The sequence below is a fragment of the Solanum verrucosum genome, unplaced genomic scaffold (assembly GCF_900185275.1).
Source record: "Solanum verrucosum unplaced genomic scaffold, falcon-dt-bn FXZP01000228.1, whole genome shotgun sequence".
NCBI lineage: Eukaryota > Viridiplantae > Streptophyta > Magnoliopsida > Solanales > Solanaceae > Solanum > Solanum verrucosum.
The window spans coordinates 2,557,912-2,630,000 of record NW_026020210.1 but is presented as its reverse complement, the minus strand read 5'-3'; the positions used below and the strand labels follow the sequence as shown (position 1 = coordinate 2,630,000).

The 72,089-nt window shown below is 33.2% G+C and overlaps 2 protein-coding genes across 9 annotated transcripts; both read left to right on the top strand.

The window, feature by feature from the left end:
- The first annotated feature begins 39,294 nt into the window (after positions 1-39,294).
- Positions 39,295-56,127, top strand: LOC125830497 (heat shock 70 kDa protein 15). 8 transcript variants are annotated; one of them, XM_049509693.1, is made up of 11 exons: positions 39,295-39,464; positions 40,934-42,155; positions 42,579-42,800; positions 42,926-43,021; positions 43,115-43,336; positions 43,636-43,830; positions 43,907-44,053; positions 44,128-44,277; positions 44,379-44,509; positions 44,845-44,879; positions 55,699-56,127. In XM_049509693.1, exons 2-11 carry the CDS (start codon positions 40,986-40,988, stop codon positions 55,881-55,883), a joined length of 2,553 nt encoding a protein of 850 aa, XP_049365650.1. In that variant the 5' UTR covers positions 39,295-39,464; positions 40,934-40,985; the 3' UTR covers positions 55,884-56,127. The 8 variants fall into 8 exon arrangements, with proteins under 8 accessions (XP_049365650.1, XP_049365656.1, XP_049365657.1 ...); XM_049509699.1 differs by lacking the exons at positions 44,128-44,277; positions 44,379-44,509; positions 44,845-44,879 and adding exons at positions 54,967-55,001; positions 55,077-55,226; positions 55,340-55,470 and having other exon boundaries at positions 39,345-39,464; positions 43,907-44,018; positions 55,673-56,127; XM_049509695.1 differs by lacking the exons at positions 40,934-42,155; positions 42,579-42,800; positions 42,926-43,021; ... (4 more) ...; positions 44,379-44,509; positions 44,845-44,879 and adding exons at positions 50,464-50,488; positions 51,860-53,067; positions 53,523-53,750; ... (4 more) ...; positions 55,077-55,226; positions 55,340-55,470 and having other exon boundaries at positions 39,426-39,445; positions 55,673-56,127.
- Positions 56,128-67,852: 11,725 nt separating this feature from the next.
- LOC125830482 (pentatricopeptide repeat-containing protein At3g16010) lies at positions 67,853-70,440 on the top strand. Its single transcript, XM_049509677.1, has 2 exons — positions 67,853-68,057; positions 68,353-70,440. The coding sequence occupies exons 1-2, from the start codon at positions 67,982-67,984 to the stop codon at positions 70,188-70,190; spliced, it is 1,914 nt and encodes a 637-aa protein (XP_049365634.1). The 5' UTR covers positions 67,853-67,981; the 3' UTR covers positions 70,191-70,440.
- Positions 70,441-72,089: the final 1,649 nt, after the last annotated feature.

Here is a 72,089-nt window from a genome sequence, read left to right as displayed (position 1 = left end):
GAAACAATGCAATCTTTGGGCACATGCAATATCGGGTACAATGCAATCTTCGGGCTCATGCAATATCGGACACATGCAATTCTCGGGCTCTTGCAATATAGGGGACAATGCGATTCTCGGGCACACGCAATATCGGGCACGCAATCTTCGAGCTTATGCAATATTAGACACAATGCAATCTTCGGGCTCATGCAATATCGGGCACATGCAATTCTCAGGCACAATATAGTTCTCGGGCTCACGCAATAGTTGATTGAAGGCATAGACCTTCGTTATTGAAAGGATTGAGTGTCATTTGTTGACGAATTCAGAATATTATAGCTTTGACCCTTCGTCCTATAGTAAGGAGTGAGTGTAGTTGAATGTTGATTTGTCGGGCTTGATATAAAGTAACTTGATTCTTTTGTCTGATTGAAAAGATGTACCAATAATTAGTGATTTGTCGGGCTCAAAATAACTTGTCAGAAGGATAGTATGCCATTTGACTGGCGATTCGTCGAGCTTAATAGCGGTCAGGCAATGTTGAAGTTGTCTTTTGTATCTGTACATGTCTTTCTTGTATTCAAAGAAAAATTGTGAGTTTAAAAATGGGGGAGGTTGATCTGCTCCGACCGGTGTGCTCCCTTTGGCTTGCCATCCAGACCTTTCCGAGCATTTGCTTTTTAAAATAGAAGGAGAGAGAGTTTTCGAAAAAGTTTTTGAAAATATTAGTTTGTAAAAATTAATGTTGAATCTTTGACCATGGCACAGTTTGAAACTTTACAACATCTGACTCAGTAGTCAATCTGTTATCTGTTCTTTGTTGAAGATTGTAGCTTTGATTATTGTGAATTTTTTAGATCCTCTCAAAAATTTTGCCCCGGTCTTAATTTGTGCAGAAAATACTCATTTGAAGGAATTTTTGAGATCCACTCAAAAATTCTGCCCCAGTTAATGATTTGTGAGAAGAAATGTTTTTTGAAGGAATTTTTGAGTTCCTCTCAAAAATTTGCCCCAGTACCAAGATTTTGTAAGAAGAATGCTCTTTGATGGAATTTTTGAGACCCTCTCAAAAATTCTACCCCAGTTACACAGTCAAAGGGGAAAATAAAACTTTTATTATGATCAAGACCAAACTCCATAAGAGCGCCTACGTATCCCCTCTTAAACGAAAATCAGGTCTGACATAGTTCCAATTACAAATAACATAAAACGAACTTAGATGTAATCTCTCTTCACAGCATCTGAGTTGATAGGTTTGGGCCAAACTACTCCATCCATTTCTGTAAGTATGAAGGCTCCACCTGTCAATACCCGAGAGACTATGTATAGACCTTGCCAGTTCGATGAGAATTTACCCTTTGCTTCATCTTGATTTGGAAAAATCCGCTTCACAACCAATTGTCCAGGTGAGAAATGTCTAGGTCTAACCTTTTTGTTGAAAGCGCTGGCCATTCTATTTTGATAGAGTTGACCATGACAAACGGTGTTAATCCTCCTCCCATCTATCAATGCAAGGTTTTCCATCCGAATTTGTATCCATTTAGCGTCATCCAACTCCGTTTCCTGAATAATTCTTAGAGATGGTATCTCTACCTCAGCAGGTATCACAGTTTCATTACCATATACTAGAAAATAAGGTGTAGCCCCAGTAGTTGTTCTGATGGTGGTACGATATCCCAACAATGCAAATGATAGATTTTCATGCCAGTGTCTATGATTGTCGATCATTTTGCGTAATATCCTCTTGATGTTCTTGTTTGCAGCCTCAACAGCTCTATTCATCTGTGGTCTATATGTTGTAGAATTCTGATGACTAATCTTGAATTTCTCACACAATGATCTCATCAAATCACTATTTAGGTTGGTTCCATTATTAGTGATAATTGACTCAGGAATTTCGAGCCTACAGATAATATTATTTTTGACAAAATCATCCACAACCTTCTTTGTCACTGATTTGTGAAAGGTGGCTTCGACTCATTTGGTGAAGCAGTTAATTGCAACCAGAATGAATCTATGTTCATTGGATGCCGCTGGCTCAATTGAACCAATGACGTCCATGCCCAAGCTGCAAAGGGCCAAGGTGAACTAGTAACATGGAGTTCATTGGGAGGAACTCAGATCATATCTGCATGAGTCTGACATTGGTGACATTTTTAAACATAGCGTATACAGTGTATCTCCATAGTTAGCTAGAAATATCCCGATCTCAGGATTTTCTTCACTAATGTAAAACCATTCATAAGAGGACCACATGTTCCTGCATGTATCTCTTCAATCAACATGTTGGCTTCTCCAGCTTCGACGCACCTTAGCAACCCCAAATCGGGGGTCCTTCTATAAAGGATTTCTCCACTTAAAAAGAATTGATTCGCTAACCTCCGAATTGTACGCTTTTGTACACTTGTTGCATCCTCTGTATACTCACCACTCTTCAAATATCCTCGAATGTCATTGTACCAAGGCTTTCCATCAGGCTCTTCCTCAACATGAAAACAATATGCTTATTGCTGATATATGTGGAAGTAAATAGGATCAATGTAATTATGATCAGGATGTTGAATCATGGAAGTCAAAGTGGTTAAGCCATCTGCGAATTCATTCTGGATCCTTGGCACATGTTTGAATTCTGCCTTGATGAACATTTTACACAACCTATGCACACACTTCAAGTATGGTAACAACTTTCAATTCTTGATAGCCCATTCGCCTCGAACTTGATGAATCAATAGGTCTGAATCTCCTATGATTAGTATTTCTTGGACATCCAAATCAATCGCCCGTCGGAGTCCTAATTAATATGCAAGCTTCATATTCAACCATGTTGTTTGAGCAAAAGAACCTGAGTTTGGCTGATATCGGATAATGTTGCCCAGTTGGTGAGATCAAAACAGCTCTGATGTCGAATTCGCTCAAATTCTTAGCTCCATCAAAGAACATCCTCCAACCGTCATATTCTTCAGAAATGTCTTCCCCTACGAAAGCTAATTCTTCATCCGGGAAGTAAGTCTTCAACGGTCTATACTCATTATCTACAGGGTTCTCCGCCCTATGATATGCTAATGCATGTGCCTTCACTGCTTTCTGTGTAACATACACTATGTCAAACTCGCTCAGTAATATCTGTCATTTAGCCAGTTTACCTGTAGGCATGGGCTTTTGAAAGATATGCTTCAGAGGATCCATCCTTGAATCAGATAAGTAGTGTGAGGAGAGGTAGTGTTGTAGTTTCTGGGCGACCCAAGTTACAACACAACAAGTACGCTCTAATAAAGAGTATTGAGCCTCGTATTATGTAAACTTCTTGCTCATGTAATATATCACTTGCTCCTTCTTTCCAGTTTCATCATGTTGCCCCAAAATACAGCTGAAAGCATTATCCAACACTGATATGTATAATAACAGTGGTCTACCAGATTCCAGTGGAACCAACACAGGCGAATTAGACAAGTAATCTTTGATTTTGTCAAACGCTTATTGACATTCGTCTGTCCACTTCACCGCAGCATCCTTCTTCATCAGCTTGAAGATAGGCTCACAAATGACAGTTGACTGGGCTATGAAACGACTGATGTAATTGAGTCGTCCCAAGAAACTCATTACCTCCTTCTTACTCTTCGACGGAGGTAAATCACGAATGGCTTTGATTTTTGAAAGATCCAATTCTATACCCCGACGGCTGACAATGAAACCAAAAAGCTTTCCAGCAGGAACCCCAAAGACACATTTTGCTGGATTCAACTTCAAGCTATACTTGCGTAGACTGGCAATGAACTTTCGAAGATCATCCAGATGATTTGAACCCTTCTTTGATTTGATGATGACATCATCCACATAAACTTAAATTTCCTTGTGGATCATGTCGTGAAACATGGTGGTCATTGCCCTCACGTATGTAGCCTCAGCATTTTTTAAATAGAAATGCATTACCTTGTAGTTGTAGACACCACACGGTGTGATGAAAGCAGTTTTCTCAGCATCGTCCTTGTGCATCTCAATTTAATGATAGTCGGCAAAGCCATCCACGAATGATTGTGTTTCATGTTTAGCACAGTTATCAATCAAGATGTGTATGTTGGGCAATGGAAAATTATCTTTGGGACTAGCTTTGTTGAGATCCCGATAATCCACACAAACTTTAACCTTTTCGTCTTTCTTGGGCACTTGAACGACATTTGCAAGCCAGGTCGGGTACTCCGTCACTTGAAGGATTTCAACATCTAATTGCTTTGATATTTCTTTCTTGATTTTCAAACTCAACTCAGGCTTGTATTTTCTCAGTTTCTGCTTCACAGGAGGACATGCTGGATCAGTGGGCAATCGATGAGCTACGATTAAAGTGCTTAACCCTGTCATGTCTGTACAGGACCAGGCGAAGATATCCTTATTCTCCATGAGACACTCTGTATACTCTTTCTTGTCATCTTCCATGATATGGATGCTTACTCGGGTCTCTTATGCCACTTCTGAATTTCCCAGATTTACCACCTCTGTTTCCACTAAATTCGGGTTGGGCTTTTCCTCAAATTCCTCAACCTTTCTGATTAACTCTTCAAGGACCTCACTTTCTTCGACTTCCTCTAAGTCATTAATGATAAGCTGTGCATTCTCATTATATGTCATAGTCTCATATCCAACATTTTTCTAACATATTTTACTGGAAGAAAGAATAACGCACAAATAAATATAAGATATTAAATAGATGGAAAAAGAACTTTAGTGAATAAACTCAAGAGTTTCATAATACTGGCATTTGAAAACAATAATAGAGAATTGGAATTTAAAATTGTTTATTGAAAACTTTTAAAATTTGATAGAAAAACTTATTCCAAAGCTACCCAGATGCCCGACGAAGTCTAGATGGAATTGAGGTCCAATATTGATACTGATCTTCGCTTCATTGCTTTTTCTAGGGTCCCATTTCTCCTCTTCATTGATCACGACATTGCAGCCTTTTCCTTCCTCTTTGATTAAAGACAAACTTTTCATGTCTTCTAGAACCTAATCAATGATGCCACCCATGAAACCTACCGATCCAAATTATTGGTGCAACGGTGGTATGGGTTTCTTCAATAGATAGTAGTACCCATCTCTGGGTGGCTTCCAATCAAGCCACTGATCAGTAGTATATTTGTATCCCAAGCCGAAAGTGGTTGAATGACGAACGGGTTGTATAGGTTCAACTATTTCTTGTAGATTGGCTCCCAAACCTTTCCCGAGCTCAAAACCAAACCAGGCCATCATTTCTATGATTTTCTGGCTAAACCAAGTTTGCACTTCAATGTTGCCAACAAGCTCAACCGTATAGTACATCTCACCGTCTACAACCTCTTCGTGATCCCATTCAAACTTTAAGCATTGATGAAGAGTAGAGGGAACTGCTCCAGCCATATGAATCCAAGGACGACCCAACAATAAGTTATATGAAGATGGAATGTCCAAGACCTGCAAAGCTATTAAGAAAACAGTAGGACCAATGAGCATGTCCAAGGTTATTTCCCCAATAGTACCCCTCTGAGAACCATCAAAAGCTCTCACATTCATCTTCCAGGTTTGGATCTCCGCACTATCCACGGTTAGCCTTGTCAACGTGCTCAGAGGGCAGATATTCAAATCGGAGCCCGAATCAACCAAGGCTTTGGTGATTATCTTGTCTTGATATGGAGCTTAAATATACAAAGCCTGATTGTGGGTTGTTCCTTCAAGTGGCAACTCATCTTTGTGAAAAGATATTCGGTATGCCTCAAAAACCTGCCCGACCATTTGGGCCACCTCTTTATGAGTGATGCTAAATGAGACATAGGCTTCACCCAGGACCTTCAATAAAGCGTTCCGATGAGTTTTGGAAGATTGCAGCAATGACAAGATTGATATTTAAGACGGGGTTTTACTCCATTGATCAACAATAGAGTACTCTTGTGCCTTCTTCCAGATACTATGATCTTCAGACTCTACAATTGGTGCCTTGGACTTGCTGGAGCTACCTTGAACCAAATTTTTGGAAGTGTAAATTCTTCCATATCTAATCACTCTTGCTGCAGTGTCTGCTTCTTCCACTTTCGCCTATCCCTTTCCATAATCCCATGGAACAGTATGAGTATCAAATTGGGGAGGAAGAGGAGCTCTGAAAATTCTGAATAGGGGCTTGGGGATGGCAACCTCAACTTCAAACGGAGCACGTCTTTGCACTAACATTAGAGTCTGGGCGGTAACAGTCATTGATTCTTCTAACTCAAGGACCAAGATGGATTTCTCCCAATCCGAGGTATCATCAATTTCTACCATATTGACCTGATGGTTAGGCAGACGGTTGCTTGCAACATTTGGTGTTGGATTCTTGAGGTGGATGGCTTTAGTATCAATCAGCATTTGAACTTTATCTTTCAAGGCTCTGCAAACTTCTGTAGTGTGACCTTTCATCCCAGAATAGTAGGCACAAACCTTGTTAGGGTCATACCATTTTGTGTGAACATCCACATGCAATACAGGAACTGGGGTGACATAGCCAGACTCTTTCAGTCTCTCATAAAGCTGAGCTATGGGCTCAGCCAAAGGGGTATAGTTCTTTGCAGGTCTTCTTTCATATGGAGGATTGTTTAGGTAGTTCGGTGTTTGAGTGGGTGGTGGAGTTTGGAAGTATGTTGGCTGGGCATTATAAACAGGATATGAAGCTTACGGATATTGAAGAGGAGCACTTTGGTAATATACTAGCGTGGGATGGGGAGATATAGGTGGTAGAGCTGAAGGATATGGAGTTTGGGGATATGGAGATGAAGGATATGGAGATGGAGGTGGGGTTGTTGATTGGTACTTATAAGGGGTTCTGGTTCCCTGAGCCATCATAACTGAGTCTGTTTTCTTCCGATTTTCTGCAATTCCCCCGGATTGCAGTGCTTTGTTGGTGGCTTGTAGGGCCTCTAGGTTGATGATGGTCCCATTTTTTATACCTTCTTCAATTCTTTCGCCTAATTTGATAATTTCAGCGAAGCTCTTCTCAGCTACAAGCATCATCCTGTCATAATATTGTGGCTCTTGGGCACGAATGAAGTAATCTTTCATCTGAGATTCTTCCATGGGAGGTCTGGCCCTAGCCGCCTCAGACCTCCATCTTATGGCGCAATCCTTGAAGGATTCACTGGGCTTTTTCTTCAGGTTTTGGATGTAGAACCAGTCAGGTGCATTTTCTACATTAAATCCAAATATGTTCATGAAGTCTGTTGTCATGTCCACCACTCAACCCACATCCGAGGGTCTTGTTCAATATACCATGATAGAGCCTCTGCAGTGAGACTCCTCATAAACAACTTCATGAGTATCCTCTTATCTCTCCCCACCCCTACAAGCTTGTCATAGTACATTCGCAGGTGGGCTTTAGGATCTCCAATGCCATTAAAGATTTCAAACTTTAGAAGTTTGTACCCTTCAGGCATTTCTACGTTGGAGTGCATACACAAATCCACATATGGTGCGTATGGTTGCACGTCATTTAAACCAATGAGCTCAATAAAGCAGAGCTCATTACCCCTTATAATGACACGACGAGGCTTCAACCAATAATACTTCCATTGAATTTTAGTGGTTAAACGCTCTCTCAAGTACACAAACCAGTCTTCCGTTCCTACAAGGGAAGAAAAATATTTCATCCTTGTGGGATGATTCATAATGTTAGTCCCCACACCCTCTCTCAAAATGTCTACTAGATATTCCCTCTCGTAGAAATGCTCAACGGCCCATAATTGCAATAGGAAGTTGCACCCCTCGAAATACCTTTTGTCTTTAGTACACCTAGTCAGCGCCCTTATAATTTCTGTTAGTATCATGGCAACTATGGTTTTCCTACCTCAAGTCATCATACGGACCACATAACTTAGTCTAGTGTGTATTTTCCCTCCTTTCCTATGAAAAACTAATGAGCCTAACAGTGTGACAGCGAAAGCATTAAGACGGTAACTTTCCCATTTCGCAAGAGAGCAAGCGAATTCTCTGTGGAAGTTTTCATGGCCTTCCTCGTCGCTAAAACGTGAGTATAGAAACTCTAAAGAAATCCATCCTTCTTTCAGACAAAGTAAACTCGAATTATGACGCATGCCCATTTGTTTCAAAAAGGACCTTGGTATTGGCATGTGTGGCACATTCATTTCACGTTCTTTGTAAGGAAGATCTAGAAACCCACCAATCTTTTCAATTGTCGGTGTTAGTTCAAAATCCCTAAATTTGAACACTAACCTCTCGGAATCCCAAAATTTCAGCAATGCCTTGATCAAGTGACGGTCAGACGCGACGGAGATTAAGGCAGTAAGGACACCTAGCAGTTCTTTTGCCTCTAGTCCGCAATTTCTCTCAATATCCTTCCATCAAATCTTCAGGGTAGGATTTACTTTGACCACCATTTGTGTGTTGGAAAAATGAGGATAAGTCATGACTCTGCAAACAAACAACAAACAAAATCTAAACTTTATGTTGGCAAAATTTGGCTTGATTTAATTATTATGACCACATTGACACATAATTATGCAATTTGTCTAAAGGGTGTTGGGGCCCTTTAGACGATAAGGTGGCTACTAATCATGCGGATTGACATCAAGGGTCAAACCACCTAGGGCTTATGCAACATGTATGACCTAAGTAAACTTTTTAAGAGTTGGCTTGACACGGACTTGAAATAGATTCTATGTGAGAAGGTTCGTGGTTTTCCGGTAGTAAAACTATCTGTTTCGCCCACGCATATGCTGACTCTCTATAGTTGGGTGTTTGAAGAGAATTGGAGTAGTTGTGAGAGATGCAAAGACACAACATCACGGTAACAAAATAAAAAAAAGGAAGAGGGTCCCAAATGGGAGAAATATGAGCGGAATAACAATTTATCAAAGCAATAACATTTAGCACTTAGGTGGAAAGTATTAACACATAGGCAGTTTTATGAAAAGCGGTAAATAAATAAACAAGTAAATAAATGCATACATAAATAAAAGGAAATAAACATACAAACAAATTGGAGAATTAAGCAAATAAGGAAAAAAGGTTTGGGGTTAAGCATGCAAGTAAACAAAAAAGGGAAAAAAAGAAAGGGCGAAACATGGAAAAAACAAATAAGGAAGAAGGAAAAGGAAAGGAACATGAAAGACATAAAATAAATAAAGAAACAAATAGACAAAGAAACCTAATAGCATGCTAATAACCAAACAATAATAAAATAACCAAGTAAACCCCACATAAGCATGAAACACGTAATGGTTAGAACATAACATCCCCAGCAGAGTCGTCATTTTGTCCCGTGGTTAGAACCTAAAACACAGGTTTTTGGTGCACGACCTAACAACTCTTTTGGGTTTTTGAAAAACGAAGAGTTGTCACATAACGAATTAAGGCGCGTTAGAACACCTATCTAACCTAGCTAAATCTAACTAAGGGACAACGAACCAGAGATCGGAGTAAGGGTTTAAATTACCTCGAGGGAAAGGTGTTAGGCATCCCTCGAGGTCCACAAATGTGGGTCCCGATCATATCTCATGCAATTTATGTGTGGGTTACAAGTAGCATTTAAGGTGACTTCATTTATTGGTTTGTTTATTAAACATGATTGCTAGGTGATAACTAATATTAAACAATTAAGATCAATTTATTTAATTAATTAAGCATGCAAAAACTAGGTGATAACATAACATTAAATATATATACTAAACATGAAACAATGTATAGACGATAAAAGAGAAGACAGAAATTACACAATCAAATAGGATAATCAATTTTTATTTTTATCAATACAGAATGGTCTGATAGACCCTTATACTCGTATCAGATTGTAAAGTGAACCTTTTTACTTATGACTTTCTCAAGTGAACACTTAAACTTAATGGAAAATAATATTTTTAACCCTTTTTTTCATTTGGAGATGGTGCGTGTAATGCACCCAAGTACACATAGAGTCCACGTCATATTTCAATTACAAGTTAGAAATTAAATATTAAAAAATAAATAATATTTTTTTAAAAAGCTAATTTTCCTCACTAATTGCACGTGCACCTCCTTTTCCATCTCTTTCATTCTCATATGTAAACCCTAGCCGCCCTCAAAATCCAAACCCACCTCCTATTTCCATCCTTTTCCATCCGCCTTAAGCACAAAATATACAACTACTGCCATAGCTATAGCTTGAGAAGTGGGTGTTCTCGTTTGGCAAGTTTCTAAAATAGATGAAATTTATCTTCTTGACCCTTGCTTGCAAAGCAATAAATGAATTTTGCTTCCCCAAAATAATTCGAGATTCAAGAATCCATAGAAAATTGTTGTGAATACATAAATCTCCAGCAACCAAGAAAGCTGCTTGGAGCAGCCGTGGAGATTTTAGCAGTGACTATGACAATTTTCCTCTTGATCTCCAATCTCCAGCAAAGAGCTAATTGAAATTGAGTAAATGGACCAGCATCAGAATGATTCCTTGAGCTACTTCAATCAATATATTCTTGTCATCTTCGTGTAACAACCTAGACGATGAGTCCAACAATGAGTTATTTGACTTAGTCGTTGTGATCTGAAGTTGAGTCAAATTCCTCAATTCAACTCGTATAATCTTGTTATTTGAGCTTTCATTTTATAGAGAAATTTTCAATTTAAATCTTCCAATTAAAAGCTCAAATTATGTAACTCATTTTAAATTTGAAGACAAATAAATCAGCCTAAAGAATCATTCAAACAAAAAAGTTCTTCTTTCTTTTTTCCAATTTGTATGTTTGTTGTGGAATGTTTGAAGGAGAGTATTTTCTTTTAGAAATAGAGTAAGATTACAAAAAGAATTAATGGTGGAAAATATGGGCGTGACCTAATTTTTTTCTCTACAGAAAAAGAGAGAAGAAGAAGGATATTTTTTTGTTTTTCCTATTTTTGAAAAAAAATAAATTGATTGATTGTGTCTTTTTAATGAAAATCATTAATTTCACGCTCTTAACTCGCGTGTCCTTCACACATTTTTCCAACTCAGCAATTATACTGCCACATAAGCTTGGTCAATGGTAAAAGGTGTTTAAAATGTTGTATTTCATTGAGTTTAAAGGTTCACTTGACAAAGTCATAAATAAAAGGGTCCACTTTACAATCTGATACAAGTAAAAGGATCTATGAGACACGTCAGCATGAAAAACATAATGGATAGAACCTAATATCCCTAGCAGAGTCGCAAATCTGTCGCGCCCTATTTTTTACAAAACGGGTTTTTGGTGCACGACCTAACAACTCTTTTGGATTTTTGAAAAAATAAAAAGTCGTCACCTAACGAATTAAGGCACGTTAGGGCACCTATCTAACCTAGCTAAATCTAACTAAGGATCAACGAATCAGAGATCAGAGTAAGGGTTTAAATTACCTCAAGGAAAAGGTGTTAGGCATCCCTCGAGGTCCACAAATGTGGCTCCCGATCGTATCTCATGCAATTTATGTTGGGGTTACAAGTAGCATTTAGGTCATTCCATTTATTGGTTTATTTATTAAACATGATTGCTAAGTGATAACTAATATTAAACAATTAAGATCAATTTATTTATTTATTTAATTAATTAAGCATGCAAAAATTAGGTGATAACATAACATTAAATATATATATATATAACATGAAACAATTTATAAAAGATAAGCGAGAAGACAAAAATTACACAATCAAATAGGATAATCAATTTTTATTTTTATTAAAGCTACCCCAAATAATTATGATTAAACAAATAAAGGGGCGAAAGGAAAGGGAGACTCTGATAAACTTTACGGATCAGCACTTGACTTTTTGATTTTATTTCGGTCGGCTTCTGTATCTGAACAGACAAAACCAATGTTTGTCATTAAGACTGAGTCGATGTCATCATCTCTGTAGGGCCTAAACTACCCCTACCCTACCACCGCATGCTTTTCGTCCTAAAACGTGTCTATCGTCCCCGCTTAAGGTCCAAGAGGCATTGGATTACTATTAAGAAGGGTTTAGACTGAAATAAACTCCTAATAGGCCCACCTAGACACCAAGTCAAACAATTTGAACGAGCATTTAGCACATAAAGTCTCAAGTTGACCTCTAAGTTTTATTAATTGTGCTAGCAAACACACATAATTGTGAAGGTCTCATACTAAGTGTGTGCACATACAAGCATACATAACATTAATTCATTTCAAAAGGGACAGAAAATTATTATAAGTGCGGAAGAGCTTATTAGATTGATATTAAAGGTGGCAGGGAACAATTACAGAATACAGATTTTAGGGTTCAACCGATTTTGGAAGGGTAAAAAATTAATGACATAACAGATTTTATTAATTGATTTTAAGATAAAGCATAAAAGTGATCACATATGCAGAAATATTTAGGACAGTAACAGGTTTAATTGTTATTGCAAAAATTAATCAGTAGCTCATGACAAACACGTAGCAAATGCAGTAAAACAGTATCAAATTTTAACATTGATGCAGAAATTACTTATTTTGAGCAAAGAATATTCATAACGGATTTATTTCTATTTTTTTCAAAACATGCTAAAAATTAGTAGAATAAGGCAATAGTAATTTTATTTTATTTTTAATTTAGTTAGATATAAAGCGAACTATCTAATTATGAACTATCAAACAATCACCAATCATATAGGCATGCTTTCTAATACAATTAAGTTGCAATACAGTGAACACGTAGCATGTAGATCCTCTCCCCCTAGACGGTTCCCCAAATATGTCTCATATATAGAGCGTTAGAGTTTACAAATTATTATAGAACAATGATAAAGATTAAAATACAAAAACCTAAATTATGAACACAGTTTGTCTGTTGTTTTCTCTTATGGCGACTTTTCAAATTTTGAACTTGCGTTCAAACCTGCTAAAGGATAACAAAAGATACAAATACAAGTAAAACGCTAAAGAAGAATAATATCATTTATTTTAAGATATACAAGCAAAGAGGACACATAGTAAATCAAGTAGTAAATATAACAACACAGCGAACATGAAATCACGTATATAACATCAAACATACCAAGAAAGAAAAAAAGGACTGACCCGTATGCTTTCCTTTATTTATTAATACCCAATTTTGGACTTAAAATAACTGAGATGATGTAGAACAGAAATTAAACATATACAAAGGATACTAACCAGTTATGCAGTAAAAGAAATCAGCAATAAAGATCCACACTTAATCCAATAACCGATCCGAACACAGCAAAATAAAGTAGAGAGTAGCTTTTACTGGAAAACTTAATTCTTTTAAGAGTAAGGAGCAATCTTTTTATTCAAGCATGAGCAAAGTCAATATGTAGAGTTGTCAGAGTGATGAAGGGAGGGGTCCTATTTATAGTGGAGGTGGGGCACGGTTTGAAGGAAAGTATATTTAAAAAAAGAAAAATCAATCAACTAATATTATTGTTCCTTGTTCAAAGGGAGAACCGATAATCAGTCCACAAACAAGGAGATAAATTAAATTAGCATTTTACCAAAAATACGACAAGTAAGACTCTTATTTAAGACAATAATTAAGGAAGGAAGGATTTTTTATTTTATTTTATTTTATTTTATTTCCTTAGGAGGTGAGTGCACAAATTAGCAAAACTTAACCAACTTAGTAAAAATCTGATTCAAATTCTAGCTATGGCAAATAATCAATTAAAACAACCACTAATACAATCAAACCGGATGAGGTGATTATCTAAGGTAAAGAAAATAATTTACAGCTCAATTTTAGTCATGATCAAGCAAGATTTGACAAAATATCTGCATACATCTAACGACACAATCGCTCTGATTTATCAATTTTAAACCTACAAGATTGCTATCAAATCAATAATTTCTACTAATTAAGGGCAATTATTAATTAAAGAGGGAGCTAAATCAACTGTTAATATACGCATAATATATTAATTTAAGGTCATTGAGGACTTTGCAAAATTGATTTTAACACAAAAGTCACATATTAGTTCTACCATAGAGATTAACATATTAGCTCCAACACAATTTAATGAAATACTAACGGCATGCTAACTAATTGCAATGTTTTAAATATACAAGAATTTTGGACAATGATAAGCACTAATGAGCAAGCAACCTATACACATAGAGATTAAAGCTTAAAATAAATGTTCATACCTGGGATAGATCTGTAAAGATCTGTCCTTATCAAAATGCCTTTGTTTTCAATTCTCGGTCGAAATAATTGGAGTAGCAATACATTGTTGTTGCTATTTTCCTCGTTGGTGTTGCTGCTGGCCGCTTCCCTCACTGGTGGTTACTGCTGGCCGGAGTTGTTGCTGGTCCTCGCTGATCGGATGTCACCTGTCGGCGATGCTGCTTGCGTTGGCTCGCTTATCTGCTGGTTGTCGTTTCACGAAGTGAGAAGCGGCGACGGGAGGGGTGGAGAAAAGAGAGGGTGCCGCTGCCTCTTGGTGGTGGTTCTTCACCGGCTGTTGCTGCCTCCGTGCAACTGCTGCCATTTCACCGAGCTGCTAGCTGGAGCTTTTGCTGGTCGTAGCTCGCTGTTATTGACGGAGTTGCTGGAGCTACTGTTCGCCGGCTAGAGCTGTTGTTCAAGGTTGCTCGCTGCTGGAGAAGTGGAAGGACGATGGAACATCACCGGCTGCTGGATCTTCTCGCCGGTGTTCGCTTCCTCATCGAGAAAAGAAAGGAGAGCAACAAAAAGAGGGACGGCTGCCACCAGCAGGTGGTGGCAATTTCACCGAAAAGTGTACAGAGGAGGGGCTGCGGCACTAGAGAGAGGAGAGGAAGAGATAGTGAAATGAGTTGTAGGTTTAGAAGTCCTTTAGGTTAAAAAAAAGGAAATAAGAGGATCAAATTTGGGCCATCGATTTAAACTTTAATGGACGCATGCGATTTAATCTTGGATGATCTGATTTAGATGGACGACTACGATTAAAGGAGGATATTTGAGATCTGAAAAAATGAGATAAGAAAGGGCTAAAATGGCAATCAACTATATGGCTATAATTGAAATGACAATTAAATTAGAATGGCTAGAATTGCAAGGAATTAGAGTAAGATAGGCTAAGATTAAATGATTTGGAGGAAAATCAAAGAAATGTTATTCAATTAAAGCACTACATATATTAAAATATTTTCATACAAATTATACACATCTAAATTTAAAAAACATTTGAGTAAGAAATAATTATTTCGCATTTAACCATCGATAAATATGATAATATAATACTAATTACAATAATTTTCATAAATCAAGCCTACTAAAAATGTATAATTTTTAGACAAAATCGATTAGAATTTTAAACTCTAAATAGGTTTTAAAAATATGTATCTAATCGAATAGCATTTCAAAAAGGGTTATAGGTCGGTCAAAATTGGGTGTCAATATATATGCTACGCAATTGGTGACTATTGAGGAAGATAGGATCTGTCTACTTGTTAAGGGACTAAACTCTGAGTTACAGGTATTGTCTGTTCACATGAACTCTGCAGGAAAAAGCTTCAATAAGGTAACGAATTTTGTGAAGAAAGTGAAGGGGGTGAGGCGAGACGGTCAGGCTAAGGCATTGGCTAAGAAAGCTAATAATTCAGGAAACTTTCAGGGTTCTTTTTCCAGAGGTTCGGGAAGGTTGACTCTTGCAACCCGACCAATTCAGTCCGCTATGCCCATTTCTATAGGTAATTACTCCGGAATTCAACCTCAAAATTTGATTCAGGATAGCCATGGAGCCGCATTTTCGCCGGGCAGCAGGCCATCTTTTGATCGTACATGTTACAACTATGGAGAACCTGGGGCATATGAGGAGATATTGTCCCCACCCGTGCATGTTGGATTTCGTACAACGGCAATCTAGAGTAGTGGTACCCGCGGGAAATGGTAATAATGGTCAAGGGCGTCCACAAGGTGGGCGAGAAGGAAATCAGCGAGGCCGCGGGGGTAGGGGAAATGGTAACTCAGGCAGAGGTACATTGCAGCCAGGCAGAGAAGTCGCCCATCAAGATGACAAGGCTCAGTGTTATGCCTTTTCGGGGAAGACCGAGGCGGATGCATCTGACGCAGTGATCACAGGTACTATTTTTGTCTGTGATCGGATGGCTAATGTGTTATTTGATTCGGGTTCTACTTATTCTTATGTATCCGTGAGATTTACCTTAGAATTTACTATGATTTGTGATATATACTTGATGCCCCCATTCATGTTTCTACCCCAATTGGAGAGTCTGTCATAGTCACTCATGTCTATCGTGTTTGTCCTATTTTGTTTATATGTTTTCAGACTTGGGTTGATTTGGTGATTTTGGATATAACTGACTTTGATATAATCTTAGGCATGACTTAGTTGTTCCCCTATTATGTTATGCTTAATTGTAATACTAAGTTTGTGACTCTAGAAATTTCGAGAAGGGAAAAGTTAGAGTGGGAAAGGGTGTACGAGCCTAAGCAAGCTAAGATCATATCCTCCGTTCGGGCTAGAAAACTGGTTGGACACGGTTGTTTCAATTATTTGGTTCGTATTCGGGATGTTGAGGTTGAGTCTCTATCTATTGAGTCTATTTCTGTGGTGGTAGAATTTAGAGAAGTGTTTCCTAATGATTTACCTGGTATGCCTCCAGATAAAAATATAGATTTCTGCATTGATTTGGAACCTAGTACCCACCCCAATCTATCCCTCTATATCGTATGACTCCAACAGAATTAAAAGAGCTTAAGGCTCAAATCCAAGAACTTCTTGATAAAGGTTTTATGAGTCCTAGTACTTCGCTGTGAGATGCCCCCGTTTTATTTGTTAAGAAAAATGATGGTAGTATGAGGATGTGTATAGATTACCGATAATTGAATAGGGTCACCATTCGAAACAAGTACCCATTACCGAGGATAAATGATTTTTTTTACCAACTGCAATGTGCATCTGTTTTCTCTAAGATCTAAGGTATAGTTACCATCAGTTAAAGATTAGGCCTGAGGATGTGCCCAAGACGACACTTAGAACCCGCTAAGGGCACTATGAGCTTCTAATTATGTAATTTCGGTTGACAAATGCGCTTGCAGCTTTTATGAGTCTGATGAATGGTGTGTTCAAACTATTTCTAGATTCGTTTGTTATAGTCTTTATTGATGATATTTTGGTGTATATAAAAAGTGAGGAAGAGCATGCCGACCATCTTCGTATTGTTCTGGGTGTTCTTGAGAAACAAAAAGTTATATGCGAAATTTTCTAAGTGTGAATTTTGGTTGACTTCGGTTGCATTTTTGGGGCATGTAGTTTCAAAAGAAAGGGTAATGGTAGATCATCAAAAGATTGAGGCGGTTAAGAATTGGGTTCGGTCTAGCTTTGTGACGGAAGTTAGGAGTTTTGTGGGGCTCGCTAGCTACTATCGTCGATTTGTAAAGAACTTTGCTTCTATTGCCACGCACTTGACAAATTTGATAAAAAAGGAGATACCATTTGAATGGACTGAAAAATGTGAGAGAGCTTCCAAAAGCTCAAGACTCTTTTGACCACCGCACATATTCTAGCACTACCCGTTGACGATAAGGATTTTATAGTTTATTGTGATGCTTCACATTCGGGTTTGGATACTATATTGATGCAAGATAAGAATGTTATAGATTATGCATCGTGACAGTTAAATGTGCATGAGAGGAATTATCCAACACATGATTTGGAGTTGGCAGCAGTAGTATTTGCTCTTAAGATCTGGCGGAATTATCTTTATGGTGTCAAGTGTGAGGTGTTTACTGATTTTCGAGTCTACAACATGTATTCACTCAAAAGGATTTGAATTTGAGACAGAGAAGGTGAATGGAGTTACTTAAGGATTATGATGTCACCATTCAATACCATCTGGGTAAGGCTAATATAATGTAGTGGCAGACGCTTTGAGTCGAAAAGCGGTGAGTATGGGTAGTTTAGCTTGCTTGAGTATAACTAAGCAACCTTTGGCTAAGGAAATCCAGCCTTAGAGTCTAATTTCATGTAATTGGGCATCTCAGAAATAGGCAGGGTGTTAGCTAGCATTAAGGTTAGGGCCACATTCATTGAGGAGATTAAGGCCAAACAGTTTGAGGCTGGAGATGTGAAACCTTTGGGGGTTGATTTAGTGAAGGATGCTCAAGATAAAATGAGGAACATCCAAGCTAAACTTTTTGTCGCCCACAGTAGATAACAAAAGTATTCAGACCATAAAGTAAAAGATATGGCATTACTGGTGAGAAAGTTCTTCTTAAAGTATCGCCCATGAAAGGAGTGATGAGATTTTGCAAGAAGGGCAAGTTTAGTCTTCGTTATATTGGTCCCTTTGAGGTTCTTGATTGTGTAGGGCCAGTGGCTTATAGATTGGCCTTACCTCCCAACCTATCGGGAGTTCATCTAGTATTTCATGTGTCCATGTTGATTAGATATCATGGTGACGAGGATTACATCATAAAATGGAACTCAGTTGTGTTACACAAAAACCTCTAATATGATGAGGAACCGATTGCAATTCTTGATCGTGATGTACGTAAGCTGAGGACCAAGGAGATTAAGTCCGTGAAAGTTCAGTGGAAGCATCGTCCAGTTGAGGAAGTTACTTAGGAAATAGAGAAGGATGTGTGAGACAAGTATCCCCAATTGTTCGTCGATTCAAGTACTACTCTATTTTTACTTTAGCCTGTTTTTTCTAAGTTTGTCACTCGAGGACGAGTGATGGGTAAATTGGTATCTATTGTAACGATATGTTCCCATCGTTATAGAAAAATCAACGGGGAAAAAATTTGGGCTGGAAAACTTTTTCGTAGTAACTTGGAATTTCCCAACCTAGTCCAGATTTGGAAGAAATCAGAGTCAGTAAGGTCTACAGAAATCTGGTAACAATTGGGTGGTCTAATTATTATTCTGATCACATGAGTGGATAGCTAAGATGTTAAGAACCCCTTATGACTTTACGGAATTGAATTCGGGCGAGTAGAACTCCCGAAATTGATCTTGGCGTAAACGGGTAGTTTCTAGGTGACATGGGATGAAGGTGTTTTGTGAAATGGGAGTTTGGAATTCTCAAATCAACTCACTGGTTCCGTGTAAGCCGCTGTGGCGGAATTATTCCCGCCAGGGTGGGGCCGCTATAGGGAAGTGAGGACCGCTGTGGCGGGACAGTCACGATTTAAGTCGAAAATAAACCCCAAAATCATTTTATTCTGCAGGTTTCAACCTTGAGAGCTAGGAGACAACGCCAGGTGCTTTTTTGACAGTTTTCCACCATTCTTGAGGCTAAAGGTAAGGTTTTCACTCCCCGAATCCATTCTTCGATCAGTAAAACCTAGTTTCTTGAGTATTTATTGAAGGGGATTTGATTTGGAAATTATGGTAGAATAAGCCTTAATCTGGGTATGGGGATCAAGGGTTTGATCTAGGATTGGTAGAATTGATTGTAATCTGGGTAATTAGACATTGTTTATTGATTCCCGTGTTATATTGATTGTTTGTAAACCAAGAACAAGCGGAAAGAATCCGAAAAGGGAAAAATCAAGTTTCTTAGGGGATTCAAGCTTGTTTCGAAGTAGGTGATGATTGTGATTTCATGTTGTGTGATGTATGTTTGTTCTTACTTCATTATAATACGTGTATATTTGTGAATGTCGCATTATTGATCACACTATTCGTAAATGAGTATGATTGAATAATTGTTTGCCATGAAATCATGACTTGATTATATGATTATGAGAAAATACTTGTGATTGTGATTGTGGCTTATTGAATGGATCGGGTGTTGCATTTTGACACACTAACTTGGATCGGTTGCCATGTTCCGGCATAAATATGGGATCGGTTGCCATGAATAAACATTGGATCGGGTACCACGACCGGTACACTAACATGGGTTTGGGTTCCATGAGAGGACTATATACTTGACATAATTGTATATATTGAAAATTGTGAAATGCTCCGTTGTTCGTAAGTGATGTTGATATTGTATATGTTCGATGTATGCATGTTATTATTATGCTGTAATAGCTTATTTATGTTGCACTTAGTGGGATAGCCGTGTGATCCTACCAGTACACTGTGGTTGTGTACTGATACTGCACTTGCTCTTTCTTTGTTGAGTACAGGGCATCTTCCATCGGCTATTGACAGACCTCGTTTAGAAGATCACTGACCGTTTCGAACTCAAGGGTAAGCTAGTTCTTCCGGGCTGCCATGAGTTCTCTTTCGTTTAAAGTCCACATTTTCGGACTAAGACTTTCTAGTTAGTTATTCCTATGTTAGTTTGGGGTTGTACCCCTTATTGTTTAGATTTATGGTTGAACTTTAGATGTTTTGGTACATTGACTTTCAAGTTCTAGGTGTTATTTCACATTTTTTTTGTTAGACTTTTGATTTGGAGTTTATGGGAACTCCCTATTTCATTTCCTTAGCATTTAAACATGTTTTTGTATCTTTAAATGCCTTAGTTTTTGGTTAAGTGCTTAGTCTTGGTTGTAGTAGTGGTTCTCCCACCGGAGGGTTAATGTGGGTGCCAATCACAACGGTCTGGGTCGTGACATATAGTTACTATTTTGAGTCGGCCGATGATATCTACTCAGTACATGTAGCCTTGCACTGAGCGCAACTTGTGTTTTTCTTTATTTTCCTTTTTTGGAGTGTAGCGAGTGTACCAACGACTTCAACTCCCCCTCAACTCTAGCCAATCTCCAGCACATCAGGTTCCAGGGTGAGCTATTCATTCTAGCTCGTGTTGGATTCTCTCGGTCATGGCATGACGTCCTTAATTTTCGGACACAAACTACTTTATTTATTTATTTTGGTGTCTTTGATACTCTTAGACTTAGTATTTGGGAATTAGATGTCCTTGATGTGATGACGTTCAGATTTTGGGAAACGATATTCTAATAGACTTTAGTGGATTTCTATTTCTTACATTAATAAGATTTAAGCTTCTGCATTATGATTAGTATTTCATAAGTTGAACAATAAATATGTGTTGGGGTTGTATTCGTTGGTTCACCCACCTAGGAGATTAAGTGCGGGTGCCACTCATGACTCGTTTTGGATCGTGACAACCCCTTTCTTTGTATGTCAATTCATGTGATATTTGATTTTTGAAAGTCAGATAATGTAAGTCTGGTTTAAAATTAGAACATGAAATTTTTATATATTTGAAAATTAAGTTAAACGGTTATGAATAATATTCAGCTGGATACAAATGTTAAATAATAATGCACATAAATTTGAATTAAACTGATTATACAAAACGGTTGAGAAATTTTTTGTTAGATTATGGTGTGTATCTTGATCTAATTTATGTATTTTGTATTATAGTACACCGTACACCAAAATTTAATCATAATATACATTGTTATCTAATTAAATTGCTAATACAATATATTTGATAATTTTTTAACTAGGTTATGGTGTATATTTTGGTGTAGGTAAGATATATTATTAATCATGTTGAACTGACCATAGTTTAATCATAATATACATTATTTATGCACACCATAATTAGTATATATTTACTATGAATACATCATTACCTATATGTTGAACGATATGATCGTGTACAAAGATTTTAATGTGGTCAGCATATAAAGCTACCTAACCAAAGTCATAAAAGAGCATATTACATAGCAAAGATGAAAGATAGAAGACAACATTTTATCCCATAAAGTGAACTTTTAGACGTAAATTTTGACACTCGATTTGAGCGTTGAGTGAGAGATCAAAGAGAGAGACCTTGAAGCATTCATCCAAGATTGTACTGAGCCCGTAAATATTTTTTTTTTATTTCTTAACCAAATATCTCAGATTCGAGTTTGAAATCAAACTCATTATTCATCTTTGGGAAAATGCATAAGTACCCCCCAGCCTATACTCGAAATCCCAGAGACACATCTAACCTTTACTAAGGTCCTATTACCCCCCCCCCCCCGAACTTATTTTATATGTAATATTCTACCCCCTTTTGGCCTACGTGGCACTATCTTGTGGGCCCAGCGCATGTTGACATTTTTTTCAAGGATAGTGCCACGTAGGCCGAAAAGGGGTAGAATATTATAGATAAATTAAGTTCGGGGGGGGGGGGGGGGGGGTAATAGGACCTTAGTAAAGGTTAGGTGTGTCTCTGGGATTTCGAGCATAGGCTGGGGGGTACTTATGCATTTTCCCTTCATCTTTTATGCTCATTATGGTATGAGATAGTAGATGAATTATAGTTCTCCTTAATGTTTCGCAAAGCTCCACTCTCTTATATTCCGCATGCACATTGAATTACGAAATTTTAGCGTAAAAAAACTTTACATAATCAAATCACTTATTAAATAATTACAAATAAATTTTCATAATAATCATTTTTTAATAACTTGACAAAAAATAATAAGTAATCTACTATTGCATATAGTACAAAAAATTTACTTTGTCATGACTCATGTATTTGACTTTAAGGGTGTGTTTGGTATGAAGGAAAATATTTTTCGGAAAATGTTTTCCAATTTTATCATGTTTGGTTGTGTTAAATGTTTTCCAAATCAACTCATTTTCCTCAAATTTAAGGAAAATGACTTCCCTTCAAAACTTAAGGAAAACATATTCATTTTTTCACCCTACCCTCGAACCTCCCCACCCCCCCACCCCCCACCCCAAAAAAAATAAGTTTGTTTTTAAAAAATATTTTCAACTTCAAAATTTCATTTTTTTCACTCCTACCCTCGACCCCCCCCCCCCCCCCACCCCCCAAAAAAAATTTAAGTTTACTTTTAAAAAATATTTTCAACTTCAAAATTCCATTTTCTCACCCCTACCCTCGACCCCCCAACCACCCCCCCACCCCCTAAAAAATTTTTAAGTGTTTTTAAAAAATATTTTCAACTTCAAATTTTTATTTTTTCACCCCTACCCTCGATCACCCCCCCGCCAACCCCTCCCACCCACCCCCATCTCGTAAAAAATTAAGTTTGTTTTTAAAAAATATTTTCAATTTCAAAAATTAATTTCTACTCTAATAAAAATAAAAGATATTTTTCAAAAACATTTTTAACACTAAAAATATTTTCTACTCATCAACCAAACATGAGAAAATAAGTCAAAAATCTACTTGTTTTTCAAGAAAACATTTTTCATGGAAAACATTTTCCTTCATACCAAACACACCCTAAATCTTTTCTTTTCCCTCTAAAAACTCCCAACTTTTTAAGAGCCAAATACACCACAAAAAAAAATATTTAAAAAATGGATAGAATGAAATCAAAAGGTAAATGTGCAATGCACAAGATACGAATTGTGCACCTTTTAATACATTTTTAGGGTAATTTTTTTAAAAAAATGCTCTTTTATTTTTTATTTTTAATAACTAAACTTATGTTTAGTAGTCATAAGTCTTTTAGAAATTAAAATCATACGAAACATAACGTGAAAGATATTATAATAAAAATATATATTTATAAAAGAAAATTATTTTTGTTATGAGAAATATAAGTTAAAAACGCAACACAAAATAAAAGCATGAGTGTAAATGACCTCCAATAATGTTCAATGGCCTATTAGATTTTAGGAAAATTACAAATGGGAAGGGGAATAATAATTTGGTTGAGACCAAGTCCAATTACAAGAAATAAACCTTTACATTAGAATTCAAAGTCAAATTGACTTATTTTAAGTGATTTTAAATTAAACTAGCTTTTAAGCATATTTAAAGTGTTTGAGTAAGTTAAAAAATGCTTACACGCTCTTAATTGTGTATTTGTGTGATAGTTGAATCTCACTCAACTTATTAGTGAAGCACAACCACCATACTTTTTTCAAAAAATACATTTTTATTTAATTAATGCTCAACGTACGTGTACAAAAATTAATAATAAATTTTAGAATTTAAATACAGAGGAGTTGAAATTTATATTATTTTTTTTGTTAAACACTAATAGAAAGTTGTTTTATGTTTTCTAGCATTATCCAACCAGCTTATGAATTAATAAGAAAAATCTACATTGATTTAAATGGTGAAAGCGTGAAACTAAGAGAATAGTAAATCTCTTTCTAAGTTTTCAAGTTTTTCATTTAACGGTTGAAATATTTTAGAATTTTAAATTAAATTATACAAATTTTGTACTGATAATATTTTTTTATAATAAGATCTAAGATAATGTATTAAAAAACATGTAGATAACATCTCTTTAAATGAACTGACATTTGCAATATAAATAAATATTACCATGTAATGTTTGTTATGAAATTAGTCCTAGAACATATTTTTAAGTTTGAAGAAGTTGTTATTCAAGAAGAAATATGTCTTAACTCTTTAGGTTGAATTCTCTTTCGAACAATGGGAGATTCAAGAATTGTACAAAATTTATCCGGAACATCTTAGAACTCAACGTCATAGCAAGGTCACCTTAGGCGTTGTTTGCCATAGAGTTGCCTGCAATTAGTCATCCAATGCATTCTTTACAATAGACGTGCTCGCAGCTAATTAAGTTTCTCTGTATGTGTTTTCTTAAGTCACTACTATACTCTAACATCTTTTAGTTGTTAAATTTATCTTTTATACACCACTTAGAAGAAACGTTAATTAAAAAGATAATTTAATTAAATTATTCTTAATTATCATTTGATATGATTTATTTTTCTTTTCGTAAGAATATATTTCATATTTATTAAAATAAAGATTGATTTTATCTTGATTATATTTTTTAAAATAACAAGCATGTGAACAAAATATTGTTTAACCGTGTCTGTTTCTTTTTTATACTTCACGAAATATTGACATAATTTCATAAAAACATTCGAAGTAAATAAATATTTATCAAGTTTTGATATTCTCTTTATTTTAATTTGTATGATATAGTTGGACTAAACGTGATATTTAACTTAGAAAGTAACATTTGAAACTGATAATTTTAATAAATTGGTATATAATGAATTAGATGATGGTGTTATGCATTTAGTTAGTTTTTATTTTGTATTTTTCATTTATTATGGCATTGAGAATAACAATGTTAAGCCATCATGTGCACATTTCTTAATCTAAGTTGATTATGCTTAAAAAATGGTAATATCTTGGTTAATTTATGGTGTATATATTAGTGTACGCCATATATGTCACGATCCGAAAATAGACGTGATGACACTCGTCTTATTCCACCAAGAAAGTCTGCCTAAAACTTAACCATTACGATAAAGTGTGAAAATAAACTATAAATAAAAGTCTAATACTTTAATATAATGCGGAAATTCATAATAGACTTAAATATACCCCCAAAATCTAGTTGTCATGTATGCAAGCTTCTAATGTGTTATAACAAAATTGAAAGAAAATACAAGTCTCAAATGACATTGTTTCTAGAATAGAACAAGATCATAAATAAGGAGAAAGAAGGTTTGCTGAGATGACAAGCAGCTACCTCACAAACCTCTACAAGAAGTCTCTGACAAGAAGAGAAGAGAAAGAGTATCACAAAGATCCAGGCTAGTAACCTACAAAAATGTAGAAGCAAGGGGTGAGTACCAAACCACACAGTACTCAGCAAGTAAACTTCTAAACACAAGCTAAGGGAATAGAATACGAGTACTCCTTACATCCGAACAACACAACTACAATCTGCATAAAACCAGTCCAACCTAACAGTTCACAATTTACATAGCTTACAGCTCAACAACAACACTCTAACAATTACATATCCTTAACAACAAACTCAATAATCATCAATCACAAGTTCTACAAAAAAGTACTCACAAGATCAACAACACACAAGATCAAGTTCACCAATGATAAAGATGTGCAATGCAATGAAATGTAATGTCAAGTATAGTGATACATGTCTAACCTAATGATACACACCTGTTGTCTCTCAGTCCAGGACCCATGGGGGACATATCTTTCAATGCATCCGTTACAGCGTGCGACACGACCCTCGATAATAAAATTCATCGCGGCATGCTACACGTCCCTCGATAAGAGTATATGTCGAGGCGTGTGACACGTCCCTCAATAATAGAATCTGTCATGGCGCGCAACATGTCCCTCGAAATGGTGCATCCTCTTTAATTTCTTATTCTTCCTCAAATCACATAACACTTATCACAACCATGTCTCAGAACCAATGCAAATGACATGTTCACATTAATAATGAGGAGATGACCATTTTCATAATAATGTACAATTCACAACAACATAATCGTGATACAACACCAACAATGAGTCAATAAGCCTTTCAAACCATTCTCAACACATCACACCAATAATTAATCATATTGCCTTTTATTACCCCTTTTTCATCATTAGAATTATTCAATATGGACAAGTCAACCCATCACCAAGTCTCATTACTCCCCAACACATACCACGAGGAAAAATACACGACTCTATACACTTAACAAGGGTTGAGAAATCCACTTGCCTCAAATAATCGAGCAATTACTTCGGGACTTGAGTCTTCCCCTTTCATAAAGCGTCAAAGTACTTCCAATCTATCAAATATATAATCCTCATAAGATTTCGAAACTACAACACCCAATATTTAATTATTTGACTCAATATGTCAAAACTTTAATGATCACCCGCAAAACTTTACAATATTTTTAACAATCCAATTTTATCTAGTACTTTGCAATTAGTGGGTCATCATTAAACTATTGTTGGATATCAATGGTTTGGCCAATTATTATGCCAATTTTGCCATAAAATTTTTTGCCTAAAAGAACAACAACAGTAGCTATCCAAATCTGAAAAGAAAATCAAGTTTGGAAGTCTCATTCTGGTTCAAACCCACAATATAATACTAATAAATTTTCTTTTCTTTCACAACCCAAGAATTTCAATAACAATGATATGATCTTATTCCAATTCATGATTACAGAGATTAGGCTACTCTTTGGGTTAGGACTAAAAACGAACATAAATAAACTCTTCACTAATTATGGTCAAACAGTATAGGGTGTTAAATAAATTATGGACTTGACCCATTAATTAATTAATTACTAAAATTAAATATTTAAAATTTACCCGCTAATTGAACAACCGTAGTTGAACAAGTAATTCAAAAATCTCACTAAAAATTTAGGGAAAGGATCATTTATGAAAGAGAGAGGAATAGTTCTCAAAATGACCTAACGGGTCATTATATTATATTATATATTAGATTGAACTATACACCAAAGCGTCACCATATTGTACATCAAAACGTCACTATGTCATACACCAAAGTGTCACTATATTGTACATCATTTCTTATTAAATTTGTAATTTAAAAAAATTAAAAATAAGTGATTATATTATGATGTTAAACATTGTTGTAGGTTAGCATGCGTCTAATTATTTATCGAAATGTATCGTAGTAATGTATATGAATTTTAGATTGAAGGAGTGATATATGACACAAACACCAAATATGATGACTTAATTAAGACTATTACTTTCCAATTAGGAGTCAACGCAATAATATTAGTTTTAAGTCTAATGTTTTATGTTTGTGTATCAAGTTTGTATGAATTTTTAAAATTCGAATAATATTGGTGCTTAGTATATTTTTAAACAAATTACTTTTTGGAATCATGACTTTATAGTATACTTAACTTTAAGTTTTATTATCTAATCACACTTATGTACCTGATTGTTTTCTATCTTACACCATTAATTTATTTACAATTTTTATGAGTGCAAGAACTAATTTATATACGATATTAACAGCATCCTTAAATGGGTTGAATATGTCAAAGTTAACAATAAGAAAGATGTGTACCAAATAGATACAATACTTTGTAATTTTATTTTTTTTTAATGAAATTTTTACTAACACTAGTGATTTTTTCATCTATGTTGGTATAATTATTTATTAATTTGATAATAAATATTGGTAGATACTTGAAGATATTATGGTGTAAAGTATCATATAGTTGAAACATATAACAAAAAATAATTTTATGATTTTTACTTGGTGTGCAATTTAATTATTTGTTGGTATAAATTATTCATTGTGGTTAAAAATAAGTATACACCAAAATTAATCTACAATGCACATTATTTAATATACTCAATTTTAAAAATAAAAAAAAAAATAAAAAAAAAAAATAAAAATATATATATATATAGAGAGAGAGAGAGAGAATGGTGCTTTGCGTGTGATGGTTTATAATAGAAATAAATTTTGATTATATTTTGATGTAAGTTATTTATTATGGCTACAAAAAAATGGTGACCAATATTAACATAAAATGTATACCATTTAATATACTTGTTCCCTTTTTTTAACTAACATTTATAGAATTGAAGAGAGATAAGTAAAAAGAAATCGGCACATAGTAATTGAAATGAAATTAAAGAGAGAGAGAAATTCAATAATAATGATTAATGAGTATTGTCAAATTAATAAGGACTGTGCTTAGGGGTGTTCGTGGTTCGGTTTGGATCGATTATTGATTAAAACCAAAACCAAATCAATCTAGTCAGTTTTTTAAATTTCTAAAATCAAACGAAAAAATAATCATCGGTTCGACTATTGTCAGTTTTGTTCGATTTGGTTCAGTTTTTCTGGTTTATTCGATTTTAAAGTAATAGTAATTTTTTTGAGGACTTATGTCGATAGACACAAACACCTAGCAAATGAACAATCCACATAAAAGCTATTGTCGGTTCAATTAAGCAATACTATAATTATCATTATATGAACAAAGTGTTTCAATTAAGAGAAAGTGTGACTATTTTATGTGAAGTAGAGAGTAGATAAAGAATAAAATGAATTTTGATGGACTTGGACTTATGATTGTTATAATTGGGTTAAAGTGTTGAGCTTGAGAAAATTGTTAAGTTAAAGAATTAAGTTAATTAAAATTTAACAAAATATTTATATTTTATTTATGAATAATATATAAATAATTATAAAATTTATATATCTAATTTATCGGTTCGGTTTGGTTATTTTTGCGGATTTTTTTAGTAAAACCAAAACCAAACCAAATAATATTAGTTTTCAAAATTTAAAACCTAACCTAATCAAACCCAACCAAATATCAATTTTTTCAATCGATCTGGTTCAAACTGTAGTTCAGTTTAGTTTTTTAACCATAACCATGAACAACCTAATTGTGCTTAATGGTAAGAATCATATTGATTAGGTGATTCATTTTCATTCCCAAAAAATTAGCATCAAAATCCAAAAAGATAATTTAAAAAATTGTGATTGAAGAGAGAGAGAGAACGGGAGAGAGAATTACAATAGTAATTGAATTAAGTAAAAAAGAGAAAAAAGAAATCTTTAAGTACAGAAATATATCCAATTGTAATTGTGATTGATCATTTAAATGGTAAAAACTATAAATTATGAATCTCATAAAATCAGCCCACTAAGACAAAAAAAAATAAAGGTTTGAAAACATGTAAAGTTATATATATTTAGTAAGTTGTCATATTTATAATTAATATGTCGATGTTGTAGATTGATATTATGTAAATTGAAATGTTAAATTAAATATTCTTGTAAGTTTCCCTACTTAAAAATGGGTCAAGGCCCAAAACATTTTTAAATGAGGCCCAACTTCACATTTTTAGAAGCAAAATTTTGGAACTTGTCAAAAATAGCAACTTATTTATTGAAAATAGTTATATTTTAAAAATATTATAAAAAAAGAGCAATACCTTGTTTATAAAAAAAAACCCTTGTCCTCTTTCCCTTGCATCTCCTCCCTCTCTCTTGCCCTCTCCTCTTTCCCTTGCATATCCTACCTCTCTCTTGCCCTCTCCTCTCTCGCCCTCTCTCTCTGTTTTCTATCTCCTGCTAATAAGAAGAAATGTATTCAAATGTATTATGTATCAATTGTATTCAATTAGATATATGTGAGAGTTTTGTGTTTTATTTCAATTGTATTCGAAAAATTATATTTTGTATTTTTGTATCAATTGTATTTGTATTCATACGAACACAATATGCGTTCATCCTCTCTGTCAAGTGTATTTGTATCCAATCAAGGAAAGGGTGAATACGGTTGTATTCATTTTATTTCGACTTCAATTGATACCGAATAATTCAAGAATACAATGCAAAATAAATACAAAATATAATGTGTTGTATTTCAAATACAATTGATACAAAATAAATACATAAAACAATGCAAAAGAATATACAAAATATAATCCTCTCTCCTCCCTCTCTCGATCTCACTCACCTCTCTCCTTCATCTCTTGATCTCACTTGCCTCTCTTGATCTCGCTCGCCTCTATTGATCTCACTCGCCTCTCTCATCCTTCTCTTGATATCGCTCGCCTTTCTCCTTTCTCTCTTGATCTCAATCGCCTCTCTCCTCCCTATCTCGATCTCGCGCACCTCTATCCTCCCTCTCTCGATCTCACTCGCATCTCTCCTCCCTATCTTGATCTAGCTCGCCTCGCTCCTCTCTATCGCAATCTCGCCCACCTCTATCTTCTCTCTCTCGATATCGCTCTCCTCTCTCCTCTCTCCTCTCTCCTCTCTCTCGATTTTGCTCATCTCTCTCCTCTTAATATATATTCATTTTGATATAAATTGGTTTGTATTGGTATTTTTTTTCTCCAAAATCTGTGAAAAACTACACTCTCTCCTCTCTCTCCCAAATCTCACTCAACTCTCTCATCCCCCCTCCCCTAACATTTGCTATTATTCGTAATTAAGCAAACTATAGCTATAGAGTGCCTAATATTTGTTATTTTTACAAGTTTCCCTTTTAGAATACAATTCAAAGTTGAATTTAGTCGAAGCTCCAACGTGGGCTTCAAAGACCAGGGAAAGCAAAAAAAAAAAAAGTACTTTAGTAACTTATTTATCCTAACAAATAAGTAGCATAGCTTTGTCTTGTAATACCCAAGTCCTAACTCGTAGTTCAACCCTATTTCATTTGCCCTTGATCTAACCATTTCACCCCTCTTTCTGTCGATTTTTATTTTATTTTTCAAAATTTTATTAGTGTATAAATTATACTCCTACCTGAGACGGAGCGTAACTCAACGTATATTATTACAGTATATCGTATAATGTTACATTATATTGTTGAAAAGGGTGTATAATGGTATATTATATTGTTGTGTACTATTAAGAAGTGCTAGCTGGTTTAGAGGTGAGTTATGCAGAGGTATTAAATCATTTATAAGTGATATCATGTTTGTAGCTATTTAGAAAGTAAGTTATTCGTGTATAAAATTAGGAAAAACTACATATTTACTTAAACATTCCAATCATATTCACTAATTCTCCTATATTTTTAAAAATTACATATTATTTCACTAATTTATAATTCCATACCAGATTTCCAGTTAGATACACCTAGTTGCATGCATTTGTGCTACCATTTACACTGTGAATTCATTGGAAGAGAGGTGATCGAGAGAGTCTATGTATCTCATATGCATGTGAATCACACTAGATACGTGTATCTAAGATACTACATACATTTCAGATACAAAGGGGGAGAGACGAGCGAGAGAGGAAAAGAGACAAGTGAGAGGGTTTGTGTATCTCATATACACGCAAATCACACTAGATACATATACCTGGGATATGAGATACATTCTAAAATACAGATACAAAGGGAGAGAGACGAGCGAGCGAGGTAATAAACATGTGAAGATTATAAACGAGGCTCAAACCCACAACTCTAGCGTGAAAAGCATTTTTACGACCCTTTTCCTTACTACTGGGTCGTCAAACAATTTTTTTAAGGATTCATAAGTTTATAATAAAATAGTTAAGTATCACAAACACATCTAAACTATTCCCTTTTTTGAATTTCATACCTAAACTATAACTATAACATATTGGGAGCGTGAGTTTCATACCTAAACTATTGAGAGCGTGAGTTTCATACCTAAACTATAACTTATTAGCAAATGTTTATCCCACTTCAATTCAAAAAAATAAAAAATAAAATAATTTCTTATTTTCTATTATTATTTTTATTATTATTTAAATAAAAATTAATAATGGATATAGTAGGATCTTATATATATGACATATAGTATCCGTCGAAAGAGTACACAAAATCATTCTATTTTAATGGGAAAATGCATAAGTACCCCCCTAGCCTATACCCGAAATCCCAGAGACACACCTAACCTTTACTAAGGTCCTATTACCCCCGAACTTATTTTATATGTAATATTCTACCCCTTTTTGGCCTATGTGGCACTATCTTGTGGGCCCAGCGCATGTTGACATTTTTTTCAAGGATAGTGTCACGTAGGCCGAAAAGGGATAGAATATTATAGATAAATTAAGTTTAGGGGGGTAATAGGACCTTAGTAAATGTTAGGTGTGTCTCTGGGATTTCGGGCATAGGCTGGGGGGGTACTTATGCATTTTCCCTATTTTAATTGACAAAATGAGATTAAGAAGAAAAAAAAACATTTCCTACATTTTTATTTGTTAAAATGATTTTAAAAGAAAGATAACAAGAATATATAGGTTCTTTAATAACATTTTAATTAGGAAGAAGATGTATTTAAAAAGAAAAAAAACATTTATATTTATTCGAAAAAGGGCATTTTTAACCCATTTAGTAACTATATGGGTAATTTTTGAACCAAAATATTGACTACAAGAATATTTTTGAACCAAAGTATTGTCGAAAAATGCATTTTTTGAGTCAACTTATAAACATATGACATTTTTGTTCATTTCACATAATTTAAAGATATTTTTGACGTTATTTCTATTTTTTAAAAATATAATGGACAAGTAAAAATAAAAAATAATAAATTTGTATATTTCCCTTATCTAAAAACATCAAAATAACATATAAATATCAGATGTCTAAATTTGGATATTACGTACTCCATTGTTTGAGGAAAAAGAAAAAATAAACTTTTTTTCACACAGAAAGAAAAGAAAGGCCTAAAAGCTCCAAAAATTCAACAGTGAAGCAAGCTTAAAAATTAAGTTATCATAAAGTTTATGAGTTATAGAAATACAAATCTAAATAATTGCTTATGATTAATTTACATTATTACATAACAATACGTATAACTAATTACTATTTAATTTTAAATCCTCGGTGATGTTGATGCTTCTTCTTCTTCTTCTTCATCTTCATCATCGACAACGGTTCCATCTCGTCGTAAAGATCAACGACTAACCGGAACTTCCTTTTCCTTATTAATGTCTCGGGCGTATTCCCTCTTTTACTTTCTTCTTCATTTACTTCAAAATAATCGTCGTTATGAGAATCTCCACTAAGTTGAATTAACTGCAAAGCCGCGTCCATCTCTGGCTCCGTTGGCACATATTTAAGTTTCGTTGATCGCGCCATGATTGTTGTTATTGTTGAAGTTGGAAGAGAAAATTGATGAATGTGGAGTTGCAGAATATACACAGGAGTTATAAAAAGGAAGCTAATAAGAAATCCTAGTTCTTTTCGGAAAAGGATTTATGTAAGGGTAAAATTGTAATTTACTCATCTTTTAACTTTTTCAACATTAACCGCCTTTCAATTTTCAAAACCGTCTGCTACAATAATTATATATTATTTTTATTATTGATTGGAGAAAAAAAAGAAAAATAAATAATGTGACTGCTGAAATATTTGTAAGAAATATTGATATAAATCAGGGAAAACTATATAATTAGACATACATCCATAGCGTATATACTAATTTTGTTTATACTTTTAAATAATTATGTATCTTACTACTTTAATTAAGAGTTTTTTTATTATATATTAAGGAAGATGCACCTTGATACATATGTGTTGCAATCAGTAACCAAATAAACTAAAATAGGGAGAGATGTGACTGAGAGATGGGGAGAGAGGCGAGCGAAATAGTCATGTATATCAAATACATGTGAATCACACCAGATACACGTATCTGGTGTGATGCATACATTCGTATGTACTTGCCTATTTGGGAGAGTTACATAGGAGAATGGTGCGCGAGATTTGTTATGTATCTCATATAAATGTGAATCACTTCAATATATTGTATCTAGAATAAATTATATCTAATTTTGATCTCATGTACCCCGAGATTCATGTATCTGAACACATTAAAATCTGATAAGATTCGTAATATTACAAATTAGCGTGTATTTAAGCAATTAGCTTCTAGACTAGTGAGATTTATGTAAGCTTTTTTCATACAATTAAGCTAAATCAATTATGAAAGTTCAATGACACCATCAATATGGGTTGTGGACATAAGATTATTCAGGTCCCTCTACCCTTAATTAAAGCTTCGAGTTCAAATATTTGATAATGACAAAATATTTGAGAGCATTATCTTGAAATGGGCTATGGAGTTCTCTTGAATTCAAATTTATTCAAGAGTATATAATTGAACATCAGGTGGAAAAATAAAATAAAATTCAAGAACACTTTAACCTAAATCTAGACGTGTCATTTCTCAAGCTAGTTCCTGCCTCTTACATATTATCTTGTTTGATTAGAGAAAAATGATATGAGAGTTTGATTATCAGTTCTATTTAACAAATAGATTATGCCCTAGAGATTAGATCTTGAATTTCATAAAATGTTTTTTATGATTTAGCATAGTGGCATGTTTAGCAATTTAATCATTTGGACGGTAAAAATAGATGTAAGTTGATATCAAATAATAATCAAATAACATATGACTTTACTTTCTCCTATGTTTTTAAAGTTTACTCGTAAAGAATTATGAATTAAATGATGTTTAATTCAATACTAAGGACAACGCATGAAGTGTGAATTAGATAGAGTTTTATATTCAAAAATCTTGTCATGTTGGTACTTAAGCACGATCATGTATTTTAAATTTAAAAGTCAAACTCTTTTGTATATAGTTGTTTAGTAAAATTTATGTCTCCTCAATTAACCCCTTGTGACTTGTAAGCTAATTTTTTAATTTAAGTTAGGTTGGAGATTCATTTTTTTTTATCAATAGTCATAACTTCATGAATTAACCGATTATCAGAAGTCATATTCTTTTGTCTACCAAAAGTTAATTTACCTTACCTAATTGGCGTTAGTGCTTATTTTCACTGAATTTTGTATTTCTTGATGAGATTTAATGGTGTGACAATTTTATTTTAAAATAATAATTAAAGCACTAATTGAAGTTCTAGCTTTTTCTCGAGTAGACAATCTATCCTAATACAAATAAAAAAAAACTCATTGCCTAATATATGGTTTATGATTTTGAATATCTTTCCATATCAATAAAAGTTTGTCTTTAACTTCATATTTTTATTCATAATTTCTATATAACTCATTTTAGATATTACTGTCTAAACACATTATTATACTAATATATTCAATTATATAACTAAAAATTAATTGTATTATGAATACTAAATCTGTTTACAAAGTGTATATTCACACGAATTTCTTTTAAAATATTCTTCTTATTTAACAAATTGTAGAAGGATTAATTACTTCGGTGGATCCCTTTTAAAAAATAATTACTTATTTTAAGTATACTTTTTAATTATTACCATTTATATCAATATATAACAATATTATGTATTTATTTGATTTATGTTTCTCTCTCGCCTCTTTCTCCTTTTTCTCTCTCTCCTCTTTCTCCTTTTTTATTCTCTCTGTGCAAGGTATCAATATTTTAAAGTTACAATTGAAAGATCCACAATCTTGAACCACAAATTCAATTCGTTATGTCTCTAAAGGGAGAAGAAAATCTTGAGCTCATTCTTTCTCTATCTGTCCCTGGAAATTATGTTGTCAACCACTATAATGGTATTTAAGTTGTTGATCCTTCAATATTTAATGTGGTACAAGAAATGATATGGATCAAAATAATTTAACGAATATGTAGCTCTTATAAAAAATTAGCCCCTAAAAGTTATTATGTATGTTGTTTTTAAAGATTGTACTAAATTGGAATGATGTCTGCAATATGCATTAAAAATGTATTATGCATGTATTATAAGTGTATTATAAATATTTTGATTGGGATCACTAAAAAGAGAGTGAAGTCTGCAAAATGTATTATAAATATATTGTTAATGAATAAACATATATTATACATGTCTTATAAATTGAAGTAAATCAGCATGACCAGATTAGTCTTTTTTTTTTCTACGCATCACCAATAAACTACAAAATGAATTAAACTTGAATAAAATTTGAATTAAAATTGAATTAGAAGAGAAATAAATATGAATGCAAAATGTAGCAACCAAAAGAGTAGTCAATGATTCGTAGACTGAATAAAATTTGTATCAATAATGAATTAGACAAGTAATTAATCGTAACAAATGAAGAAACATAATAAACTGCGAAATGAATTAAACTTGAATTAAAAATGTATTACACACATATTAATGTTGAATTAGAAGCGAATTAAACATGAATGCAAAATGTAGCATACGAAAGAGCATTTTGTGATCTGTAAACTGAATAAAACTTGTATCAATAATGAATTAAACAAGTAATTCAATCGTAACAAATTAACCAATAAACTGAAAAATGAATTAACTTGTATTACACAAATATTAAAGTTGAATTAGGAGAGAGAATTAAGAATGAATAAAAAATGTAACTGATGAAAGACCAGACAATGATCTATAAAGTGAATTAAACTTATATCAATAATGAATTAAACAAGTAATCTAATAGTAACAAATAATAAACTACAAAATGATTTAAATTTGCATTAAAAGTGTATTACATAGTATTAAAGTTGAACTAGAAGAGAAAATTAAGAATAAATGAAAAACGGAACTAACGAAAGACAAGATAAACTGAATTAAACTTGTATTATTTTGAATAAAACATGTATTATATGTGTCTTATAAATTATTTTGGTTTGTATCACTAAGAACATGAGTGATACTTGCAATATGTATTAAAAATGTAATGTGCATGTATTATAAATGTAGTATAAGTGTGTTACCAATTATAAACTTAACCAAACCCTCTCAAAATTGAGATATAAACTACAAACGTCATTTTCAATTATTTGTAGTAACAACCTATCCAAACTAATCACAAATTAGTAAAATTCAAATAATGAATCTAAAATTTGAAGCTTTATAATGACTATCAATGGTGAACTCTTACCACTGTAATTTTAGAGATTTGAAATTTCTGCTTGAAAACATATTTCTATACAATTTTTTAGTTTTTATGTTCCTTTTCTCGTCATATTCTTGAGTAAAGATAGTAAAATATGAGCAAATATTAATTTGAGGATAGTTAATTAAATGAAAATTTTAAAGAAGAAGAAGAAAAATGACGGAGAAAGAGACAAAGAAGAAGAATAAAAAAAAGAACAAGTGGAAGTGAAGAGAAGATAAACTGTACAACATTTTCAATTCCAAAAAAATGTTATATTAAGTTAAAAAAATTATATTGTCATAGATGGTAAATATTTTTTTAATGTAGCATATTTATGTGATTTACCCATTGTAGAATGTATACTCACCCAACATTCTTTTAAACATTAAATCACAAAATGTTCTTCTCCCTCTATCGAATTTTAGAACGTATACCCACTCAAACTTCTTTCAAAAAATTTGCTTACAAATTATTATTCTTCCCCATCGAATTTTATAATGTATATCAGGATTGTATATACATTGTTTACTCTGTGTAGCCACCACATTGTATACATTATTGTATACATTCTTCTTTTATATAGATATATATAGTTGAAGATGATTCTATTGACATTAATTCTTCACAATATGTATATCTGAAAAATTGGTGTAGTCCACAATATGTATATTCACATGTATATCTATCATTACATAATGTATATAATTGCACAAATTTTGTATATCAATGTATATCCATTCACAAACTACTATGGTACTTTACAATATATATTAGAGTGCATACATGATACTTTTCTTCTCCACTAAAATCACTATTGACTTTACTGTATTATCATGTGAAAAGTTGATTATTCTTCCCTCGAAAACACTAACAAAAATAAATTTTCATAAACGTGATTTTTTTTCATCGAACGGTTGTGAGAGATTTTGAATTCAAAAGGAGATCTTAAGGAGAATAAATGTGGAGCGGATATCTTTATTAATAGTGACTCTTCAAAATTCGAAACGTTGACAACATGGGTAGAAGTAATTTTCATAACATTTTTTTAAAGTATTCTTCTTCTCCATCGATTTTCATAAAAGTCTTCTCAAAATTCCTCAAATTACTTCAAAACCTCGCACACTAATTAATGCATAAAACTCTACAAACTATATTTCAGATACACTATATCAGATATGAAGATAGCTAAAAACCTAGAATATATTTATTTAATAGATTTTCAATCTGGTTGGAGAAATTTTAGGAGACAAAAGGAAAGAGAGTTATAAAGTGGATGAGAGAACCATTAAAATGAAAAATTACAAAAACTAAAAATATCACATATATCATTATTGCCGAACCCAATGCCAACATTACAGTTGCAGATAAAAGAGTAATTGAACAAACATTGAATATAACAATACCTCGAAGATTCACAAGCAGCTGAATACTTATTCCAGAAGGGTTTTATGCAACCTAATTGTACCACGTAATCTTTTTTAAAAGCTTTCTCAATGAGTTATTTAAGCTCCACGTACACCTTTTTCCCCCCTGAATCAGAAGTCAAGCAAAATCAAGTAGAACACTAAGTTCAATTTTTTTTCCTTTTTTTGTGTTTGTAGCATAATCAAAATAAATAAGATAAAACGCTTGACTTTCTTCCAAATTCTTTTTTAACCAACTGTTCAAATGACACTGTCTGGGGTATTCTAACTCAGCAACAACGTACTGGTTGTTAATACATAATAATTAGCTAAATAAAAGTGTTCCCTCTCCGATATCTAAAATTTTAAAATAAAACGATTCACATAATTCACCATAGTAGAGCAGACAGAGGTCCTGAAATACCGGATCATATCCCAAAACATTTCCAATATTTAAATGAATGTTTACCTTTTGGAGATTGATACACTATACTCCCTCCATCCCATTTTATGTGGCACCATTTCCTTTTTGGTCCGTCCCAAAAAGAATGTCACATTTCCTTATATGGTAAGTTTATAAAGGTACAATTCCTCTTTTATCCTTGTTGGTCCTACTTAATTTTAAAATAATACACCAATACATTTATGAGGAGAGAGAAAAAAAGTCTACTTTTTAAAGAGCAATTTGATAAACATTTCAAAGTCTTTATTTATTTCTTAAACTCCGTGCCCGGTCAAATGTTGCCACGGGACGGAGGGAGTACCATTTTTGTTCAAAGAAAGAGATCGTTGAAGAGTTTTTCTAAGCAATTTGTGCATTTTGCCCCAACTTAGACCCAAGGCCCATACCAACTACTACCAAGTTTGAGACAACAAAGAATTGTCAAAAACATGACCTAATTGTTGTAGCAGATGTTTCTAGAAGCATCTAGCACCACTCGAACCTCCCCGACGGCCCCCTCTATAGTCAAAAAAGAGAGAGAACAACAAAAAAGACTCATTTTTTATTTTTTAATATAAAACTGTGAACCCTTCTCCTTTAAACCCTTCCGTTTTTATCAGTATTCTCCGTTTGGTTCCTTCAGAAAAAGATCAATCGTACACAGACGGAGTCCGTGGAACAGATATCTTCCTCTTCAAGGTATTGTTTGAATCACAAAACTCTTTTGTAGATCTGTGATTTGATTTAGATTTGGTGATGTTTAGAGTTACCTTTGTAAATTGCATGTTTTGTTAGGAGTAATCTGAATCTGTTGTATGGTGTGGTTATATAGACTGTTGTATAGCTTGATGATTAGTAGATTATCGTTCCTGCATTGTTGGTTGATGTGAGTAAAGGGAATAAATGATAATTAAATGAAGAAACATAGTGAATTTTAGATTAATAAGGGGGGCGGATGGAAAATCCTATAGACTAGATTGGGTGCTGTTGTAATCTACTAGGTAGATAGTTCTTGGTTAGTCCTCAATCAGATCAATTCTTAAGATTTAAGATTCTTTTCGGGTGGGGTCGGGGTGGGAGAATAGAGCAGGCTAATGGCTTTTTTGGATCAGTGTTTGGTTTGAGTTTTTATTATTGGAAGGAAATGTGTTCGATTTAGTTTATACGAGGCAATGTGGAGCCCTATTTTATTTATATAGGGTGAATTTTGGGTGATTTGGTGTATTGGGAGATAGAAGATTAAAAAAGAGTGAGTTCTCGTTGATGCTTTACTATCATTTCCTTCCTTATCGATAGGTGCACGAGATTCATGCATGAAAGTTTCCTTGGCGGGAAAGTTGGATAAAATTTGTATACTTGGAGCTTTGGATATTGGGTAAATTAGAAAAAAAATATCATTTTTGAACTTGGAGTCCACGTTGTTTTGATTGTTGACTTTTTAAATGACGTGTCTGGAGATTATTAATTACGTTAGGCCAGGTTATGTTTCCCCTCGCTAATCATAAAAGGAAAAAGAACTTATTTGCTCTATTCTGTGAATCCATCATTACTGGATAGAGTAATTGAATTCCAAGAAATCCCCTCCACGAGGGAGCCTCTTTCTTAGCTTATAAATGGAAAATCAATCACTTTTTGATGTCGCTCTTGGGTTCTACAATTTAAAACCCTTTGCTTCTTCCATGACGCACCTGCAACTTATCGAGGACATGCTCCCTAGAAAGGGGCATATGGAGATCAAGATTAGGGTAGAAGGTTAGTAGATAGTCGAGCGTTGGCTAGTTTCCCTTGTCAGTACTGTTATTATTACCCTCCTACTATCTTAATTGTTGATGGTTCTATTTGTCGATGATTTCATTATTACTTGATGTTCCCTTTCTTTCCGTTATCATTATTTTGTGTTTTGCTATGGTTATTTTCTCCGCTATTTTCTTCGTGACTTCTTCACTTTGGTATTTCCTTTTGTTAATGATTTTTCTTATACCTGAGCCGAGGGTCTATGGAAAACCTCTCTACCTTCACATGGCAGGGGTAAGGTCTGCGTACGCACTTACCTTCTCAGACCCCGCTTGTAGGATTACACTAGGTTTGTTGTTGTTGTAGCTTCTTAATGTAGATACATCGGATGTTGGTGTTTAGTTGATTATATATTGTCTTTTGCTGTTGTCCAGGGACTTTCTCGTGCTTGTGCTGTTGGACATCGAGTGATCGAAGTCAGCAAGGATGAGTGTGGTTGGTTTTGACTTTGGCAATGAAAGTGGCGTTGTTGCAGTTGCTAGGCAGCGAGGAATTGATGTTGTACTTAATGACGAATCAAAAAGGGAAACTCCAGCTATAGTCTGCTTTGGAGAGAAGCAGCGATTTCTTGGTACTGCTGGCGCAGCGTCAAGCATGATGAATCCAAAGAATACCATTTCGCAGATAAAGAGGCTAATAGGGCGACAATTTTCAGATCCTGAGCTGCAAAAAGATCTTAAGGCACTGCCCTTCTTAGTAACTGAAGGGCCCGATGGATATCCCCTGATCCATGCACACTATTTGGGGGAAATGAGAACTTTTACCCCTACCCAAGTTGTTGGAATGGTGTTTTCGGATCTGAAGACTATAGCAGAGAAGAATCTCAATGCAGCAGTAGTTGATTGTTGCATTGGAATCCCAGTTTATTTCACTGATCTTCAGAGGAGAGCTGTAATGGACGCAGCCACCATTGCTGGCTTGCATCCTTTGCATCTAATTCACGAGACAACAGCTACTGCATTAGCGTATGGTATTTACAAGACGGATTTACCTGAAAATGACCAATTGAATGTTGCTTTTGTGGATGTTGGGCATGCAAGCTTGCAAGTCTGTATTGCTGGCTTCAAGAAAGGCCAATTGAAGATATTGTCTCATTCATTTGACAGAAATCTTGGTGGGAGGGATTTTGATGAAGCTCTTTTCCAGCATTTTGCTGCAAAGTTCAAGGAGGAATACAAAATTGATGTTCTCCAAAATGCTAAGGCATGCATTAGACTTCGAGCTGGTTGTGAAAAGTTGAAAAAGGTTCTCAGTGCAAACCCTGAGGCACCTTTGAATATAGAGTGTTTAATGGATGAGAAGGATGTCAGAGGGTATATCAAGAGGGATGAGTTTGAGCAAATCAGCATCCCTATACTGGAGAGAGTGAAGAAACCACTGGAGAAGGCTCTTGCTGAAGCTGGGCTTACTACTGAGAACATTCATGCAGTTGAGGTTGTTGGGTCAAGCTCTCGTGTGCCCGCAATTATGAGGATTTTGACAGAGTTCTTCGGTAAGGAACCAAGGCGCACCATGAATGCAAGTGAATGTGTGGCCAAAGGTGCTGCACTGCAATGCGCTATTCTCAGCCCTACTTTTAAAGTGCGAGAATTCAAGGTAACAGTTTGTCAACTTTGCATTCTCTTGACTGATATATTGTTCCATAGTTATCTTGGATTCAGGGATTTCAATTTCATCATGTGTTGCAATGTTGTTGATAATCCTTGATCCTTATTGTTTAAGTAGGCACTAATTTAATAAGTGAAGATAGATTTTGAAACATGCTTTCGATTTTTCCTTTGTTTTATTTAGTGGTTTGAGAATGACAAATTGGAGCTAGAAGAAATTGTCTTCTTGAAGGATGAAGGAAATGCACAATTTATCATAAAACTACTAAGATTTTTGTTGAAGCAAATGCTATACTATTAACCTTTACTAAAAGATTATTTACTAGTTACACATCAAAGTTCCCAGCAGAATAAATTATGGTGATTTCTGAGTGTAAGAAGTACTAAGAGTTCTAGTTGGCTGATTGTGAAGGTCAATGAGAGCTTCCCTTTCTCAATTGCATTATCGTGGAAGGGGCCTTCCCCTGATGCACAAAATGGAGAGCATCATCAGAGCACAATTGTTTTCCCCAAAGGAAATCCGATACCCAGTGTGAAAGCTCTGACATTCTACAGATCTGGCACATTTACAACAGATGTACAGTATGCTGATGTCAGTGACCTGCAGGCGCCAGCAAAGATCAGTACTTACACGGTATTTCAGACTTTCACTCATTAATTAGTTTCTATGGTTTCTTTTCTAAAAATTAGAGGATAATAGGTCCTCTAGTTTCAGGTGAGTTCTTGGCTGACTTGGATTTTGTTTGGTCTTTTTGACAGATTGGACCATTCCAATCTTCAAAGGGTGAAAGGGCCAAACTAAAAGTTAAAGTACGCCTAACCCTGCATGGTATTGTCTCGGTTGAGTCCGCAACTGTAAGTCCAGAGATTTGTGACTTTCTCGTTCTTGTTTTTTTCCCAAATCGAAAGAATATCATCTAATCTTATGGCTTTTTTTCTGTAATTTAGCTTTTAGAAGAAGAAGAGGTAGATGTCCCAGTTGTGAAAGAGACAGCTAAGGGACCTGCCAGAATGGAAACAGATGAAGGTTCAGCTGATGCTGCTCCTTCAACTACATCGGAAAGTGATGTAAATATGGAAGATGCTAAAGGAGCTGCAGCTGCTCCAGGGACTGAGAATGGTGTTCCAGAATCTGGAGATGAACCTGTCCAAATGGAGTCAGATGCTAAGGTAACGTCTCTCTTTCACGCCTTTTAATTACTGCTTGAGCTAGTTTATGTTTCTCTATCAGTCATACTTGATTGTTATAAGATCAACCTATGGCATCTGTTCAAATTGTCAGGATTTGATTTATGCATGAAATAGGGAACTCATGAATTCACCAATATTTTAATTCTTGAATGGCATTAGTGTAGTGCTTTTCTTGCTTAATTAATGTTGGGGTTATAGTTAGAATTCTTCTTCTGTTTCAGTGTGTTTAGATCAAAGATGTCGGTAAAGCTTAGCATTTAGTGTTCATTTTCTTGCAGGTCGAAGCCCCTAAGAAGAAGGTCAAGAAGACATCTGTACCAGTGACTGAGATTGTTTATGGTGCAATGGCAGCTGCTGATGTTCAGAAGGCTGTCGAGAAAGAATTTGAAATGGCTCTTCAGGACCGTGTTATGGAAGAGACGAAGGACAAAAAGAATGCTGTTGAGTCCTATGTTTACGACATGAGGAATAAGGTATCGGTTGGCTTTTTATGGTGGTTGTATGAAAACATTTGTATGTCACTGACAACTTTCTTCTTTATATATCCAGCTTTCAGATAAATATCAAGAGTTTGTAACTGATTCAGAAAGAGAACAATTTATGGCTGTACTTCAAGAAGTGGAAGATTGGTTGTATGAAGATGGAGAGGATGAAACTAAGGGTGTTTACATCGCCAAGCTTGAGGAGCTTAAAAAGGTTGGTGTTTCTCGCCTTTCCTTTTTTGCTAGTCTTTTTGGCATATATAGGGCTGATTTGGTGTGAATCTGCAGCAAGGTGACCCGATTGAGCAACGTTACAAAGAGTACACGGAGAGGGGTCCTGTGATTGATCAATTTATTTATTGCATAAATAGTTACAGAGAGGCGGCAGTGTCAAGTGATCCCAAGTTTGATCACATTGATTTAGCAGAGAAGCAGAAGGTATGCTTGATCTTGCTATTTGCCTTTTCATCATCATAATGCTGGCCTATTTTCTTCCTGAGAATGTGGTTTGATGCTTATGTTTCTCTTGCACTTCCTAGGTTTTGAATGAGTGTGTCGAAGCTGAGGCTTGGTTTAGAGAGAAAAAGCAGCAGCAGGATGCTCTTCCAAAATATGCCAACCCTGTTCTTTTGTCAGCTGATGTTCGAAAGAAAGCAGAAGCACTTGATAGGTACTGTTGTTTATTGATTTTTCCCTTTCTTTTTCTTGATAACGGTGGTGTTTCCACAGTGTACCTGCTACCTTCCACCAGCAAAGGTATCGGGTATCTTGGTACACAAAGGCTTGGACAAATGAGAAGTAATTACCTAGTGTTATTGCCTCCGGTCGGATTTTGCCATAACTTGTAGATCACAATATTTGGGCTAATTTTATTGCAAAGTCTGTTGATATCATTTCTTGATTTGCTAGTCGCTGTCCTTCCACATAAGAGCATTTCTTTGTTTATTTCTTCCTTCCCTATTTCTCCTTCTGCTTAACCCACATTTGAACTATCTGTTTGTACAGGGTGTGTAGGCCTATAATGACAAAGCCTAAGCCAGCTAAGCCAGCAACTCCTGAAACACCGTCACCTCAACCTCAAGGAGGTGAGCAACAACCTCAGGGTGCAGCGAGTCCTAATGCTACTGAGGGTGCCAGTGCTGACAGTGAAGTACCACCTGCTGGCGAGCCAATGGAGACTGACAAATCTGAGACTTTGCCAAGTGCTTCATGAATTAAGTTGATGGTTTGATGAAGGGACAGAGTTGGTTGGGTTTGTCTTACTTTTTGCATTTTACCCTTATACATTTTAAAAGACCTATAGTAGCAGTCAAAGATTTTGTCATTAAATTGTTGTGATCAATTTCGGCCATATAGATCTGTCTTGTCAAGTTATATTATTTGATAACGACTCTCAAAAATCCTGTTTTTCAGAGGGTTTTTATGTTAAGTACAATTGCTGTTCTCTGATATTTTCTGTTGGTCACTAAATGATTTGTTGAGCTGTGTTTGGCTCCTTGTAGCTAGAATATATCTGCATTTTCCGTTTTCTTATTTCCGTGCAATTATGGTCTATTGCTTGAGGTATCAACCGAAAGTTAGGATCTGAAGTAGTTTGTACTCCAAGCAAAGATTGATCTGTTTGAACCTTTGGTTCATAGTGTTCATTATATTGATTTGGGCATTGGCAAATTGAGAAAGGGTTAGTTATATGGCCTACTTCGTTTCTTGTTATTAGGAATGACTGCTTGCTACGAGTGGCCTATTTTGTTTCTCAATTATTTGAAGATAATGGCAACACCAAGTACAATGGAAAGGAAACGGCAACTCTCGACTATTGATGGTTTAAACTTTTATAAATATATCTCAAATAGGTTATATTATTTCTCTAACCCTGACATTGTGAATGTGGCTTCAAATGAGAAAGAGTCCGTTTGGTCCAAACTTTAATTTGACATATATAGTGTTTGATTAAAATAAAAATGTGCTTTAATCACTACTTTTTAAACTAAAAAAATATAGAAATATGTTGGAAGTTATAAGCTAAAATTCTTAATTTATGTCTTGTGGTTTATAAGTCAAAGGTTACAAGTTCCAACCAAGCATGCTTGTAAGGTCTTATTTGCTTGTACTTAATGGAGGTTTAAATGTAATTAAGTGTATTTATTTTTATCAAGATTTAAATACTTAACAAGGTTAAATAAGTCTTAAGATTTAAAATAGAGTCATAGTATCATTAAGATGTATTCTTATGTGGATAATATTTTCTCACTCTATTCACAATCTCCACTCACCATCACTAACCACTTTTCCTATCACAACCACCATCACCGCCATTATGAACTACTCTATCGACGTCTACCACCAACCACCTCTGTTATCATAACCACCATTGTTGCTAACTATTGTTATTAGCTGCTACCACTCTTATCTCTTTCATCATTAAGATTATATCCATTGTTACTATTATCCCCGTCTCTGTAGCCGCTACCACCTCCACTATTAGTATCAACCATTATCACCACTATAGTCAAGTCCTAGTATCAACAAACTCTGTCATCACAACTAGCACCGCCGCCAACTATCACCATACATTCTCGGATCACCACTACCACCACTATTGTTAGTTATTACCATCACCGTGGTTAATCTATACTGCTAACTTACTCCATTATCATTACTAGCACGACCACCAACTACTACAAAATGCCTCACCAATAATCATACATTCTTCGGCCATCATCATCAACACCGCCAACTATGGACAACCAACTTCATCATTACAAGCACCAACACCATTATCGATCACCACTGTTATGATAGTCACCACAACATTATCCATCTCCACTTTCACAACTATCACCACTATCATCCTAACAACAATTATTATCATCACTACCACCACTTTAAACTATCTCTATCATTACTAGCGAGTATAAATGTTCGTTTGGATTATCTTATTTTTAGGTGTTTTTGACTTTTAAGTAGTTTTGGAGGTATTTAGAAAAATTATAATTAAGCACCCATTTTTAGGCTAATTTTTTTTAAAAAAAATATGACAAAAGTCAAAAGAAGGGTACCATTATTTACTTATGACTTTTAACTTTTGATTTATAAGTCCATCCAAACAGATCCTAAGTGCTTCATTTTTTAATCAAATAATGATTTTATTTTATTAATTTTTTTATGTCTAATTAATTTTTATTTGAATTGTATAATTATTATATACATATAAATAAATTATGTATATTCAAATATTGAAAAATAAACAGGCATAATCATTCAATGTTCAGATCTAGAGACCGCATCTTAATCATTCAGATATACATTCAGATTCAGACATCCGAATCTTAATAGAAACAAATAAAGCCTAAGTATAATAGAGTATAAAATGAGACAAAGTAGCCGCTTTTAGAATTGTTATTTAAAATGCATGTGCAGTTTATAATATTGTAGACATTCAAATTTTGTGAGACTCTACAAGACGTGTTCGATTTCAGTTAGGAATATTGGAGGCTACTCTTCTAACAGTCCGACCCACTAGTGACATTGTCCGCTCTGGATCTAGGCCTGCACGACTTTAAAACGCGTCACTAGTTGATAAGGTCTGCTTACTTATATACCTAACATCTCTCTTGTGTTTTGCCGATGTGGGACTTCTTGTCTTAAGTTGAGGCGTCACATACACCCTTTGTGGACTTAACGTCCTCGCTGAGGGTTGCCCTACCATATGAGATTGACCTAGACTCAGTACTGAGGTTTGCCTCGCCTTATCGGGATTTGCTTAAACTTAGTTGAACTCTGGCCCAAATCGACAAGGCTGACATAAGAGTGACGCAGATACCATTTGTAACGATTTGATCTACTAATGATATTGTCCGCTCTAGGCTTAGGTCCGCACAACTTTAAAGCACGTCATTAATTGGTAAGGCCTCATTACTTATATACCTAACATCTCTCCTATGTTTTTGCCGATGTAGGACTTCCTGTCTTAAGTTAGGACGTCACAACTCTACCCTAAACCCTATCTCATGCCTATATAAAGGATAATATATTTTCTTGGAGAGGCATTTCAAATATTCTGCAAATTCATGAAGAGATCAAATTTAAATCACCATAGTTTGAGAAATATGCCACTAACGACCTTCGAATCATGGAGAAATATTACGAGAGAAGAATCAAGGGAAGAACAAAATTGTACCTATATTGATTAATCAATAAAATATTCTTGTTTCTTTATTTTTTTGTGATTGCATTTTTATTTTGCTCGGCTCTAAAATTTGTTGCAAACAAATATATTTAGAGCCTTTTTGAATTAGCTGAATAAAGTAGTTTTTAAGCACCTAAGCTTAAATGTACTTTTGAAATGCTGAAATTGAATTTTTCTTAAAATAGTTTCGTGTTTGAGTAGAAGTGATGAAACTTAAAATAAGTAGTTATGTATTTGATTAGGGAAGTGCTAAAAATATTATTTTTTTATTAAAATAATTAAGATATCTTTTAATCTGTTAGCACTGAAATAAATTGATTATGGCAAGATTTCAATTCCAAAATTGATTGTAGTACAAAATAATTTGTCTCAATTCATTTACTGTTCTTAATTTATAAAAAAATATTTTAATTTTTGAGAGTTCTAATTATGAACATTTTTTAGTTTAGGTAAGAATTAATTATATACATTAAATATTGAATTTGTTAAAAACAAGCATTTTAATTGAGGAAAATTAAAATTTTAATTATTTCACATGACTTGAACATCATTTAATTATTTGTACGTATTTAGGTTAATGTCTATGAGAAGTTTGAGACCGAGTAAATATAGATCTTTTTATAGGAGAATGAGGCAGTGGGGATGAAAATGAAGCCGGATATATGTAGAGTAGTGCAGATTTAAAGTTATGCTAGGTAGTGTAATTTTAAATTTTGTGGGGCAGGATTGGACAGGGTAGGTTGCAATTTTTGAAAATTTATCATGGGACGAAATAAGGTGGGTTAATTTATTTTTTTTGCCGTGAATTCGTAAAACTTCAAACGCTTTAATTTTTTGTTGTAGATTTGTGAAATTTCAAACACCTTCCAAGTAATAGTAGTCTCAAATCCTATTTAAACTAGTTAACTACTTCAAATTTTAATAGTTTGACAAAAATAAAAAATAAAAATAAAAATTGTATCAAATATTATAAAAGCTTCAAATCAAGTAAGAAGAACAAATAAATTTTAGAACATACTACAAGCTGCGAATCGCAACCCCAAATCGCTAGAAGATATAATAAATATGATTTGGGTTATAGAAAAAAGAGTGCACAATTGCTTCTTCTTTTTTTTTATAAAAAAAACAATATGATGTGTATGTATATATTAGCAAATTTTTTTACTAATTACAGTCTAATTAATATTTGTAACAATTGCCACTTAATATATATTTGGTGTGTTGTGGTGGAGGAGGACTAATCAGAGACAGGCAGACAACCAATACAACATGATGTTTGCTAACTCTTTGGGTCTAGGCCAAGGTACTAGCAACATGACTAAAGGTCGTGCACTACTCTATGGTCTTAAATTGTGGGTTAATAGATGATACGATAGGGTTTGAGAGAAACTGATTCTTACTCTTAGCTAAATGCATAAACGGAGAATGAAAATGCCTTGGAGATTGGATACGTTGATTCAAGAATCATAACAAATAGTTGAAACTCATGGATCATCCGTCATTGCTTCGTGGAAGCTAACAAACCTGTCAATATATTAACATTCAGGAGTTATAGTGTTGGTGCAATTCATGATTTCAACTCTTTCTCTGATCTCTCAAGGAAAGTTAGGGGATTAATTAACACAAATTGATGAAGCTTTCTTCCTTCAGAATGCAACAGGTCAAATCTTCTAATTTTATTTATGACCCCCCTCCCCCTCGAATCCTCCTTAGACTGCTCCCTTTTTTGGTGTTAGCTTACAATTTATCGAACTTTATCTCTACCAAAGATCTTGTATTAAGTTTGATAGGCCAAACTCCAAAATGTAACTCTTTCATATTAACTTTGGTCCGTGCGTACATGGACAATCACCATCTAGTAATCACTACCTAATTAATTCTTTCATTATATAACTTCTTTTTGAATCAAGTCTTAAGCTATTTTACTACTATATAGAAACGGCTAGAAGCAAGCAACTGTTCGTTGACATATCTGTATTTAACTAAAGATTTTCCTGAAACTCTTTTCATTTTAATTTATCAGTTCATTTTTTTTAGTTTGTTGCATATTTGAAAGTTATATAAAACATTTGATTAGTTCTCAAAACTACTCTATTAATACCACATTTAAAAAATAATATATGTATACTATTTGAAAATTGACATGAGCTGATGTATGTGGTTAATGGTTAAATTATAAATGGGACTTTCTACATATGGCTATTTGTGCACTAAGGATGAGAACTTTCTAGAATACCTCTAGACCCATCTAGGACCACTCGAACCTCCCTAGTCTCCAAAAAAAATGAAATATAATAAATAAATAAAAGCTAATATATATAACTCGAAAATTCTACACAAACCCCTCTTCTCTTCATTCCTCCTCCATTTACATATTTTGCTCTCCTTTAAACCCTTCTGTTTTATCATACTATTCTCCTTTTGCCTCGTGGAACTGCGATTCCATTCTTCGTCTTCAAGGTATTGTTTGCATCACAAAACTCTTGCTCTCTGTATTTCAATTTGCAGATCTACAATTTTGCTGCTTTTGATTGTTTGTTCGGCTTAGATTTGGTGATGTTTAGCTGGAGATGTAGTATTGTCGGTTAAATTGCATGTTGTTTAGTGTTTTGTTAGGAGTAAACTGAATCTGTTGTATGCTGTGGTGATATAGACTCTGTTGTAGTTTCATGATTTAGTAGAAAATTGCAGTTTGTTGTTCCTGCATTGTTGGTTGCTTTGGCGAACTCTTAATCTATTCTTTGAAAATTACAAGACGTGAACAAATGATTAAGGAGGTTAATGATTAAAGGTGTGGATCGAAAATCCGTTAAGCTAGGTAGGGTGCTGTTGTGATATGATCTTTGCTTAATCTTCAATCAGATCAATCTTAACATTGGAGTGTTTTTTTTTTTTTTGGTATGATTTGAGTTTATATTATGTAAAGTTTGTTTGGATTGATCTATTCTAAGTGTTCTATAGCACCTTTGTAGTGTTTGAGTAAGATTAGAAAGTGCTTTTAAGCATTTGGATCTAAGCCAAAAGTTATAAGTTAGGATTTCTAACTAATGGCTTTTGACTTGTAAGTCATAAGCCAAAGTCAATCCAAATAGGCTCTTAAGTTTATATAAGGCAATGTGGAGCCTGTTTGTTAAAATTTATATAGGTTAAATATAGGGATTTGGTGTATTGCTAGATTGTATATTAAAAAAATTGAGTTAGCGTTGGTGGTTTACTGTAGTTTCCTGCCTTGTCGGTAGGTGTGCGAGTTCATTCTCGCATGAAAGTTTCCTTGGTAGTAAAATTAGATAAAAATTGTGTACTTGAACTTTGGATATTGGGGAAATAGAAAAAGAAGAATCATTCTTGAACTTTGAGTCTATGTTATTTTGATTGTTGACGTTTTTGAATGACGTGTCTGGAGATTGTTGATCACGTCACGCCATCTTATTCACTCTTTACTAAAAAGGAAACTTATTTGCTCTCTTCTGTGTGTCCATAATTACTGTATAGAGTAATTGCATTCCAAGAAATCCCGTCCACGAGTGATCAGCTTTCCTAGCTGGAGATTGTTGATCACTTCACGCCATCTTATTCACTCTCTTTACTTAAAAGAAAAGAGAGAACTTATTTGCCCTCTTCTGTGAATTCATAATTACTGTATAGAGTAATCGCATTCCAAGAAAACCCGTCCACGAGTGATCGGCTTTCTTAGCTTATTAATTGAAAATCAATCACTTTTTGATGTTGCTCTTGGGTGCTACCATTTAAAGCCCATGGCTTCTCTCATGTAGATTCACACACAGCGGATGCTGGCGTTTTAGTTGATTCTTGTCTTTTGATGTGGTCTAGGTACTTTCTTTGTACTGTAGTTATCGCAGCCAGAAAAGATGAGCGTGGTTGGTTTTGACTTCGGGAATGAGAGCGGCGTTGTTGCGGTTGCTAGGCAGAGAGGAATTGATGTTGTACTTAATGATGAATCAAAAAGGGAAACTCCAGCTATAGTCTGCTTCGGAGAGAAGCAAAGATTTCTCGGTACTGCTGGTGCAGCATCAAGCATGATGAATCCAAAGAATACCATCTCCCAGATAAAGAGGCTAATAGGGCGGCAATTTTCAGATCCCGAGCTGCAAAGAGATATTAAGACACTTCCCTTCTTAGTAACTGAAGGGCCTGATGGATATCCCCTGATCCATGCGCGATATTTGGGAGAAGTGAGAACTTTTACACCTACCCAGGTTCTTGGAATGGTGTTTTCGGATCTCAAAACTATAGCAGAGAAGAATCTCAATGCAGTAGTAGTTGATTGTTGCATTGGAATTCCAATTTATTTCACTGATCTCCAGAGAAGAGCTGTAATGGATGCAGCCACCATTGCTGGCTTGCATCCTTTGCATCTAATTCATGAGACAACAGCTACTGCATTAGCATATGGTATTTACAAGACAGATTTACCTGAAAATGACCCAGTGAATGTTGCTTTTGTTGACGTTGGGCATGCAAGCTTGCAAGTTTGTATTGCTGGCTTTAAGAAAGGCGAATTGAAGATATTGGCTCATTCATTTGACAGAAATCTTGGTGGGAGGGATTTTGATGAAGCTATTTTCCAACATTTTGCTGCAAAGTTCAAGGAAGAATACAAAATTGATGTTTACCAAAATGCTAGGGCATGCATTAGGCTTCGAGCTGCTTGTGAAAAGTTGAAGAAGGTTCTCAGTGCAAACCCTGAGGCACCTTTGAATATAGAGTGTTTAATGGATGAGAAGGATGTTAGAGGGTTTCTCAAGAGGGATGAGTTTGAGCAAATCAGCATCCCTATACTGGAGAGAGTGAAGAAACCACTGGAGAAAGCTCTTGCTGAAGCTGGGCTTACTACTGAGAACATTCATGCAGTTGAGGTTATTGGGTCAAGTTCCCGAGTACCTGCAATTATGAGGATTTTGACAGAGTTCTTCGGTAAGGAACCGAGGCGCACCATGAATGCAAGTGAATGTGTGGCCAAAGGAGCTGCACTGCAATGCGCTATTCTCAGTCCTACCTTTAAAGTGCGAGAATTCAAGGTAACAGCTTGTCAGCTTTGCATTCTCTTGGTCAATATATTTTTCCATAGTCATTTGGATTCAGGGTTTTCAACTTCATTTTATCTAAACCAATCAAAACAAAATTATATATGTAGGCACCAATTTAGTGTGTTAAGACAAGTATTGAAACATGCTTTTGATTTTTCCTTTATTTTATTTAGTTGTTTGCATTTGGTTAACTTGAATCAAGTGTAAATATAAGGGTAATGAACGACAAATTAGGAGGTAGAAGAAATTGCCTTCTTGAAGGATGAAGGAAATACACGATTTATTATAAAACCACTAAGATTTTTGGTGAAGCAGATACCAGCTGTGTTGCTTTTAACATTTTCTTAAATATTATGCTACTAGTTGCACATCTAGCTCCCAGCACAATAGATTGTGGTGATTTATGAGTAAGAACTGTACTAAGAATTCTATTTGGCTGATTGAAGGTCAATGAGAGCTTCCCTTTCCCAATTGCATTATCGTGGAAGGGGCCTGCTCCAGATGCACAAAATGGAGCTTTAGAGCATCATCAGAGCACGATTGTTTTCCCCAAAGGGAATCCGATACCCAGTGTGAAAGCTCTGACATTCTACAGATCTGGCACATTTACAATAGATGTACAGTATGCTGATGTCAGTGAACTGCAGGCGCCAGCAAAAATCAGTACTTACACGGTATTTCAGAGTTCCACTTACTAATTGGATTCTATGTTTTTTTTTAAAAAATTATAGAGGAAAATAGAGCCGCTGGTTTCTGGTGAGTCCTTGGCTCACTTGGATTCTCTTTGAACTTTTTGACAGATTGGACCATTTCAATCTACGAAGGGTGAAAGGGCTAAACTAAAAGTCAAAGTACGCCTAAACCTGCATGGTATCATCTCTGTTGAGTCTGCAACAGTAAGTCCAAAAATTCTTTTTTTTCCCTTCAATTATCTAGTGAGTGGAAACAATATCATCTGATCTCATGATTTTGGTTTGTAATTTAGCTTTTGGAAGAAGAAGAGGTGGAAGTCCCAGTTGTGAAAGAGACAGCTAAGGAACCTGCCAAAATGGAAACAGATGAAGCTTCAGTTGATGCTGCTCCTTCAACTACATCAGAAAGTGATGTAAATATGCAGGATGCAAAAGGAGCTGCAGCTGCTTCAGGGGCTGAGAATGGTGTTCCAGAGTCTGGAGACAAACCTGTCCAAATGGAGACAGATGCTAAGGTAACACATCACTCTTTTACTTCTTATAATTACTTATCTAGCTAGTTAATATTTCCCATCAGTTATACTTGATTGTTACTGATCAGACTATGCATCTCTTTAAATCATCAGGATTTGATTTATCATAGGGAGCACATGCCTTAGCTATATTTACCTATATTTTAATCCTTGAAATGCATCACTGTAGTGTTTTTGTCGCATAATTAATGTTGGGTTGTAACTGATATTCTTATTTTTCTCCGTGTATTAGCTCATTGATGTCGGTAAAGTTTAGCATTTATTGTGTTCATTTCCTTGCAGGTCGAAGCCCCTAAGAAGAAGGTCAAGAAAACATCTGTACCAGTGACTGAGATTGTTTATGGTGCAATGGCAGCTGCTGATGTTCAGAAGGCTGTTGAGAAAGAATTTGAAATGGCTCTTCAGGACCGTGTTATGGAAGAGACAAAGGACAAGAAGAATGCTGTTGAGTCCTATGTTTATGACATGAGGAATAAGGTATCGGTTGGCTTTTTATGGTGGTTGTATGAAAACATTTGTATGTCACTGACAACTTTCTTCTTTATATATCCAGCTTTCAGATAAATATCAAGAGTTTGTAACTGATTCAGAAAGAGAACAATTTATGGCTGTACTTCAAGAAGTGGAAGATTGGCTGTATGAAGATGGAGAGGATGAAACTAAAGGTGTTTACATTGCCAAGCTTGAGGAGCTTAAAAAGGTTGGTTGTTTCTCGCATATCCTATTTTTGCTACTGTTCTGGCATATATAGAGCTGATTTAGTGTGAATCTGCAGCAAGGTGACCCAATTGAGCAACGATATAAGGAGTACACGGAGAGGGGTCCTGTGATTGATCAATTTATTTATTGCATAAATAGTTACAGAGAGGCGGCAGTTTCCACTGATCCTAAGTTTGATCACATTGATTTAGCAGATAAGCAGAAGGTATGGATATATCTGCTTGATCTTGCTATTTGCCTTACCTTTTCTTCATCATATAGCGCCCATCTTCTTCTGAGAATGTGGTTTGATGCTTATGTTTCTCTTGCACTTCCCAGGTTTTGAATGAGTGTGTCGAGGCCGAGGCTTGGTTTAGAGAGAAAAAGCAGCAGCAGGATGCTCTACCAAAATATGCCAACCCTGTTCTTTTGTCAGCTGATGTTCGAAAGAAGGCAGAGGCACTTGATAGGTACTTTTGTTCACTGATATTGTTTTACCACAACTTGCGGATTTAAGTATTTGGGCTACTTTAACTCCAAAGTGTTGATACCATTTCTTGCTTCTCCATTCACTCTGTCCGTCTTCCATGTCAGAGCACCTCTTTGTTTCTTTCTTACTTACCTATTTTTCCGTCTGCTTTACCCACTTGTTAACTATCTGTGTATCTACAGGATCTGTAGGCCTATAATGACAAAGCCTAAGCCAGCAACTCCCGAGACACCACCACCTCAATCTCCTCAAGGAGGAGAGCAACAACCTCCGAGTGCAGAGAGTCCTAATGCTGGAAATGCAACTGAGGGTGCCAGTGCTGGCAGTGAAGTACCACCTGCAGCTGAGCCAATGGAGACGGACAAATCTGAGACTGCGCCAAGTGCTTCATGAGTTAAGTTGATCGTTTGATCTTGAAAGAGCTTATGAAGGCAGACTTGGTTCGATTTGTATTACTTTTTTCATTTTACCCTAGACTTTTTGAAGGATCTATAGTAGAAATCAACATTTTGTCGTTAGATTGGTGTGATCAATTTCATCTGGCCATGTCCGGTCAGGCTATATTATTGTTAACGATACTCTAAAATCCTGTTTTTCAGGGGTTTTGTTTAATGTGAAATTCAATTGCTGTTCTTTCCCATGTTTTGTTGCCGCTAAATGATTATGCATGCGGCACACCCTATAGTAGAAGAACCCCAAGTAGTCACTTCAAAGGATGATATTTAAAACACATGCGCAATTTACAATATGTTTAACCTTAGCCATTTTGTTGTTACCTTTTGCTGCAAATGGTACAAAAACATAACTAAACAGATAAAATGAGGAAACAGCAGAAATTTCTTGTATCGGAAATTCAAGATGACTTTAGGGGAAAAGTTAATGGACCTACACAAAATGAACCCTATTCCTAAGTATTGCAGAGGTATTAAATTTTACGATGCCATTATTACTTTACAATTTTTCCAAATATAATATTCACATATCTTTGAACCATCTAACTCGTCAAGTCAAAATTAAGTAAAAAATTGATTTGTCATGGCAATGACATGAAATTTATATTGCATTTGGAAAGTGGGCAATAAGTAAAAGGGAAAAATAATGGCAAACGCAAGAAATTTATATTGCATTTGGAAAGAGGAAAATAAGTTAAAGGGAAAAATAACGGCAAACACATCGAAAAAGAATCACTTTAAAAATATTGAATCAAATCGAATTGAAGTTGAAAAAATCAAATTGAATTGAATTATTTTGATTAGGTGTTCGATGTATACTTGTCCTAAATAAAAAATTGAAGCTTTGATAAAACTAAATTGAAGAATCAAATACCAACCTTATTAAGCTTTTATGGATCGAAAGTTCTTATTTGCAGTCTCTTCAATCCGTCTTTAATTAACTTAAGCTATCTCTGATCGAAGTGCATCCATTTTTATCCCTTACAATATATAACTGAAGTGCACCTATTGTTGTCTGCACTTTATTCACACATGATTGAAATGCAATCAATTTTTGCAGGATCGGTTAGTTATGATTGAAATTTTAGGAATTTATATAAGATGTGTAGTTATATTTTTTTTCCTCTCAAAACAACATTTTGTTACTCGAATTTCTACAATTCAATGCACTATTTAATGCATAAAATCTACTTTTAAGTGTCTGTATGGAAAGTCACCTGGTAACTAGGAATGATAATGGAGCGGGGCGGAGCGGTTGCGGGGAAAACCCGCATAAGCCCGCTAAAATTATAACCCACTCCGCCCCGCCCTGCATAGCATCATTTATTGATTTCAACCCATCCCGTCCCGCCCTACATAAACCCGCTTTGTCCTGCCCCGCACCCCTAAAAGGTTTCAAATATCAGATGCATAAGTGTTTAACCAAAAAAAATAAATTATTTTAATTGCTTAATAATTTTTTTAACCTTTAAAATTAATATGTTAATACTATTCCAAACAGTCAGTAATATTTTTTGTTGATAATTTTGAATTAATTACATATGACGTAATAAACAAATTATTGAATGTAGTATGTCAACAAGTTTTTTTTTTCCTTTCTAATTTATTGGCTATTAAAAAACATTTTTTCATCTAAAAAATCACCAAACAGTGACCAAACAGATCAAAAACTGATGCAAAAGTTAGTGTAGATCAGCGAATTTTAAAGACTTTTACCTCAAATCCGCGCCCCACCCTGCCCCGCGAGAATTTTGAAAATATATAGTTAAACCCACCCCGCCCCACCCCAAATCTGCAAAAGCTATAATCTGCCCTACCCTGCAAACGATGAAACTCGCCCTGCTCTACTTCCTCCCCGCCCCATTGTCATCCCTATTGGTAATTGAATTTGGTGTAATTGAGTGTAATTACATTGTCTAATCAAATAATTACTTGGTCAACAGGTAATTAAGTGTAATTGATCGGAGATAATTACACTCTCCAATTCCCAAGGACAAGTTGTGAATTGCTGGTAATTACATGATATAATTACAAGTTGATTACTTTTTATTTTTTATTTTTATTTTTTCCTCTTAATTTATTTTTATTTCTATTATTTTAAATTCTCTTTTTATTTTTATTATTCTAAATATTTTAAAAGCTTATTTTTTATTTTTTATATTTCATTTCCTTCTCATTCTCAACATTTACTTTATGTGATGTCATGCAATTTTTTGTATTATCTATTTTTATGCCATGCTTATTTTTTTAATGTAATTTTTAAATTAAAGTAGAATTCATTGTTGGGTAAGGTTATAGACTTAGGTTTTCCTTTTCTTTTAAATCATATTTATGTATGTTATGTTGAAATTTGACATAAGAATAATTTGTTTTGAATTTAGAACTTATGTTATATTTTCAGTTTCATTTGTTTTAGTAGTATTGGCTTGAGACTTCACATTGCGAGTCATTCATTTTTTTAGTTAGACTTGATAGATTGTCTTTTGGTTAAAAATTGATTTAGAAAAGCATGTGTGTTGAAAAAAGCACAGATTGAAAACAATAGCCCTGGCGGGTTAAAAGGATTGAAAAAGAGCTCTTGCGGATTAAAAGTAGTATGATAGTTCTTTGAAGATTTCACTGATCCTGTAAGATCAATGACACTTTTGATACCACTGTTGGTGTTTTTGAAAATGAGGTAGCAAAAAGGGATTAAAAATATCTCTCGTTGGATTAAAATTGCTTTCAATAATTTTATTAAGCATTTAGGGCTTTAAATAGACAACATAAAAAACATAATCTATATAATTTGAAATTTAAAACAATCTAAAATATCTCAACAATTCAATCAACTTAAATAAAATTCAAAATTCAAAATTCAAATCTATATCTATATATAATAAGCCACAATGCAAAGATTTTTATAGTATTTAGTTACATTGTAACTTATCTTGTTAGCTTTCAACCAAAAGGAGTACTTCTTTTAAATAATAAATATGTCATTGTATGAGCTATTTATTACTCATTCCTTTTGAATTTGTTAATCTTATTTTGATCTGACACATAGTTTACGAAAGTAAATTAGATTTTGAGAAAAAACATTAAGTGATACTTGAAGTTGTCCCAGATTTTCAAAAAGACACCTTAACTTTACGTGTGTCCTATTACCCCACAAAACATTCAAAATCACAATAAATACACATTTTTTACACAATATTTCCACTTTGGACAAAAATATCCTTCGAATGTGCAATTTCTTAAAAATAAAAAGTCGGACCAATTATTGATGTATTGAAGGATGCTTTGGTAATTTCCTATGATGAATTCGTTTTGTTTGTTTCTTTTAAATTTATTTTACTATACTAAATAATTGTATAAAATATTATGAATCACGCTAATTAATTACTTAAATATTTAAAAGATATAAAAATATATAAAAGATCTGATTGACTCTTCAAATTTTACTGGTGACACATAAATTGGGACAAATGAAATAATATATATTATTTGAAAATTTCTTAGAAAGTGCTATAAATTACAGTAATTAACAACTACAAATATTTCAAAGACAAAAAAAATTGATTGAATCTCAAAAAAAATTTAGTACTACATAAATTGAGAAAAAAAATGACCTCTATTATTTGAAAATGCAGTAAAAGTATTACAAATTATACAATAAGAATTAACAATTTAAAATTTTAAAAGACTTTAATGCTTTATACTTATTCTATTTCCACTTTGGACAAAAATATCCTTCCAATATGCATATTTTTTGAAACAAAAAGTGGGACCCATTATTGATGTATTCAAGGATGCTTTGGTAATTTTCCTATGATGAATTCGTTTTGTTTGTTGTTTAATTTTTTTTAAATAATTGTATAAAATATTATAAATCACAATAATTATTTACTTAAATATTCAAAAGATATAAAATATGTAAAAGATCTGATTAACTCTTCAAATTTTATCGGTGACACATAAATTAGACAAATGAAATAATATATATTATTTGAAAATTACTTAGAAAGTACAATAATTTACAGTAATTAACAACATAATATTTTAAAGACAAAAAAAGTTGATTGAATCTCGAAATTTTATTAGTACCACATAAATTGAGAAAGAAGAAATAACTTTTATTATTTCAAAATTGCGTAAAAGATATTACAAATCATACAACAATAATTAGCAATTTAGAATGTTAAAAGACATATATATATATATATTTTTTTACCATAGTTAACAATAATTAAAAATTTAAACTATTTTAAATTAATATTAAACTTTGATTAACTCTTTAATTTTGTCTTTGTCACATAAATTGAAATAAAAAATGATACATATTGGGCCCGTGCTAGCACAGGCTCCAATGTCTAGTATATATATAAAGGAGGAACATAAACAAGGTGATGTGACACCTCTCTATGATCTCCATTCATTTTTTCTTTTTTCTTTTGGGATTTTTAATTGTCTAAATATTTTAATTAATATTTTATTCTTTATCTATAATCACTTGTAATTAATTTATTAAATTTATTGGTAAAAACAATCCACCCTCCCTCTCCCCCACGTCTAAGATCATGACCAATTCTTCAACTTTTCATCTTCTCTTTTAATTATTATTTATACCCTTTTATGACATTAAATGTTTTTTTATCTCAAAATTAATTGTGGAGATGAAGTCAATATCTCCTTTCATTACTATATACTAGTATACGTGCCCGCGCGTTGCGCGAATAATTTAAAATGTAATAATTTTATAATTAAAAATAACTAATAAAATGTATTATGCACTTAATAATATATTTAGTACATTATAGTAATAATAATATAATAATACAAATCATTAACTTATTTATTTAAGCACATTAAATTAATATTATTAGTACACGATTTAATCTATTGTATTACTATTATATCTATAGCTATATTAAATATACTTTTAGTTTTATAATATATTATGTTGAATTTTTTCTTAAAATACCATTAATTTTCTGATTATTTTATTTTGATAAAAAAATCAAATACATTAAATATGTTTATTTGTTTGTACTTTATTCTCTGTATATGGTTTGAATAAAAAAAAATGATAATACTTTATTAAATCTAATATTCCATATGAAATATTTGATATCATAAGATTAAATGGCATTCTAATATATATATATATATATATATATTATTAAATTTGTATAAAAATATAATAGAAAATTAATTTAAAGGTAAAAATAATCTTAATTAATACAACCACTATATTAGATTTATTCAAAGTATGTACTGAATATTTTAAATTTGAATTTGAATTGTATCAGAAAATATATGAATGTGAATGAGAGATTATTGATTTGAACTTTTATCCGCTAAAGCATATTATGTGTGATTATAATTATCTTAAAATTCAAATTAAAAGAATAAATTGAAAATTGTATTATATATTTTAATTTTTAAAAAAAAATTAAAAATTGTTAAAGCAGATAATGTAGATAAATTGTTAAATTACAATCTATTAACTACAAAGTGAAAGAGTACCGAATTAAAAAGAATTTAGATTACATAAAAGTTCTTATTTTCCAATGCTACAAACTACAAAGTAAAGAGCATTAAAATTTTACATTTATTTTTTCAACTTCGATTTTTGATATTGTACCAAATATGAAATGCATCAAAACTTGCATTTGTATTTCTAATTCTCTAATGAATTTTACCATATATATGGATAAATAAATTTTAAACAACAACAAACAATTGTTATTGTTTTTAAATTCAAAAACTTACTGATTATAATATTAATTTAGATAAATATAAATATAGAAAAAAAAAAGAAGGGAAGCGCAAAAAACTACTATTTAGCCACTAAAAAGAAGGTGCTTTACAGGATAAGATTAGTTACTTAGTTTTTAAAATTCAAATTCATATTTCAAATTAATTATTTAAACAATTTTGATAATGTTTTATATAATTAGTAGAAACAAAATAACAATATGTCCTTGTTTCTCTCGCTACACAATCCTAAATTATAGCATCATTATTTGTATATGTAATAGTTATCTACCAAATATTTTGTGGAAATATATTTACAGAAAAATAGGCTAAATTGATTTGTGTTTAGATTTATGTAAATATAAACATAATTGGTAGTTCCTAAATTATAGCAGCCAGTGTAGTTATATATGTATTTTTAAAACGTGGGAAGTACTTTTTTTTAAAAAAAAATATGGTACAGTTATCTTTTTTTTTTTTTTTTTTTTTTGGCTTAAAATTAAAATATTTTTCAGATTTAAAAAGATTTTCCGATTTTTTAAAAATAAATTTAGATTTAAAATATTTTTAATTATATTTTTTAATTTAATATGAATTATGTTTTAAATGACTCCACCGTGCATAAGTATTCTTCTCCTTTAAAAAAGATTGTTGTAGTTATTTTAGCCACATATTTATAATTAGTTAGTTAATAAAATTTTGTTCATTTTCTGATTTTATCTTCTTCTCCCCTTTTGTGTAAACTTAAAAGTATTCTTATCATTTAAAAAGATTTTTAGATTTTAGATTTAAAATATATTTCATTATTTAAACTAATAATTTAATTTTTATATATATTTATATACAAACATACATACATAGTCAATTTTTATATTTATATTTTATATTTAATAAAGAATTTGAAGTTTTTTAATTTTATTTTTCACATATGGGAGAAGTTTACATCTGATTAAATGTGAAAATATTGAATAATTTTTAATTTATATTCGTAATCTTTTTGCCCTTAAAAAATACATAATCAACATACATTATATATTGTAATTTGTAAGTGTCTTTTTGCTGAAAAGTCTATTGATATATGAATGCATCATGAACATTTGCAAAAATAAGTTGATACCACAATCTATTTTGGAAGTACTTTAGAAAATTAACTAAAGCTAACCATTAAAAGTATATTTTGACATAGAATAAAATAATTTTCAAAAAATATAGATATTGCATATTAAATATAAAAAACATACTCTTCATCAGTGGTCCATAATCACTATAAGAAAATATTATTTTGGTAAATCTAATTGGAATTGTGTTTAGTTTAGATATTTAGAAACATACATAATATTCATTGAAACCACATATAACCAAGTAAACAAAATTAATTTGTTATATGTTCAATGCAATTTCTCATATAGTGACGTTTTTCAATAAATGGGCATATAATTTTTTGTTGATCAGTAACCTTAATTACAGGGATTTATCATTGTCTTGTCCTTCTACATATAACAATATTCAAAAAAATAAATGCAATTATACAAATTTTAAACTTACCCCACTAATAAAAATAAGTAACGATAGTAAGACTAAAAAATCTATCTTAATTTAAAGGTAAACAAATCAATTCAACACCTGTAGGAGATAAAATTGACCTTGTAATTGTTAATTTGCTATAAAATCGGGTAAAAAAAAGAAACGTGACTTTATTTATTTTTTGTGGTATAGTTATTTTAGAGTGTGTACTATTATAATTTTAATTTTAATTTGTTAATTGTTAATTTTTTTTTAATTTACCATTTACAAATTAAAATACTTTGAGTTATGAATTATTTCAAGAAAAATTCAAATTCAAATGAAAATAACTATAAATATTAAATAATAAAGTGTGGCACAAATTTAGGCATGTTTTATATTTAAAAATTAATATTACTTTCAATTAGTACGTTTTCATAATTTTTCCAGATTATTGCGTAAATTTTTTTTCCTAATTTTCTATTTTAAAAGTTAAAAAATGTATTTGTATGCAAAAAAATTGTAACCGTATGTGTATCTATTATAAATTATGTGTATATATTATATATTTATTTTTTAGTTTAAATAATTAATGTAAAAATCTTACAAAAATCAAATAAAAGAAAGAAAAAAAGTTATAAACCTGCATTGATTAATGTTGCACGTTTTTAGGACTCCAACATGAAGCACTGATGGGCAGTAAACTTTAAATTTGATTTGAATTTACTATTTAAAATTCAAAGAAAGTACCGTTGGATCTATATCTCGACTACAAAATGCTTTGATTGTTTTTCAATTCTTCCACTGCTAAGAAGAAAAAAGAACGAATTTGACGACTGTCAAAATAAGAAAAAAAAAACGAATTTGATGATTGTAAAAACAGACTGCTTTGATCAAGAGCTTTTTTTTCTTTAGATGTTCATAATAGAGAGAGTGGGTTAATGTTAATTTAAAGAATTTTTATAGTTATAGTTTAAATGTGGGAAGTTACTTTCTTTTTTAAAAATGGTACGGTTATATTTTTTAAATTGACTATTTTGAAAACAGAAAAACTTATCCTCATTTTTCAATTTAAACTGCCTTGTATATATATTGAGTTTGAGTAGAATTGAAATTCATTGTTTGAAAGTTTTGCAACACTATTCGTATTTTTTTTTTAAAATATAAAAAATCAATTGACTATTAAAAAAACAGAAAAACTACAACGACTTTATATTTTGATTTGAAAAACAGAAAAACTTTTTTAATGTTGACAGTTTTCATTATTTGGGTAACTTGATGACATGTGTTTACTTTTATTTCAAATTTTGAATTTACAATATTTAATTAATTATATAATATTTAATTATTAATTAATAATTATTTAAAATTTTGAAAATTTGTGGCGCTGACATGTGTCATTTTTTCTTCTCCTATTATACATAGATAGATTTGTGTAAGTTGATGACATGTGTCTATTTTTATTTAATTTTTTTTATTTATAGATAGATAATAGTTATATAATAATTAATTAATTATTTAAAATTCTAAAATTTTGTGGCACTGACATGTGGCGTTTTTTCTTCTCCTATTATATATAGATAGATTAGAAGAGTCTAAGATTTACTACCATTGTTCCAATTAAATCATTACAAATGTCCAATACTTACTATATAAAATATATAAGTGGGCCCCACCTCCTTCCACTTAAATAATTTTTTTCAACCTTATCATGGTAAAAGTTGAATTTATTATCCTTTTCATTTAACTTTATATGATATTATTTTTTCTATAAAATCATTATATATGTTTTAATAAATTAAAATTTATTCTTTCTTGAATCAATATTATATCATTATGATTCTTGATTATGCTTTATTCTTACTACTTTCATTCTTTTACAAAAATATTTTATATATTATAATGATTCATGATATGATAAATTAGGCATGCAAAAGTAATTAAATTAATTAATCAAATATTGTCATTTGATTTGCAAATAGGGAAGAGTAGTTCTAGCTACTAATCATTTATAGACTATGAAATTAGGAGGAACGCATATATATATATAAACTTAAAATCATTTGAATTTTAATAATGCTTCCAAGAGTCATTTAAAAGAAATTTGGAAAGAGGAGGATGACTATGTAGATTTTTTCACATTTATAATTGTTTGTCACTATATTGACTTTGTTTTCTATACACATGCTTATGTTGTTGATTAATTGCATTTTGATGATTTTTTTTTTCATGATATATGAAAGAAAAACATTGTAAAAATATTTTTATATATAGGATCTTAATATTTTTCTTTTATTTAAGACATTTTCACTAAGGCAGAAGTTCTGTGGCTATTAATCGTGTATTTTTTAAATTTAATTTTTAGTATTTTTTCTTCAACAAGATCATTAACAATTGCATTTGCATGAGAAAATGACATATTATAAACATTTATTTTATTTATCACTTAAAGTGTATATATTTTTTTACCTGATAACTAAGTGGTTTTTATACTTATTACTATATCATAACTCTAGAAAAGAACGCAGTTAGATGGATAAAAGGATATTAACGTTCAATTATTAATACTTCAATATAAAAGAAATGGAACGAGATATTTAAATTGTGTCAATCAAGGAATTGTTTCCTTTTTCGATGAAGCTAATACCTCAAGAAGAAATTTAAAATATAGTTAAAGTGAGTTAGAATTTAATATTTAATTTATTTGAATTTGAAGATCGAAATTAAAATATTATTTTAAAAAAATCATGAATCTAATATTTTTTTGCACCGCGTTAAGCGCGGCCATGTTTACTAGTTCATTATAAACTAAACAACTTATTTTTCTAAAAACTAATGCAGTAACTAAAAGAAAATTTCAACACTCCTCTTTTGCTCCAGTCACTGTAATTGAAAAAATGCCCCTCCTCAATTTCTACTTTGAAAGTTGATGTTTGATTCTTTTCATTGTTTTTAAACTTGCAAAATTTCTTCTTTTGATTCTGTGCTTCAATCGTGACATTGTCTTGTGTAGTAGTTTATTTGAAAGTGCTTTAATCTGAACTTTTGTAGGATTTGCAGGGAGAGGTTGTGAGAGTTTTTCTTCCATCACAACATCACATATCACATATGTTTCAAAATATGATTTTATTCTCACAGACAAAATTTAATAATTTTCGTGTGAAAATTTTTGGGGCACAAAGAGAGACTGCTATTTGCCATTATTTTTGGTTAAAAGTTGATTTAGAAAAGCCTGTGCGTTGAAAAAAACACGAGTTGAAAATAGTAGTCATGATGAGTTAAAAGGATTGAAAAATAGCCTTTGCGGGTAAAAAATAGTATGATAGTTCTTTGAAAGATTTCACAGATTCCGTAAGATCAATGAAGCTCTTGATACCACATTTGATTTTTTTAAAAATGGGGCAGCAAAAAGGGGTTGAAAATATCTCTCTTTGGATTGAAATTGCTTTCAACGACATTCAATAATTTTATTAAGCATTAAGGGCTTTAAATAGTTAACATAAAAAACATAATATGCATAATTTGAAATTTAAAACAATCTAAAATATCTCAACAATTCAAACAACTTAAATAAAATTCAAAATTCAAAATTCAAATTCATTATAAACTAAATAACTTATTTTGCTAAGAACTACTACAATAACTAAAAACAAACTTCAACAGACAAGTCAATAATCTAATAAACTTATTTTCTGCTACAATGACAATTCACCATATTTTTAAGTTTTAAAGTATTTTCATCAATACCAATTTGATTTTTAAAAAGGGTCAAAATGACGTATTAAAAATAATTTTAAAATACTCTTCTTTCACCTATTAGGTTAAAGAAATATATTATGTTTTCACATAACAGCTACTACAATCTAATATGATATATATAAGTTTTTAATTAAAAATGTGACACTATTTTTATTTATCCTCATATAATTAAACCTAAATCTAAACACAATCCAACTCAGAAACTCAAATCCATTTTTCAAAGATCCGACATATCTTTCTCCCACTCATCAATAACATTAATCTTAATAACTAATTTTAATGCTAAATAATTTTTTTTATTCATTTCTAATACAAAATTCAATATGTAACCCTTAAAATGACAAAAAATTTATGTTGAAACCAAATCTTTGGAGGTAAAACTTTAACATTTTTTTTTGAAAATCTCAGCCACATTAATGTAAGAAATTTCCAAGAAAATAATTCATGCCAAATGAAGGATAAAAATAAAAGAATATTTTATTTAAAGATTAAATAATTAAGTTAATTTGAAATATAAAAAATGTTTCAACAATTTTATTATTTTGAAATGAACTGTGTATTATTTATTAATAAATGTATCAAATCAAAATTTAACAAATAAAAAGATATTGAGTTACTAAATATTTTAATTGGTTAACGTTTTACTTAGGATCCATCCAAAAATTGTCAATTTCCCAAATTCACTGCCCATTACGGCGGCGTTACTACCACTACCGCCCAATCTAGCGGCGGCGTTACCACCACTCCCGCCCAATCTAGCGGCCGCGTTACCACCACGATACCACCACCACCCGTATAAATTGAATTTCAAGGTAGCTGGAAAAATATCGCTGCACCCATTATCTTTTTTTTTCTCTGAGAGTTGTGTATAGCAAGCCTAATTTTTATATATAGAGAGAGTTACGGTCAGAGGCATCTGCCGACTGCTAGATGCACTTCTCTTCTTCTATGTCGAGTTGATTGCTCATGATTTTTAGCAAATATTGTTTTAGGTATTGATTGTGGGAAGCATACTTGCTTCTTCAAGTTGAAGTTACAATGATGATAGGAACTGTTTGTTCAAGGAGAAGTATATCCACATTTTCTTGTTTATGTCAGAGAATTAAGCAGACAGGTGAGTGTGTTGCTTCTACTTCTTCCTGTGAACTATATTATTCATTTTGTTTGTTGATTCAGGAAAGAGTTGTATATAGTTTTAGGATGCATAAAAATAGATCAATGTTCTATTAGATTCCAACTTTGGTATAGTTTTTGATTGCCCTGGAAAAATTGAAGCTACTATGTGATGCACATACTGGGATTTTTCATGGCATGAATAACTTGTAGAAAAAAAAACCTCTTTTTCCCCAAATGCACAAAGATAGTGAATGGTAATACCGTAATAGCCTTTTTTTTTGTTTATGTTGCAGAAAGTGATATTGTTAAAATGTTTGAAATCTCAAGGCCTAAGGCTGAAACAGAAGGTATCCAAGAGAAGAGACCACCCTTAAGAAGGGGTTCTGTAAGGATATTGGATGAGAGGTTCATCAGGATTCTGAAGATATTTAAGTGGGGTCCTGATGCTGAAAAGGCATTGGAGGTGCTAAAGTTGAAAGTAGATAATGAATTGGTTCGAGAGGTTATGAAAATAGACATGGAGGTCAGTGTGAAAATTCAGTTTTTTAAGTGGGCTGGTAAAAGGAGGAACTTTGAACATGATTCTACTACTTACCTGACTTTGATTCGATGTCTTGAAGAAGCTGGGCTGACAGGTGAAATGTGGAAGACGGTGCAAGAAATGGCACGGAGTACATGTGTTATTACTCCTGCCGATCTATCCGAGACTGTGAGAATTTTGGGCAGGGCAAAAATGGTAAACAAAACACTATCAATATTTTACCAGATTAAAGGTCGCAAGTGCAAGCCAACTGCAACCACTTACAATTCCATTATTTTGATGCTGATGCAAGAGGGCCAACATGAAAAAGTTCATGAGCTTTACAGTGAAATGTGTAATGAGGGCAACTGTTTCCCTGATACAGTAACCTACAGTGCTCTTATATCATCCTATGCAAAGTTAGGCCGTGATGATTCTGCTATTAGGTTATTTGATGAAATGAAGGACAATGGTTTACATCCCACTGCAAAGATATATACAACCTTGTTAGCAGTTTACTTCAAAATGGGTAGGGTCGAACTGGCTTTAGCATTAGTCAATGAGATGAAGAAGAATGCTTGTGCCCCAACTGTGTATACTTACACTGAATTGATAAGAGGGCTTGGTAAAGCTGGTAGAATTGAGGAGGCGTATTCTATATTTCTGTCCATGCTAAAAGAGGGATGTAAGCCGGATGTTGTGTTGATAAACAATGTGATAAACCTTCTAGGAAGGGGAGGACGTATAGGTGATGCTTTTAAATTGTTTAATGAAATGGAATCATTAAACTGTAAACCGAATGTTGTGACATATAATACTGTTATAAAATCCCTGTTTGAGTCGAAAGCGCCATTATCCGAGGTTTCATCTTGGTTTGACAGAATGAAAGCAAATGGAGTTGCTCCAAGCTCTTTTACTTATTCGATACTTATTGATGGGTATTGCAAGAAAAATAGAGTTGAAAAAGCCTTAGCTTTGCTTGAGGAGATGGACGAGAAGTGCTTTCCTCCTTGTCCAGCTGCCTATTGCAGCTTGATCAATAGCCTTGGAAAGGCAAAACGCTATGAAGCTGCAAATGAGTTGTTTCAAGAACTAAAAGAGAGTTGTGGATCTAGCAGTTCTCGGGTATATGCTGTAATGATAAAGCACTTCGGGAAATGTGGCCGTTTGACTGAGGCTGTCAATCTTTTCAATGAGATGCAAAAGCTGGGATGTTCTCCTGATGTATATTCGCACAATGCACTCATGTCCGGGCTGGTGAGGTCAGGTATGCTAGATGAGGCTTTTTCCATGTTTCGTAGTATGGAAGAAAATGGTTGTGCTCCCGACTTAAACTCATTTAACATAATACTAAATGGTTTGGCCAAGACTGGTGACCCACAGCGAGCGATCGAGATGTTTACAAAAATGAAACATTCAACAATTAAACCCGATGCTGTCTCTTACAACACCATTCTTGGTTGCCTAAGTCGTGCTGGCATGTTCGAGGAAGCTGCAAGACTGATGAAAGAGATGCGTGCCAATGCTTTTGAATATGATCTTATTACATACTCGTCAATACTTGAAGCAGTCGGTCATGTTGATGAGGATGGTACATGTCAAACTTCATGAGGGAGGTTTGGTATGGGAAATTCTTCTAGTTAGTGCTTTTCTTTATTTACACTATTTAGTACATGGGAACCGTTTAAATCATCTTGGCCTGGCAATATACGCTGCTTTATGTAGGGTTTTATGATGCTCTAGTAAAATTGAGTGGCAAATAATTGCAGCATTTTGGTTATTCTCCCTGCTGGTGTTGGCTTCTGCAGATATGTGATTGGATTTTCACTTTGGGGTAAGGGTTTGAAGTGGTATGTTCAGTACACATTAGCATGCGCACAGAATCTTCCTCCTGTTTTCTCAAATCGCTGAGTGGAATTAGGCTTGGCAGCACCCTGTAACAAAAGACGAAGGATGGTTAGCTTTTGGCGGACCTGATCAATTTCCTTTGTTTCATGATTCTCTCTGTCGTAAATATATCTAATTCTGTCTGTCGGTATGTGAGTTACAAAATTTCCATTAGTGAGTGTTTCTTCTACCTGTTTGTAGTTCCTTTGTTCTAAGAAGCGAAAACTTGCTTTGAGAAACTGTGGTTCTGGCCTTATATAAAAAAATTCCTTTGGGAAGGAGGGATGGGGAGAAGGTAAGTTTCACTTGTCCTCTGCATCAGATATTTTTCACCAGAATTCCACTGCTTTGTGCTCCTGGATATTTAACATCTGCTCTTTCTATCTCCTTAGTGTGCCAAAAACTATTTTATATGGGCTTGGTGTTCCTCAAAGATTCAATGAGGTTCATTTTTTTCCTTACTTGACCCCTGTGGCTACATGGATCTGGAGCTAGCAATTCTTGGCCTTCTGTCAGTTAAGTAGATCATTGTGAATCTTTTGTGACCCTTCTTGCTGCAGTTTCTGAAGCTAGCGAGCTTCTGTGATCAATTTACTCATAATCATGTGGAGAAATTTCAAATGTCAAGGATTGTCTACCCTCCCTTTCTCCTCTCTCAAAATGACCAGGGTTTAACTATTGCTTCCTACAAGTGAAATTCTCCAGTAACCTTTTGGTCCACTCCAATTTCGGGTCTAGAATGAGACAGGATTAGGAGGCATCAGGATCATTCATCCAGCTCATCTTCTCATCGGTTGCCAAAAGGTATGGTTGTGATGATTTTACCAATAAAAAAAGTATATCATGAATTCATGAAGGTTAATCCAAAAACCCTTTTGTCCCAATATAATAGATTAAAATTATGGTGGGGAGGTGTGATAAATAATCCAAGGAATGAGCTTTTTGAAATAGAATTTCTCGAAGATCAATATGTAAACTTTAGTCATCAAAAAAGATCAATATGTAAACTTTAAATGTGAAATTATGAAAATAACACTTCAATGTTTTTACGTACAGCTTTGTTTGCTTTGAACAAATCATTTTTGTTGTATATTTAAGACATCTTAGGTTTTTAATGTTCTATTTCTAATATTTTACGTTGGTTTAGTTAGTATTTTGTTATAACCTTATTTTTTAAATCAATTTAGATTATTTATACCCTCTTTATGCAGTTCCTCAGAACCAAATATAATACAAATTGCACTACATAACTATATCACTTTGGTAAGTCAAGTAAACTCTATTATTTATATGTGCATTTTGGTGAAGTGTTGTTTATCTATCCGGGAGATAAATGTCTTTACCTAAAAGGCATTGCTTTTCTCAGTCATTCTCTTTGCGTTACATAGCTGTTTGTATTATCATCTGGGTTAAATTTCAGGACCATTTGTACACGCCCTCTTTAGGTTTGAAAATGACAAACACCTACTTGATATGAGAAACTGACAGACATCTTTGCTCTAATTTAATGTGTTAATTGATTTTTTTTGGAAAGTTAATTATTTTAATTGAATTTATATGATAAACTAAGCTCCAGTTGGACATGGTTTAGGGTTGATGATGCCATCAAAATTTGTCGAGATA

What these genes read in the sequence shown, in the direction of transcription:
- LOC125830482 (XM_049509677.1), top strand. Translation starts at nt 67,982, where the DNA reads ATGATGATAGGAACTGTTTGTTCAAGGAGAAGTATATCCACATTTTCT. An exon ending in TCAGAGAATTAAGCAGACAG is followed by an intron (nt 68,058 to 68,352) that starts GTGAGTGTGTTG and finishes TTTATGTTGCAG; the next exon opens with AAAGTGATATTGTTAAAATG.
- LOC125830497 (XM_049509693.1), top strand. Translation starts at nt 40,986, where the DNA reads ATGAGTGTGGTTGGTTTTGACTTTGGCAATGAAAGTGGCGTTGTTGCA. An exon ending in ATTTAGCAGAGAAGCAGAAG is followed by an intron (nt 44,278 to 44,378) that starts GTATGCTTGATC and finishes TGCACTTCCTAG; the next exon opens with GTTTTGAATGAGTGTGTCGA. An exon ending in AAAGCAGAAGCACTTGATAG is followed by an intron (nt 44,510 to 44,844) that starts GTACTGTTGTTT and finishes CTGTTTGTACAG; the next exon opens with GGTGTGTAGGCCTATAATGA.